Source organism: Drosophila serrata, unplaced genomic scaffold (genome assembly GCF_035046125.1).
Source record: "Drosophila serrata isolate PLE 108 unplaced genomic scaffold, ASM3504612v1 contig_320, whole genome shotgun sequence".
In the NCBI taxonomy this organism is placed as follows: domain Eukaryota; kingdom Metazoa; phylum Arthropoda; class Insecta; order Diptera; family Drosophilidae; genus Drosophila; species Drosophila serrata.
The window spans coordinates 299750-367817 of record NW_028257218.1 but is presented as its reverse complement, the minus strand read 5'-3'; the positions used below and the strand labels follow the sequence as shown (position 1 = coordinate 367817).

Genomic DNA, 68068 nt, shown 5'->3' with positions numbered 1-68068 from the left:
TCTCATAACTAAGCCGAAAACGCATTAATTTCAATTCGGAAAGCGGCAGTATGCTAATTTTTAGCAGGTTAATAAAACTGCATACTCCATTTAAAACGTGAATTTTTGCCCGATTTTTGCAGATTTTCATGATGTAATGATGGCCCATTACCATTTTTGTACCGATATTAACAATATTTTTATTTGAAAATTTTCGACAAATCAAATTTAAAAAATCTCATAACTAAGCCAAAAACGCATTAATTTCAATTCGGAAAGCGGCAGTATGCTAATTTTTAGCAGGTTAATAAAACTGCATACTCCATTTAAAACGTGAATTTTTGCCCGATTTTTGCAGATTTTCATGATGTAACCCCTTTCCTTTTTTTCCGAAAAATAGGAAATTTCGGAAAAATTTTTTTTCGGCCGGATAAAGCTAGAAAGAAAGCCCTGTAGATGCTGATCAAGAATATATATGATTTATAGGGTCGGAAATGACTCCTTCACTTTCTTTTAAGCTTCTGACTGAAGGCCCATTACCATTTTTGTACCGATATTAACAATATTTTTATTTGAAAATTTTCGACAAATCAAATTTAAAAAATCTCATAACTAAGCCAAAAACGCATTAATTTCAATTCGGAAAGCGGCAGATGCTAATTTTTAGCAGGTTAATAAAACTGCATACTCCATTTAAAACGTGAATTTTTGCCCGATTTTTGCAGATTTTCATGATGTAACCCCTTTCCTTTTTTCCGAAAAATGGGCCGGATAAAGCTAGAAAGAAAGCCCTGTAGATGCTGATCAAGAATATATATGATTTATAGGGTCGGAAATGACTCCTTCGCTTTCTTTTAAGCTTCTGACTAAAGGCCCATTACCATTTTTGTACCGATATTAACAATATTTTTATTTGAAATTTTTCGACAAATCAAATTTTAAAAAACTCATAACTAAGCCAAAAACGCATTAATTTCAATTCGGAAAGCGGCAGTATGCTAATTTTTAGCAGGTTAATAAAACTGCATACTCCATTTAAAACGTGTATTTTTTGTCGATTTTTGCAAATTTTCATGATGTAACCCCTTTCCTTTTTTCCGAAAAATGGGAAATTTCTGAAAAATTTTTTTTCGGCCGGATAAAGCTAGAAAGAAAGCCCTGTAGATGCTGATCAAGAATATATATGATTTATAGGGTCGGAAATGACTCCTTCGCTTTCTTTTAAGCTTCTGACTAAAGGCCCATTACCATTTTTGTACCGATATTAACAATATTTTTATTTGAAATTTTTCGACAAATCAAATTTTAAAAATCTCATAACTAAGCCAAAAACGCATTAATTTCAATTCGGAAAGCGGCAGTATGCTAATTTTTAGCAGGTTAATAAAACTGCATACTCCATTTAAAACGTGAATTTTTGCCCGATTTTTGCAGATTTTCATGATGTAACCCCTTTCCTTTTTTCCGAAAAATGGGAAATTTCTGAACAATTTTTTTTTCGGCCGGATAAAGCTAGAAAGAAAGCCCTGTAGATGCTGATCAAGAATATATATGATTTATAGGGTCGGAAATGACTCCTTCGCTTTCTTTTAAGCTTCTGACTAAAGGCCCATTACCATTTTTGTACCGATATTAACAATATTTTTATTTGAAATTTTTCGACAAATCAAATTTTAAAAATCTCATAACTAAGCCAAAAACGCATTAATTTCAATTCGGAAAGCGGCAGTATGCAAATTTTTAGCAGGTTAATAAAACTGCATACTCCATTTAAAACATGTATTTTTTGCCGATTTTTGCAAATTTTCATGATGTAAACCCTTTCCTTTTTTCCGAAAAATGGGAAATTTCTGAAAAAGTTTTTTTTCGGCCGGATAAAGCTAGAAAGAAAGCCCTGTAGATGCTGATCAAGAATATATATGATTTATAGGGTCGGAAATGACTCCTTCACTTTCTTTTATGCTTCTGACTAAAGGCCCATTACCATTTTTGTTCCGATATTAACAATATTTTTATTTGAAATTTTTCGACAAATCAAATTTTAAAAATCTCATAACTAAGCCAAAAACGCATTAATTTCAATTCGGAAAGCGGCAGTATGCAAATTTTTAGCAGGTTAATAAAACTGCATACTCCATTTAAAACGTGTATTTTTTGCCTATTTTTGCAAATTTTCATGATGTAACCCCTTTCCTTTTTTCCGAAAAATGGGAAATTTCTGAACAATTTTTTTTTCGGCCGGATAAAGCTAGAAAGAAAGCCCTGTAGATGCTGATCAAGAATATATATGATTTATAGGGTCGGAAATGACTCCTTCGCTTTCTTTTAAGCTTCTGACTAAAGGCCCATTACCATTTTTGTACCGATATTAACAATATTTTTATTTGAAATTTTTCGACAAATCAAATTTTAAAAATCTCATAACTAAGCCAAAAACGCATTAATTTCAATTTGGAAAGCGGCAGTATGCTAATTTTTAGCAGGTTAATAAAACTATACTCCATTTAAAACGTGTATTTTTTTGCCGATTTTTGCAAATTTTCATGATGTAACCCCTTTCCTTTTTTCCGAAAAATGGGAAATTTCTGAACAATTTTTTTTTCGGCCGGATAAAGCTAGAAAGAAAGCCCTGTAGATGCTGATCAAGAATATATATGATTTATAGGGTCGGAAATGACTCCTTCACTTTCTTTTAGCTTCTGACTGAAGGCCCATTACCATTTTTGTACCGATATTAACAATATTTTTATTTGAAATTTTTCGACAAATCAAATTTTAAAAATCTCATAACTAAGCCAAAAACGCATTAATTTCAATTCGGAAAGCGGCAGTATGCAAATTTTTAGCAGGTTAATAAAACTGCATACTCCATTTAAAACATGTATTTTTTGCCGATTTTTGCAAATTTTCATGATGTAACCCCTTTCCTTTTTTCCGAAAAATGGGAAATTTCTGAAAAAGTTTTTTTTCGGCCGGATAAAGCTAGAAAGAACCCTGTAGATGCTGATCAAGAATATATATGATTTATAGGGTCGGAAATGACTCCATCACTTTCTTTTATGCTTCTGAATAAAGGCCCATTACCATTTTTGTTCCGATATTAACAATATTTTTATTTGAAATTTTTCGACAATTTTGCTAATTTTTAGCAGGTTAATAAAACTGCATACTCAATTTAAAACGTGATTTTTTTGCCGATTTTTGCAAATTTTCATGATGTAACCCCTTTCCTTTTTTCCGAAAAATGGGAAATTTCTGAACAATTTTTTTTCGGCCGGATAAAGCTAGAAAGAAAGCCCTGTAGATGCTGATCAAGAATATATATGATTTATAGGGTCGGAAATGACTCCTTCACTTTCTTTTAAGCTTCTGACTGAAGGCCCATTACCATTTTTGTACCGATATTAACAATATTTTTATTTGAAATTTTTCGACAAATCAAATTTTAAAAATCTCATAACTAAGCCAAAAACGCATTAATTTCAATTCGGAAAGCGGCAGTATGCTAATTTTTAGCAGGTTAATAAAACTGCATACTCCATTTAAAACGTGAATTTTTGCCCGATTTTTGCAGATTTTCATGATGTAACCCCTTTCCTTTTTTCCGAAAAATGGGAAATTTCTGAACAATTTTTTTTTCGGCCGGATAAAGCTAGAAAGAAAGCCCTGTAGATGCTGATCAAGAATATATATGATTTATAGGGTCGGAAATGACTCCTTCACTTTCTTTTAGCTTCTGACTGAAGGCCCATTACCATTTTTGTACCGATATTAACAATATTTTTATTTGAAATTTTTCGACAATTTTGCTAATTTTTAGCAGGTTAATAAAACTGCATACTCAATTTAAAACGTGATTTTTTTGCCGATTTTTGCAAATTTTCATGATGTAACCCCTTTCCTTTTTTCCGAAAAATGGGAAATTTCTGAACAATTTTTTTTTCGGCCGGATAAAGCTAGAAAGAAAGCCCTGTAGATGCTGATCAAGAATATATATGATTTATAGGGTCGGAAATGACTCCTTCACTTTCTTTTAGCTTCTGACTGAAGGCCCATTACCATTTTTTGTACCGATATTAACAATATTTTTATTTGAAATTTTTCGACAAATCAAATTTTAAAAATCTCATAACTAAGCCAAAAACGCATTAATTTCAATTGGAAAGCCGGCAGTATGCTAATTTTTAGCAGGTTAATAAAACTGCATACTCCATTTAAAACGTGAATTTTTGCCCGATTTTTGCAGATTTTCATGATGTAACCCCTTTCCTTTTTTTCCGAAAAATGGGAAATTTCTGAACAATTTTTTTTTGGCCGGATAAAGCTAGAAAGAAAGCCCTGTAGATGCTGATCAAGAAATATATGATTTATAGGGTCGGAAATGACTCCTTCACTTTCTTTTAGCTTCTGACTGAAGGCCCATTACCATTTTTTTGTACCGATATTAACAATATTTTTATTTGAAACTTTTCGACAAATCAAATTTTAAAAATCTCATAACTAAGCCAAAAACGCATTAATTTCAATTCGGAAAGCGGCAGTATGCAAATTTTTAGCAGGTTAATAAAACTGCATACTCCATTTAAAACGTGTATTTTTTGCCGATTTTTGCAAATTTTCATGATGTAACCCCTTTCCTTTTTTCCGAAAAATGGGAAATTTCTGAACAATTTTTTTTTGGCCGGATAAAGCTAGAAAGAAAGCCCTGTAGATGCTGATCAAGAATATATATGATTTATAGGGTCGGAAATGACTTCTTCCGCTTTCTTTTAAGCTTCTGACTAAAGGCCCATTACCATTTTTGTACCGATATTAACAATATTTTTATTTGAAATTTTTCGACAAATCAAATTTTAAAAATCTCATAACTAAGCCAAAAACGCATTAATTTCAATTCGGAAAGCGGCAGTATGCTAATTTTTAGCAGGTTAATAAAACTGCATACTCCATTTAAAACGGCAATTTTTGCCCGATTTTTGCAGATTTTCATGATGTAACCCCTTTCCTTTTTTCCGAAAAATGGGAAATTTCGGAAAAATTTTTTTTTCGGCCGGATAAAGCTAGAAAGAAAGCCCTGTAGATGCTGATCAAGAATATATATGATTTATAGGGTCGGAAATGACTCCTTCACTTTCTTTTAGCTTCTGACTGAAGAATAATATTTATTAAGGGTTCCCCTATTGCAGCCTTACATAGGCTTTCAACTAAAAGACACTTATATTTTAGATTCAATTAGAAACTAAATTATTGGCTTCTGGTTTTCCCCTCGTGCTGCTTCAGTTTATTTCCGACACTTTTTAACATATTCATAGGACCCGGCCAATAGTGCAAGTCCGGCCAAAAGTTTCCTTTAAAATCCAAAACACCTTACCGCTCTTGTTTTTGCTGGTGATGTGCGAGTTTTATGGTTAACGGATATCCTTGGTAGTTAAATGCAGACAACAAAACGGAGGAGGAGTCCGGGGCAAAGTCCGTGTTGCAGCTGCATGTAAAAATATTACGTGCAAGGGGGTTCTTTTTCCACCAAGGCTGCTGAGGCTGGGGTTGGAGCTTGAATGGCGGGCGCTTTGCGGATGCTAAGTGGGTGGATGGGATTCGGGGGCGAATGACGACGACGACGACGACGGCAGCACAAAGTCATCTTATCATTTCATGAATAATGCAGGGATTTGTTAGGGACACATGACTGGAATTTTACGCAAAAGTTGTGATGATGTTGCCGCTGCTGCCGCTTTTGCAGCTCCTGATGCTCCTGCTGCTGATGCTTTTTCTTTTGCCAACCGCCAACACTTTGAGGTTGTTGCTATTGTGGCTGTGTTTGTTGCTGCTGCTATATGGGTTACTATATAACTGCAGTCTGCTGGGTGCGGCAATCAACAGAAAATTGCAGATTTTAAATTCAAAGCATTTTGCCCGTCGTCCCTGTTAAGCTTCACACCCTCCATCCTCCTACCTCCCAACGCTGTAACTTAATTCTAACGAATAATTTCTGATGCCCGAATATGAATATTAAAACAAAAGCAACGTGTGCCCTAGCATATGCCACACTTTCTTTCGCTGTAAATGGCGTTTCCGGTTCCGGTTTTCTCGCAGCTACCTGCTCCTATCTGCCAGCTATTTATTTTATGCGAATTTCGCTCGTCTCCGTTCTCAAGTCACGTGACAACTCAAACTTTGTGCCATGAAACAGAAACACAAAAAAAGCAGAGAACATAGAAAAACGGTATGGCGAAAAACTTGCCAAAAATACACGAGCTTCAGCTGGGTAAAAAATTGCAACTTCTTTCACGCTGCACTCACTTACACACACGCTGGGATCGGGATCCGTCTGCTGGGTTTAAGCAGAGGGTGGGAATAAAAAAAGTTTCCTGCAAATAAATCAGGAATTTTAAAAATTCATAACTTTAAGTTTGCTTTATGAGTTTTGTTTATAACGTGTAACCACACTGCGTATGCGTAATGCCTGCAGTGTGTTCGCTCGAGAAGCAGACTCCGAAACTTGTTGTGGTTGCCACACCAAAGGTTATCCATAATTAATCAGATACGCCAAGGTATCTAGAATTACTCCCTAAAGAAATATTTTTTATTTTAAAGATTTGTTTTTTGATCCTAATATGTCATATAACAAAATATTTGTTTGTCATTTAGCGTTTTATATTTTCACTTGAATTTACATATAAATACAAATTAAAGCAACAAAACTTATGCTATATTGCCATTCAGGGAATTTCGGCTTGCTTCCTTTAAAATTTTCGCTTGGGTCACTTTTGCGGTTTAATATTGGCCAATTTTTGGTTTTACCTCAGAGATGTGTTGGAAATTCGAAGAATTTTATAAAATAAATTGATAAATATTTGCATATTCAAAGCTTATCTTTTGGCAGCTCATTCCAAAGGTGAAGCCTGTCCAAGACAGGCTTCGATCCCATCGAAGGCAATGTCCTAGGCTTTTCTGGGGCACTTTCATTTCCCCCAAACTCTCATCGCATTGACACACTTTTCGTTCTTAACTTATCTAAGATGCCGGCAATCAAGGCGCCGTCATATTCGGCCGCAATTTCTTGGTACATCCTGGGAAACCATTTCCCTGGCTGCTGTGCCAGGCACTCAGCGAAAAACGATTATCGGAACCTTTAAAAATACATTTATATATTTGAGATACAAAATAAGATTTTTTTTCTGTAAGCATTTTTGTTTTTATTTACTTGTTTTTATCGATAAATAGTTTTTACTATTTGAATGTATTGCTTTATCTAATTATACATTTTTGTATCCGTAACATGGCAGACACCTCTTTCATAAATTTATAAATAAATAGTAGAATCTTCTTACAATATTCGAAATTCCGCAGTCTACTTATTTTTGTCTCAGTGTTTATATGCATTTTTATACAGTTACCTTAATGAAAAACTAAATTGTCAATCAGCCATGAATTGAATCAAATGAAGTGTAAAATTACAATTTCATCCAATTTGCAATTAACTCAACGAGAAGATGGCAAAAGAGGAGAATCTCCTTTTTTTTCCAATTTCAAATTATTCCATTGGAACGCACATGCAGCTGGACGTCGAAGGGGTTTCCATCTATCCATGTATCTGTAAGTTTGTATCTGTATCTGCGCGATGGTTGTTTACAGAGTCTCCGCCCGATACAATGCACACATTAAGCCCGTAAGAAAATAAAAAAAAGCAACAATAAGGAGAACAAATCGATTTCCCAGCTTACGTAGGATGTACTGACAATGTTTTTACTAAACCTTTTTAGGCATTGGGTTCACTATTCAAAGGGCTTACTGTATCTCTGGGACTTTCACTCCTTTAGCCCCTCTTTGCGGTGTCGGAAAACGCTGACATCGTTTTGAGGACGCTTGAAGCGCGGACAGGGCACGGCTAGTTTGGCACTTTTCTTACCTGGAAAAGTGCAAGTTTAATTGCATTGAGTGTAACTAGTTAATGGCTGAAATTGCAAATTGAAATGGTGACAAAGTAATTGAGGTCAGGAAACTCCCCGCGGAGTCGTCGGATCGAGCGCTAATTACAAAACGGACATCGCAGCTGCCAATGGGGTCGCTGGCAGCTCTTCCGTGCGCCGCTTCGCTTTTCGTTTCATTTTCCAGCAATATCGGAAAATATGCAACAGCAATTTCCACTACAACTGCAACGGTAACGGCAACGCTAACGGTCACGACAACAACAGCAGCTGCCAAAGTTGTGCGGAATGTCAAAGTTTTCCCGCCACTGCCTCGCTCTTGCACTCTAAAAACATTTACAAATTGATTTTTTGCGGCGGCTGTCATGTTCGAAAAATGTATATTTTTTGGCATATAAATGGCAATATTCACAAAGCCGCAACGGGACTTACGCATATCCGAATAGCGAACGCAACCTGATGTATTTAATGGCACATTTTGGCCAAATAATAAAATGTCCGTAATAAAATGGTCATTTGCATGTTCATTTTTGCCGCGGGGCCACGAATGCCAGCAACTGAACTATACTTGCTGAATATAATTTATAGAAAGCTAATGCCGGACTCAGGATGAAATTAACGCCTGCCAATTGCTACTTGCTATTCCCTGGAAATCGGTTATATATTTTCGATAAAAAAGTCCCATTTAAATAAAACAAAAATTGAATTATTTGTTACATTACTGAATTGAATTGAAAAGTGTATTCGTATTTGAAGGCTTATCTATAGATTAAAAAATACTTGGGATTTTTTCCCATGCACAAAAAAAATCATATCAAATTGCTTTAGCTATGTAAATAGAAAAACCCACGTTGGTTATTAACATGAATTACTAATCAAACTTGCATTCTTTTTAATCAACTCTCATTCACTTGGTATTCAATAAATGAAAAACATTTGCCATCGATATACCCTTGAGTTTGAATTGCCGCAAGCATGGAGTTATTAATAATTTTTTATTAATCAGAATAAATGAAGCCAGTTCATATCATGGAATCCACAAACATTTGTGAAACAATCAATCATTTTCGAATTAAGTTAAATAATCCCAAGAGCTCTTCGCGAGTATCAATAGCCTCCAATTTAACGAGCGTTACATGACATTCTCCATGCCACTCACCAAAAAGCTTAACAAGGGCGCATTAAAAAAAAAAAGGAACCTGGGTTAACATGTTGCAAAATGCCACCTCCCATCAGAAGCACAAAAAAAATATTAACAGCATATCAAGAAGGATGTGAAAAGAATTATTAAATGTTACAGAAACTTGAAATACTCTTACCAAGCATTTATAATAAATGATAAAGGAAAGCATCAGTACATTTTTCGGATAATAAAATTTATAATTGAATTGTAAATACCATGAACTCTCAGTTTAATATCTAATTTAATTAACTAATATCCTTAGCATATTTTTAATGTCCATGCTTCAGTTTCTTTTCAATCCAGTTACGTAGTAAATAACATCCCTTTTTGAGGGTATTCAAATCTTGTGATGAGCGTGGAATGTTTCAATCAATCAAGCGAGAACGGTGTGAAAATCATCCGAGCCGCGTGAAAAGGAAACGGAAATTGCCGCGAATTGTGTGCTGTCCACAGGTAAACACATCCGTGTCCACATATGCATTGGCGAGCTGTGAACGCCACTTGATTTCAATATTTCAATCAGCGATGCGCACAGTTAGTTAAGCTTTTTGCATACATTATGCAATTTCAGTGGCCACAAATGATGCAACTGCCACTGCGACTGCGACTGCAGCAACAATAACATCATTAGATGCAACCGCGCCAGCTCATCGCAATATCGGCGCAATCCCGTCGATGGCGACATTAAATCATCGATCCAACAAGTACCTGTTAAGGGCTTTTGCCGCATTTTGGGCACCGGCTTCATTCCGATTTGCAGTTGGCCAAGTGCCCGGGACTCTGGGATTTTCGAATGTGTCTGAACTACACATGAAAATCTTTACTATACTTTACTTTCAATTTTAAAACTATCTTGTCTAGCAATTATTACATATATTGCAATAGAAATATGTTTCAAGGCTAGATTTAACGAAGATATAGTAAGTTAAATTGTATCTTTATGAAAGTACTTTCACTTATCTTAGTAATTGGAATAATTTTCATGCAAGTATATTTCACTTTCCATTTATTGGTTATTTAGAGTAAGTAAGGAATATTAATGCTAAGCAAGTAAATATGTAATTAGAAGTGGTTTTTTCACATTGACTTATTATCTTGAAATTAAACTCTAGTTATTTAAATGAAAAATTATTTTGTGGTATCAAAACTTTTTCAACGTGTCGCCTTCCTCTTGTTTTATTTGTTGCTTGTACCCGTGTAGCTTGTGCATATTGTGAATGCGCGCATTTCGAGCACGTGATTGAGATTTTTACATTTAAAACGTGACTGAAATATTTTGCAGTTTCGTCACTTCGATGCCTACCGCAGGAGGATACATTCTCGCCATTTACGATTCCGCCTCCCAACTGCCCGGACTCGTTCTTCATTATCCCTTCGCCGTTCTCCATTTCCCGTGCTTGGTTCTCCATTCTCAGTTCTCCGTTCTCCACACTTCATTCCCCATTCTCAATTCCGGACTCGCCATTCCGTATTCCGCATGCAATGAAATGTATTCAATACTCCGTCAATGATGTCCCAAGGACTATTCGCCTGCGGCTGCCTTTTATTATTATTATTTTTATGTGCTGCTCCTCCATTTGTCCGGTCCGCTCCTTTGCCGGCTATCGCTGTCCTTTCACCTTTCGCCCCCTCCGCCTGGGCACTCTTCGTCCTTTTCAATCAACGGCGAATGGCCAAGTGTTAACTAGATTTAAATAATGCATTAGTCGTTGCCGTTCGCCCTTCGCTTTGGAGGCTTGAAAAATGTCTGTGTCAGTTTCTTGTCAATCCGAATTTTATACCATCTTTATTTTAAATTTGCGACTTTGTATCCTCAATCTCAACGGGAATTTGCAAGTGTTTTTTTAATGCCTGGAAAATGTGTTAGAATGAACAAATCTCTTTCTGCCTCAGTATGCATTTTTCCAAAATAATGTCTCATTAGTAGATTTAAATCCGCTCTGTCAGTAACTACTCAAGTGTGAATGCTAAAATGTCATCGAATTGCAATTATCATGTCTTTCGATTGCCAATTAATTGAAATTGGCATGCACTCCGAGACAAGCTGGTGACATGTGTCCTGAGGAACCTGGAACCTGGAACCTGTCCCCGGAACAAGTCGAAACAAAACTGGCAATTGCAAATTTTTTGATTAGCCGAACCATTTGGGGCTTTGTCTGGAACTTTCCGGCAAACTGAAAAGTGCCACAAATTCTCAGTTGACGTTGGCCACAAACTTGCCAAAAACGAGGAGCGACCCAACGACAGTTGCCAGGCTGTAAATAAAATTTAATGAAATGATACGATAAAGTTGTGAGTGTGTGATTTACACACAGTAGATACGGAGATGGCATACCACGATTGTCTATGCACTGAACTATAAAGTGTTACAATCTTTAGCGAAAATATATTGATATTCCTCATAGGATTGATTGAATATATTATAATCCTTTTGTAATAAAATTACACAAATACGTTTTTTTTAAGAAATGCTGCAGGCTTTCTAGAATCAAGTAACACATGTGTAGGTAAACTTATGCAATTTACAAATAAAGATCATTAAGTACTACAGACCGGTATGAATATCTTGAAAAACTTTAGAAAAGTTCCATTAGCTTTCCACAGTGCATGTGTTTGTTGTTAGCCAAGTCTGATTTCTCAGGATTTTCCTCATTCGTTTTTGTTTGACTGTCTGGCAGTAGCCCGTCCTTTGTCTCAGTGCGTAATTTCCACATTGGCAATTAAAATTTTGTATGAGTTGCTTGCAATCAGTGCACAAACTTGCCACGCACAAACAAATACACAGGCAGCGACACACACACACATACACAGACGCATACAGCTGCATGCGGCGACAAACTTAGCTGGTGTCTGCATAATTTAAAGCATACATTTAGGCTGCCGGTCCTGGCTGTGTGATAAATGCCAACCAGTCAGGACACCCGCACTGCCTCACAGCCTCACAGCTTCACTCCCATATAAATGACATCAGTTCGCTGCTGCTGACAATTCCAAACAATTTGCCGAGTCTGGCAAGCATTTTGGGCTTGAGTCCCTTCCCAGTTTGCTACTGCTATTGCTGTGATTGCCGACTTCGGCGCTCCGCCTTCGTAGACACTGCAACAAGTCGGTGACACAAAGCATTGATGGTTATTGAAGGGGATTTCTTAAGTTGGTATGATATTACATGCTCAAAATATTACTAGTATTCTTAGCGAACTAAATACTCTTGATCCAAATTTATAAATCCACAATTTATATATTATTTAATTGTATTTCTCACTGTGCACACAGACTTTAAATGCATGTAAACTATGAACAAATGTTTAGAGAAAACTTGTTACTTGTTATTCTGAATATTTGACAAACACTTCACATGCTCACACAACTAACGAATCCTGAATCCTGCAACTCCTTAGGTTCATGCAATCCGGAATCTTTGTCAAGTATCTCAAATTCGAATTATGAGCCGAGATACTTAATTTCTTTGCAATTGGAACGATGCCCATGCCGGGTGCACACTCTAAGATTTATCAAATTGCAACGAGAGCTTTTCATTTATTTATTTGCTGAGCAGTGTATAAATAGAGAATGAGCTGAACTAAATGCTATAAAAGTGATTGAGAGTGCTTGGTGTTTTGGTGTCTCCAAAGAAATGTATATTCACATTGCATAGGCCTGGCGCATCATCAGGTCGAAATACATATCATTGTCAATGGAGGCACTAATGGTAGCATAATAGTTGACGAATTCCTCACGAGTAATCTGCAATTAAAGAGTTTAGTTTTTTAAAAATGAAGAATTATATAGACTTAAGGAGATTCTACCTTGCCATCTAAATTGCCACGGCCACCCTCGAAGTTGTGAAGGAAGTCGGTAAGGATCTCGTCCTCGCTCTTCTCACCACTCTGGTACTTTGGATGCTCCTTCACGGAGTACACATTTTTCAAATCCTTAATCGTTATAACGCCATCATCGTCACGGTCCATTTTGTCAAAGGCCTGATCGATAATGGTCAGGCGACACTGCGGCATTGGAGGCTGCAAATATACATAAATAAATTATATAGATTGATTAATAATCATTGGTATTCAAATAAGAATTAAGATGATACAAATGTAAAAGATATTAGTTTTATTAAAAATACTTTAATTCAACATTAAAACTCACGCGCAGCTTGAGCAGGAACTCAGTCATATTGATTGAACCGCTGCCATCCTCATCGAATCTAAATTAGGCGTGAAATAATGGTGTTATTTCAAAGTTGACCCATATTCTCAAATCCGTCACTCACGTGTCGAACATCTGCTTGATCTCTTCCCCTGTGACATCCAGGCCAGTGTCCCTGATCCCGGTGGTGAACTCCTCCTCGTTGAGCGCCTTGCTGCCGTCGTCGTCCATCGCCCGAAAGGCTCTGGAATGAATAATCCACAATTAAACTGTTACTCCTGCATAATTCATCACAGTCGGTGTCGTTAAAAGTCAATAAGCCAATCATACCTGCCCAGGCCCAAAATGCCTGTTGCTCCGCGGCTGAGGCAGAGCAGTCTCAGCTTGGTGATGGGATCCTTGTCGGCGCCATCTGTCAGTTCCCGGAGCGATTTGCTCACCAGGTTCGCCTCGAGGGTATACAGGTCGTTGTTGGGAGACTAGGGGGTAAAAACGGTTGAAAACTATGTAAGAAGACATTCAATTCAAGAAGTATTTACTCCATATTTAGTACACTTGGAAAATCTTTTAAATGAGAAGATTTCCATAATATATCCTTATATAATGTTGAGCTATTTTTGACTGGTCAATCTAGGGCAAACTGATAGGTTCCTTGAGTTTTCACTTTTAACATGGCTTAACCAGACTTTTACAACGACGAATAATTTAAACTCCTCTTTCTGAATATTTCGCATAGAAGTGTAAAATCTTTTTCTACGTTTTTATTATTTTAAGTCCCTTTGAAACGTTATTATCGATTGAAGGGAATTATCGTAACCTAAAGTACTTGCGACATTGAATTGATGTTAGATCGAGAGCTATACTTAAAAAGGTATTATATTAGAATAATCTTTGACTTTAAATACACTAAAAAAAGAATATATTATATTAATGACTGAAATATTTATTTTAGTTAATTTAAAATACACCAAAAAATATATTGGATATAGTTGAAGTATATTAGCGAATATCTTTGGATAGTTAATTTTTAGCTCCACCAACTAAAGTAATAAATTATAGTATGTATATAATATATACATACATATAATAATATAATATTTCTATTTAAAAAATGCCACTCGTATTATAGTCTCGGTTAAATTATATTAATTAATGAATTGGTCAAAAAGTAAATTAAAAGTCAAACAAAAAATTCTTTATTTATCAAGGTTTATTTTTTAGTAATGAGCATTTAAAATATACGTTATTAAACTTGACAGTAAATCATACATAATCCTATAATTAAAAAATGTATTAGGTATAAAAGATATTGTTTTTTTATTTACTTCAGGCCAAAGGGGCATGTTACAGACAAATGAAACAAAAAAACCCTCTGATTCAGAGTCAACAATGTGGATTATTTTCCCAAAATATCTTGTGGCTATTCCGAGTATTGTAATCCGAGGTTGGCGGACATTAAAGTGACTAACAATAATCTCCATTTATGGAGCAGGTAATTAAAGCTTTAAAATCTACTCAAAAGACGGTGAATCATTCGTTTTGCCTCAGCTGATCTTTCTCGAGATACTCTGCAAGCGTTTCCTCACAAACTTAAAGCTGGATGCTTTCAATTAAGTTGATTTTTGTTACCAGGTAGCGAGAGAAAGGCACAATTTCTGTGGGTGGCTGGTGGGTTTTTTCATTTCTTTGAAAGCCCACCTCGCCATTTGTCTAATTGGAGCTCAAGGTGAAGGTCGCCCCCACAAAACAACAACAAATGCGAGCCGAAAAATAAAAATAAGTCAAAACCAACTCAACTTACGTCCATGCTCGTATCTTTTTTTTCGTCTTTCAATAGACCTTTTCTCCTATTTTTCAACGAAATTTTATAGTCGCCCAACTGAATGGATAACTGCAAGATACTTGTTACTTTGCCGGCTTTGAAATGCAAACTGAAAGCGAAAAATAAAGCGGCGGCAATGAATAAAGAGGCGAGTTCGCGTTGGGAGGGACAGGGAGATTTTCAGAGAGAGACAGAGAGACAGGGAGAGAGGGAGCGAGTGGAACTAAAATATGAGCTTTGGCGGGGAAAAAACTAGTTACTGAAAAGCATTTACGGTCATGTAGAGCAGACAGCACGCTCACACACCTGACTCATCCGCCTAATAACTCACTCATTCCCTCTCTCTCACGGCCAGTGATGCGCGACTTAAAGCTTAAGAAAGCTAAATAAAAAATGTATTTAAATATTTTCATATTAAAATTAAAGGGTAATTTTATTAATATATATTCTAAGCATTGCAATTGGTCATGCGTTAAAGTAAACAAATAATCAGATGACATCACTATTAGTCAGTTCTAATCAAAATCAAATATCTCATACAAATATGTCAAAGTTTATCTATAAAATATCTAACCTGTCAGTACCAACCTCAACCCCTCTTCATTTCAATTAAAGTGTGACTATTTCCACACACCAATTTCGTGACTCTCTCTCCCTCTTTCTCTGTGGCGAAATGTTTACCTGCGACAAATACAGGCCGACACACCAAAAATAAAAAAGGGAAACGGATGTTGCGTCTAAAATTGATCTAGATAAAAAAAAATGGAATCACCTAAAAGTATGCAATTCAAAGTGTCCGCCGGTTGAAAATTTATTTGGTTTGATTTTATTGCCAGTGGAAGCGAATGGGAAAGGTCAAAGTTAAACAAACGATGACTTTGATCAATTTTACCCCAACGAAATTTCGGGTGAAATAAAGGCCAATATGTCATACCTGATGATGATTTGTATTCTTTTTAGTTTGGTTTATATTGAATTATTAAATGGAAGATATATACTTGCATTTGTATGTAGAAACCTTTACTAGACTAATTACTTGCATGCATACAATATTTATGGTAAATTTCATGGGCAAATATGAGATTTACTTTTCAAATTTTTATGTACCAAATATAAATACAATTCTTAGAAGCCAATTCTAAGAGCAGATGTGGTTTTGTTTTCCTAGAGTAAGCAGAAAATATTTATTCATTAAGGAAGGTTTAAGTAAGGAAAGTCTTTTAATTAATCTTATTTTGCAAAATAACTAGTAAAATAAAAAATAAATAAAAATGTATATGTCTGCCTTTTTATCTTTTTCAGTTGCTGTTAAAAATAGTCACTGTGGCCTTTTACAGTGGGAATTCAACCCCCATTGGTATCGATTATTTTTTCACTTATTGATATTCCCGTATGTTTTGAATGTCCTTTGTGGCTTTTGTGTTGTGTCAAGGTCTATTTACTTGCGCGGGAAACGTGTAATTTGCCTGACTTTGGTTGCAATTGGAGATGGTCTTGTTGCTGCACACATGTACCACGGGTCGTATGTGTCTCATACAATATGTATACGCCCCGAGTGCACTGCCATGTCACTCGACCGTCAACAAAAATATGCCACGCAAACACCGGCAGCACAATATTTTCACTTCGAACCGTGTTTGTTTGTCTAACGTGGCCAAAATAATCAGCAATGAATCACTGCCGACGGCCAACACGGCGTATACGTAATATGCATTGCAATTAGGAGCCACTTTGAACGCTCTATCTGTGTACTTTAAGTCACTGTTATTGTTTGATAATTGATTAATTTATATTAACCTTGAGGCTCCAGCCCTTCGTGCGATTGGCCTTTAAGAACATGCCGCTTACCGAATGGAAACCCAACTAACTTCAGCCGACCATGTCCCATGTAGCCACCACCGAAATAGTATAAGCCTCGCATAGCCTTAAATGGAACTAGGCAACAGCTCGGTTTGAACCACAACACACACACAGGACGATGGGGTTTGCATACAATTGGGTCAGGGTGAGTCACATCAAATCAACGGAATCTTAGCGATTTATTAATAAGAGTGCCAGAAAATGCTAGAAAAGGGAATAGTACTACTTCAAATACATTTATATTTTCTTGGATTTTAATATTTCCTGTAAGTTCTTAAGTGCTTAACTCCAACCAATACTAAAATTATTTATGGAAAATAGCAATTCCTGGAACCAATTGTTCGCTTTCCTCAGCCTTGATTTCCTCAACTTTGGACTTTTCGCAAGTGACCAGAGGAAGTGACCTGAAGGTTTTCCACCTTTCCGCACTTTTCCCCAGTTGACTGACTGCCCGTCCGAGTGTATGTATGTGCACGTGTGGGTGTGTGTGTGTGTGTGTGTGCAGTGATGTTGTCAACGCATCAACTCAGTCTGAACTCAATCAGTGAATCACTTCACAATTCGCTGATCAAAAGGAAAACAATCATACGCATTTGAAGTGTCAGAAATTGCCAAAGAGGAAAAGCTGAGGATGAGGGCGAGACCGGGACGGAGGCAGACAGAGCGAGATGGACAGACGAGGGAAGCAGGACCCTTTCGTCCTTTCGTACTTTCTGCCATTTCGCCATCATGTTGACACACTCAAAACTCGGCGACTGTGTGCGAGTGCCTGGCGTGTATTTTCTTTTTAATCAATTTATATGCAAATAAGTGAAATGCTTAACTGAATTTGAGCTGTCTCTCTGACTGACTGACTGGCTTTATTCACCGCCCCCCATCCGTGTCTCCCTGCCGCCTCAATCATTCGACTGAATTTGCCCTTTTGCCAACTGCTTGATTGAAAACGTTAAACGCATTGATTAACGCAAGACGCCAGAGCAAGCAACTGCGATTTAATTGAACTTGTTTCCACGAAATTCCCTTTGCCACGTCCACTGATTGCAACATTTCCGACATTCCTCCAACCGAAGGCCCGGAATCTCTCCTAGACTGTCGCAAATATTTGTCGGGCTTGTCAACCACATTTAACTAATATGCCTTCCAGCCAGTCAAACCTCTGACTGAACTCAGCCCCAAGGTGCACTTTGAGAAATCTGGGATCTTCTAGATTTACTCTCATTTACATAACATTTATGTTTATTTATTAAAATGCAATATTTCTGAGCACTAAGCACTTGTCATTTTATATTTTATTTAATTAGTGAAAATCCAGATGCCCCTTTTGTCCAGTGCATCATATAATTCTATCTTACTTCCTCTTGACTTTTCCATCAGTGGCGAATTCGAGTCTCACCTAATCCCAAAGAGCACCTTCATCACACCGGCGCCAGTTTTGACAGGCCCTCGAGAATTTGGGGGTCTTTGTCTGCGGCGAAGCCTGTGTGTAAATTGATAAAATCAACTTGATAACTTCATTTCATTAAGTAAACATTAATCACATTAACTTTTGTGCCTGGTGTTGGTCTGGGACTGGTGCCGAAATTAACCCTAAATGTCCCGCAACCTGCCGCTAACCCAAAGATCTGTATAATTTTAATAAGAAAATCTGCTCGGGTGCTTTTCACACGCTCTCGACCTTTAGACCACAAAAGGCAAAAGTCTGCCAGGAGTGTGTCAATACAAATTCCTTTTTGTATCCTTGTGTCCTCCTATGTGTGTGTGTGTGTGTGTGTGTGTGTGTGGTATCTGTGCCGGTGTCCGTGTGGTGTGGTGTGAACCCTTGAGGTCAAGGCGCATAAAACTTATTACTTAATTTAAGTTGTGTGCGCCTTGAACCGAACTTGACAGAACCGAGACACCAAAGAATTTATCATGTTGGCAAATTTAATAAAATGCGAAATACATTTTAATACATTTTTGTTGCCCAAACGTCGTTGGCTTTGTCCTAATTTTCGAAATGAGCATCTGCATATTTCAATTTCCAGCAGATTTACATAAATTTCATAAGCCAAAGTCAGTTGAATTGAGTTATTCATGAAAAGGGTTGCTCTACTCTTTGCTGGAACGGATGTTACTGATCACACAATAGGTTTGTAAGGAAAAGTTCAACGGGAAGTATTAAGGTATATAAGGAAAATTTAATTTTTGTTTGCTAAAAAGTCTTTAAAATTATTTAGTTATTGATATTTTATTCTTTTCTTATAATGTCATATATTTCTTTAAGTATAAAGAGTATAATTTAAACAGCTTAAAACACTATAAGTAGTGTAAGTATATGTTTATGCTTTTAAGATGGTATTAGACAGAAAAATTGTCTTACGTGCAATTAAATGGGAACACAATATTAATTATGTGATTCCTATTAAACTTCCTTTAAATCGGTTTTAGCCTTCATAGTAAATTATAAATAAATATTTAAGTGTACTAACTAGTCGATGAATCTTTCACATTTTTGTCAATTTGAACTTTGTCCTGCCGAACTGTCAAGTCGTCTGGACCCAAGTCTGCTTCTGGTTCCGTCTGAGTTTTGATTAGTTTGAATTGGGGCTGGAAAATTATGAGAACTGCGTTGACCGATCAGATCCGATTATGGACATTCGATTCACACGATTCGGGGAAACTTTTTTCATTTTCTCGGCCGCCAATTAATTGGGGAACCTCGGATATAGTATGCAAAAAGTTCCGATGTGAATGCCAGGAGCAGCCCACGATTTGATAGTTGTGTGCTTATTACACCTGGTAAGCTTTACAGGTAGGTGTATGTATTCTTATGTGCTTCTTTTTTATTAGGTGAGGTGTGATGGGGTGTGTGTTGGGTGTGTGTGTGTGGCTGCAATGTCAAACTTTTCAAATTAAGCCAAGATTTTCTCTCGCACACGCTCCGTTACGCTCGCTCTCTGTCTCTCTGCTGGCGGTATTTCCTAGTTTACTTAGTAACTAAATCACGTTTCTTATTTAAGCTTAAGAGCTCATTAACGCCAGGTTTGAACATTATCATAAAATGAGCCAGGAACTCGGATCGGAGTCGCGTTTTCGGTGTCTGAGTTCCTGCCAAAGTTGTTTTTGGCCCCCCAACAAGCTGTGCCGGCTAATACCTGCAGAGAAAACAACCACATAACCAAATACACTGACAGAATAAATGCACATATGCATATAGTATATGTAATAATGTAGGATATACATATTATATTAGTGTGCATACCCTAAGAAATGTATTGACCAATATTTAATGCTTTATAATTAAAGGCTTTAGATAGTTTGGTTTTCATTTTCATATGTTTATATATATATAAAAATAATATGTTCCAAGCGTGGAAATAAATATTTTTGTTTTTTTTTTTTCGAAGTGTACACATACTTATATCACACATACACACACATTTAGCGTCATCAATCGCCATTGAAATTCAATCCGCAAATTCTAACGAGCGACGACGACACTCACACACTCACAGTTTGATGGGCACTGGCAATCAACACACATCAAACGCACACACACGCCACTGCAGACTGAGAGAGAGAGAGAGAGAGGAAGCGGAAGAGGAGGCTGAGAGGGATAGCGAATTCTTCACACGTTGCCATAAAAATGTAAAAGGGAAATAATATAAAAATAGAAAGTTTTTCGCACTTCACGTGTCAAATCCTTTTTAATGAGTTTTTTGAAGCATCAAAAAGTTTGCCATTTCTTGCACACTTTCACAAAGTACCCGTCACCTTTCCCTCATCCTGTGCATTTTTTTCATTCGTTCCCGCAACCCCTTTATCCACATCCTGCCGCATCCTTTAACCTTTCACTTCGTCTTGGTGTTTCGTTGCTTGCTTCGCGAAAGGCTGTTGCCTCCATTTATTTATTTTTTTCAGTTCCTTTTCGTTTTTTTCGGAGTGCCTGAAGATCCTGTAATTTCTCATTTAATTTCCCATATTTTATTGAATTCAATTAACTTGTACATATAAAAGCCAAACTAAAGCACTGAAAGAAGAGTTACTTAAGTTGGAGCAATATTTCACATTTATAGCATTATTCTTTCATTAAAAATGATTGAAATAAAAATAGTATTTCCATAGGTATCAACCGCTAAAGGATCTAATAAATTTTATGCAAAATCTTATTCTTCTTACTTTTGTATTAACTTGGGACATTTAAGACCTTTTCCACAAGTGCACCACATCCCATAATCACAACAAATCGTTCTGGATGGAGTCCATTCATTGAACTTCATCCAAATCCACTTCTCTGTGTCTGGCCCCATGCCCATAAATGATGTGGCACAATTAAAGGCCCGGGCATCGCGTCCGTCGTTAACCATATTGCTGGCCAACTCTCTTGGCCAGGTTTGGGGCCACGTTCGCCACGTTCGTCATGGCATCAGAATGCGTGCGTGCCTGCAGTCGTTGGTCCGGGGTCGAGGTGGCCTGGTGTCCTGGTGGCCTGGCACCCAGCTTCCTGCATCCTGCCGGGGATTTTGCGGGCTCCGTGTCCATGCAGCTCGTCACGCAGCAGCGTTTGAAGTCAATTTAAAATGAGCATTCGGGCGTGCAGTCATGAGATGCACCCAGCAATACATACATACATATACCTACAATCCCTTTCAATCCTTCACTGGGGGAAAATATGCGAGAAAATCTTAAAAGTGTTCTTTTTTAAATATTTTAAAATTTAGCTTTTTCACTCAATAAGTTTGATATTATATAAGAATACTTGAACGTTATTTTATAAGCGATAAATTCATGCTGATTTTCATACTTTCTTTAAGTTTTTTTATTGCTTTTTATTTCCCAGTGTTGCCCATCGGAACATGGCAGAGTTATTGTTATTATTGCGTTGACTGGGCAGATGATTTGCCACTTGGCCAACCCCGAGCGGATTGATAATTTAATCAGCTCAGGCCATAACTTACAACCAAGTATTTTGGTCTCCAAGCCCAAAGCGAGTTCTATTTATTTAATTGATCTGCGGCAGACAAGAGCATCTATAGCGACCTCTTTGTACTGGAGGGAATAACATTGTATTTTGCAGACTAGAAAAGAATTGATAAATAGTGACCTTGGGTACTTTCCCAGTTTCTAATAAAATCTTTGTAAATGAATATCTGTAGAAAGAATTATATAGAAAATGAATATGATACATAAACAGATAGTTGTCATTTCTATTATATTTGTCTTTGCAACATAAGTCGTCAGTCCCATTATCCTTAAGAAACTGCAGCCGTAATTAGTGAATGTTCGTCTCTTGACCAGCCGAAATTGGAATCTAATTACTGGCCACACAAATGGAATTTCTCTTGTCCCCAACTGTGACTGTGGACTCTCCATTTTGGGTTCTGGGTTCTCGGCACTCATTCATCGGTTGGCAAAACTTTCCTTCGGTCGCCTTGGTTATCTGCAAATGCAGCGGCAGAAGCCAAGCCAAATTAGCCCAAAAACAGTAAGAGTCCCCAGCTCAGCCTGACGGCTTCCTATCCTTCATTATCCTTGGCCGATGTGACAGGGACCAAGAGGCAACTTTTGAAGCGTCCGTAGGATGACGTCGCGTCTGGCACGCACAGAAAGTTGCTGCTCGCCACATTTTTCATTGCACAACACACACAAATTAATTGAATTTTAAGCAACTTTCTCTTTGGCCACGCAAATTGTTGTCAAATTTATCTAGTAAAACCGGCGAAAAGTGAAATAAAAGTAAAGTAAAAATGGCTGAAATAAAAATGTAGACAAACCCAAAAAACCGAGAAGAGTTCGCCAAAATAAATTTTAAAATGTAAATTTTGTAAAATAAAATTTATATAATGGAATACTCTGGCACTTAAATACATAAAAAGGCACTATGTTTAACTGGAATTTCCAAATTTTGTGGTATGAATGCACTTACTTGTAAAGTTTAATTATAAAAGAGAATGACAGATTTTATTAACTCTTTACAATATAAAAATAATTGATTTTGCTTTCCAGTATTTTAGGATTTTTTAAAGTATTAGTTACTTATTGATGTAACTTATACTAATTATTATATTTGTAAAAAAAATTCTCCGGAAGGGTATACTTATAGTTGCTTTCTGTTGGCAACAAAAAACTTTTTCGGCCGTTTTCAGGACCTCGGATGGTGATACGTCAGGAGGGGTGGAGAGGAACTGGAACAGCTTTGGCAACATCATGTACCGGCTAGCTGCGCTGGGACATCATTAGTCCTTTAATTGCCATAAATAACCACAGCCGCATTCATCGCCCCCGCAGCGCCACTGAACCACCCAACCACCGGACTGTCCCTCCATCCCTAGCGCCACATAAAAGTTGTCAACGTTATTTTTGCAACTCGCTCGCACACTCGCACACGCTACTTAACAACAATTCCCACGTGCCTGGGAGAGTGTGTGCGAGTATGTGTGTGTATGCGGCGCATAGTTCACAGTTTTTGGAGCATCATGTTGAGCATATTGTCAAAGGGAAAACGCAGTGCAGCAGGCTCAGGAGACAGGATATAGGATACGGTATTTGTTAGGTGCACTGTGAGAAAAAAAACGTAAGGGAAGTTTCTTTTACACTGAAGAGTAGAAATCGATCAGTAATTGTATTTAAGAAGATCAGAAAATCATAAAAATCTAACCATCTTGAATAAGATTTGTTAATTTTTAAAGCTCACTTAATTCGCTGTTCGAATTTCTCTGCGTGTTATATATATGGGACACGAAGTCGGGCACTTTGGCCAACTGGTATTGCTATTGCCAAATGCCTCGCTCGCTCCGTCAGTCAATGTCCCTGGCCAATTCCTATTGTCAGCTGCGTGCCACCAGACCACCACCCACTTGGTTGTTCCAGCAACCGAAAACTATCCGAAACTGGGCGAAAGCAGCCCAGTCCTACGCTGCCCCATGTTCTCCATCTGGCGCACTCTTGTGCGTTGCACGGCATTTTGGAAATCAGTCAACAAATGCAACCACACGGCATCCAACTGCATTTCACCTCCTGAGAGGAATTTGGGGGCGGCGGGGTGGCGGGTCCTTCGCTTTCCTCGGTGGGCCGGATGGTGACTTATGTGGCAGGCCGGCGGCATCGACTCTCCACTTGACAATTAGTTGGTTGGTCAGAAAGTTGGAAAATGCAGCTGCAGCCGGGCGAACTGCAAAAATGTTTCTGTGGCATTTTGGGCACACTCAAAAAAGGACTTTAACTAGAATTCGGGAAAACCCACAATTAAATTCTACTAAATGGATTGAAAAGCAAAAATAGACCTTTTAGGATAAGGCTGCATTAAAAATCGAGGCATTTAATAGATATTTGGCATAGATTCGATTAATGATAAAATAGGATTTTTCTATGCTTTTATTAACATTTTACATATTTTTTGCAAACAAATAATGTGTTTACAATAAAAGCAATACAGGTTACAATACAAAGTAATTAGAACTTTATACTTGTAACTTAAGACTAAAAAATATATATAAGTAAAAAATAAACAAATTAGATAATAATACAAAACATTAAATTGTACCTATTAAAACACAAAATACTTCAAGTAGATCTTGATATTGAAATGCAAATAAAGCCCATTAAAATTTGTTGCATCTGCAACTATAGTTTAGTGCACAAATAGTTTTATAAAACAATTTTAAAATTTAAAGCGAACCCTATAATTATTAGAATTATTTATAATTATTTTCCTTTTTTTTTCAATAAATATATTAACTTTCGTACAATATTTTTTCGAGTGTCAGTAAATACATAGCAGGTTATTGTACAGATGTAGAAAGACCAAAGCTTGGCTGAAGAAAGCGCCTGCTGCACCAATTAAATAGCTGGCAAACTTGAGCCAATTAATCCGGTATTACAATTAAATGCCAAATCATTCAATATCACTGCCATCTCTTATTTAAATAAAGCTTAATTAATGCAAACACAGTGACTCTGTGGACCTAAGGTGTGAATCGAATTTGCACAGACCGAAAAGCAAAGGATATTCTGCGTGAGATGACTTTAGGTTGGTTATACTCGTATATGACAGACAGGTGTTAACTGGACACACGAACTTCATTATTAAAGTCCTGTCAATTGAAGTGAGGTTGTGCGGCGTGCAATGGATACTCGGAGAGAACAAAAACGGTCGGAAACCTAATTAACTTCCAGAAAGTCACCGGCAAATTGAAAATAGGCAAAATCCAAAGAAAACCTTCCTTCCCCCGGCTTGACAAAATTGTAATTTCCGCAAACAAAGGCGGCAAATTATTAACAATAACAATAGAAATGCAGCTGCGCCGGTGGAGGGTCGCTGCAACTTCATTTCAAACCAGGCGATGCATTCGAGCGCAAAGAGTTCACGCTCAGACGCATCCTGTGAGTGACTTTGCAGCCGACTGACATCCCGATTCATTGGGGATCGGGAAGGGGACATGGTGGATCAGGGATCGGGGATGGCGGACTCCGCCGGATTAGACAAAGGGCCCCCAGTCCGCTCCAGGGGCATAAAGGCAAATAAATACATAGCATTGTTAGCAGTCGCTGCATGTGCTGGGGGCCAGGGAATTCGAAGGACTTAGCATTTTCAGCAAAGCATGTGTATAAGAAATATCAATTGACAAGCTGACATCTGTGGCAAGAAAAATTTCAGTAAATTGTAAATAAATGATTTCCTCCATCAATAATGATTGGTAGATTCTATCCGTATGACTTTAAGCTTCTCGTTTCAAAACAGAGTACATTCGATTTTAATTTCAAGGTAATGTTCATAGGTCTTGGTCTCTGTTATCTGAAAGAGACTTGTTTTCCACAAATTTCATAGTATATAGTTCATTGCATATATTTTGTAAAACAAGGCAAGTGCAAGGATGCCCGAGGATATGATGGTCCCCGCGGGGCCTTATAAGCTGCCGAAGCAGTTCCGCCGAGAACAAATGCGACGTCAGAAGAAGGACTTGCCCTGGTCTAAGCGTGTGTTCGACATGGACGAGAAAAAACTGTTCGGACGCACCGCTTGGGCCTGGCTACGGATCACGCTGTTCTACTTGACCCTCTACATCATCATCTCTATCATTGCGGGTTTCTGGATCCTTCTTTTTAAGTACGTGCTCATATCTAAAGACCACCCGATGTCCGCCAAGAAAACGCCGGGCGTGTCGCTGGTGCCACATAACTCGACCACCATATCCTTCATTCCCCATGAGCCTGCGACAATCTATCCAATTGCGGATACGATCGAGGAATTCCTTCTTAGTCTGAAGGACAACGCCATGGATTTCTTCAGCGACTTCAATGAGGACGAGCTATGGGGCTACAAGACGGGAAAGCCGTGCATCTTTGTCCGGTTAAACAAGGTGATCGGTTTTAAGCCGGACACCTACGATACCCCCGAAGAACTGCCCAAGGACGCGCCATCCGAGCTCGTTGATATCATACGCAAGCACGGTGGCAGTCCCAGAATCTGGCTCAGCTACAAGGCGAACAGTAAGCCATCTCCCACGATCCTTTACTATCCGGGTCCTTTCTTCGATACCACCAGGATGTCGGGCGTAGAGCGCGTGGTCGCTGTGCAGTTGAACAACATGCCGGCTAACGTGGACGTTGAACTTGACTTTAAGGTCTGGGCCCGCAACATTCCCATAGAGGACAGGTACAATGGCAAAGGTCACGCCAGGATAACTCTGCACATGAACACGCAAGCCGCCCTAAAGGCACCTGAGAGAAACAGGTTCGCTGTTGCCCGCGACTCGGAAAGGAAAAACGCTCCAGGAAAGGAAAGGTCAAGGGCTAAGCCAATCACCTTTTTTATCAAGGAACCATCCATTTAGAGCTGCGAAAAGCCACTTCACTGTAACGTTATGTTAATCAAAGTGTTAAAATACAAAATAATTGGCTAATTTTTGGTTCTATCTGTAAAAGTGCGTTAGCCCGAGTTGAAGGCACTTTGCTCTGCTCTGCCCTCCCTTGGCTTGGCTTCAACTCCGACTTTGTTGTTCTCCTTGGTGAATGTCCTTGTAGGACACTGCTCCACTGAATGCTAATTACACGCGCATTTGCCTTGTTAATTATCAATTCAGTTTAGCAGACATCGCCGCCATCGTCAGAGTCGTAAAATACCAGAGCGGCGAACATTAAAAATTGCTGGCTGCCTTTGAATTTCAATTGGGATCCCTGCTCCTGCACATATTAAGTATATTTCTGTATTTTTGCATAAATTAAAATGCAAATCACAAACAGTTTCATTAATAAACATTGCGAGCGGATGAAGTGCGCAGCTTATGGTGGACCGTAAAAGTTCCCCAGGAGGTCAGGGGGCGCGTTCGCCACTACACGCTGTTTCCATTCCGTTTGCGGAATGAAAATCCAATTCCTTAAATTGCCGCCGACGCAGCCATTTGTATGCGTAAATCGGATATGGAAAGCCTTCGAGCAATTAGTGAGGCTGAGCGGTTACTCCGAAGTCCGCAGATCAGAGTACAGAGAGTCGAGTACAGTGCTTGGAGGGCGCCTCATTAGTGAAATAATTCGATTCAGGAGATATCTCAATCAACTCTAGATGAACGCAATGCAATCTATAATGCGTGGATTTGTAGCACAAATAGAGCGGGAAATTGAAACAATAATGGAATGGGAAATGCACAATACGAATAGTTATTTAGTTACTATCTCATTATGGCATTGTCCACTCTGATAATACTGAGGGGAATTACCGAACCCCTTAATTTGAAAAATTTTCTTCAAATTTCATGTAGCATATGGAACGCCTTCGAGCAATTAGCGATCCCGAGCGGTTAATTCGGAGTCCGCAGTCCGGAGAGCGCCTCTTTAGTGAAATAATTCGATTCAGGAGATAACTCAAAACCAAAGTCAAGATGTAGTCAGTGGTTCAAGAATAGGACTTAACCATCTTTAACTTATAGCATATATTATATTTTTCCGCGTATTTACACATTTATCATATATTTATCGTATGTACTCGTTATTAAAAATTTAACAAAATATCTGTGGCATTGCTGTATCGTTTAGTTCTTGAATTGATTTCAAGGGGATTTTTACAGAACATATATCAGCATTTGGGTAAACCAACTTCTTGTGAAACTTGTTCGCATGATAAATTAAATTTCCATTACCAGATACCATAATCTTCTTGACGATCCATCCCATTCAAAACCAGACCATCGATGGGGCTATTGAATACATTCATCAATTTAAGCATCTGACTCCGAACTAAGCAATCAGATCGAAAACACTAGTTAACAAACTTTATAAATAAAATGATAATTTAAATGTATAATCAACTAATAACTCACCAACTATAGTTCTAAATTATCTCTATAAATATGGGTTTTAAGTGTAACTTAGTAAAATATATTATACTGGAACATTGTTTCAAAAGAGTGAAAGTCAGCTTTTGCTTGTACTTTGCACCACAATTTGAATTCAATAAGTAGTCTGTTATTATTTCTCATTATGAGAAATTACTTGCGCCGATAAAACAGATTGTCTTTTCAAACACATTTTAACCATTTTATCTTTCTTAATTAAAAAACACTGCATTACGTTTATATGTATCTGAACAAAACAGGAAATCAAGTGGCATGAATGCGGTTAGGCCAGTGTAACCCATTCAACTCTTCCCTCTGGGCTGAAAATCTTTTCAGACTCATTCATTGGCAGCCGACTGCCGATGCACTGAAATGAAAAATTTAATTTTCATAATACTGACGGAGAACACTGTAGTCCCGTGGCATCAGCAGCCAGCCACCCCCTCGGCTCATACTCTTGTAATGGAAATTGAAAATATTTTCCCTCGGCTTGCCGTGCTTACACAGCTACCGCATCCGCTTTTCCCAACTCCTCCTCTATTTTCCCGACTCTGGGTGAGGGCTTTCTACAGACTGCAATCTGCGATGATTTTCAATGTGGCAACGAGGGGCATTTGTATGCATTTCCATAGGCATTATTTTGATCGGTAGCTGCCAACCGACCGCAGTGCCGCATATATGAGTTTTGCGGCCGAGTCTATTAATTGAGTATAAATATTGGTTAACCGCCGACGAGTCATAGCATTCCCAGCATTTCAATTTCAATGAAATGCCAAAAATGTTCAACAACTCGGCAAGCCGTTTGTCTGGCAGTTTGATTATGGGGAAAAGCCTTGGCAATCAGTAAAGCAAAACGTTTGGAAAATTTAATTACAATCGTTTAAAATAAGCTAAAATCTGCACATAAGAGAGGAGCCTCAATAAATAAGGATATAAGATCTTAGAAGACTACAACTAACATTTCAATAAATTTGGGGAAATTTCCCTTAAATTCATATAATATTTTGTAAAAACAAGCCAAGCCTTCGCACTCCCCTTGGATTTCCATGCCGCAACTCCCCAGCTAATAACATATTCATACATCTGCCCTAACAGGCCATAAAGATGTGCATGTAAAAAAATATAAATAAATATGTTGCCATCGTAATGGCCATAAATAACACATATGCATTGCCAGTGATGTGTTATTATACAATATTTTATACACATTTCGGCGCTACCCGTAAATAATTACATGGACGTGTCCGTTCCGCGAGTTAGCGCAACGAATTAAAGGCGCAAACGTTGCGTCAAATACGTGACTCCAATGCCAATCTGTGGGCATAGGGACAGGGTATCAGGACAACGGGCAGGACTATAGTCTGTGCAGTCAATATCGAGTCGGGCGAGTTCATAATTCGGCCACCCCGCAAATGGAATGGCCCTGGCAGCCATAAAGCTGCATAGCAGATTGGCCAACGGCAAGATGCCGGCGCGGCGATTAGTTCGAGTTTAACTGCCTAAAAAGCGGCATCGAGCCAGCAGCCAAGCGGTGCCATGTCATTCATTTGTCCACGCCCGACTTCTTGCGGCGCATATATAAATTTCCCAGCCACGACCTCCACATGGAGTCCAAGGAGCCAGAGCAGAATCAGTCGCAAGAGCAGGAGCAAGAGCAGCAGCAAGAGCAGGAGCGGCAGCAGGACCAGGATTCTGGACCGGCTCTCTGCTATCTTTGACTACATAAATCACGGACTAATAAAGCCGCAAGACTGAATGTAGCAGGAGCAAAAAAAAAGAACATAAAGGAATGTTTGTTTTTATCCAGCTGAAGATTGCACACTCTTTTCAAAAACAACATAACACTTGAACTTTCCTGGAGATTCCTGGATCATATTCATTATCTTATATATATCCCACAACAATTATCCATGTTAAACCAAAATTTAAATATTCATATTATATTAAAACATTGAAATCAATTTCCAGAGGTTACGAGACGTATCATAAATTCCTAATACCCTTTTCTGGTAGCCGCAAAAGGAAGTGCGAACCACCAAGTGAGCAACGTGGAAAAAAAAGGAGAAAAAATGGCGACATGCGACATATGAAGTTTATTAAAATGACGGCTGAAGGAGGTGGATATGGATGGGCTAGGGGCTTCAGCCTCAGCCTCAGGACCCTCCGGCCAGGACTCTCTTTCTCTCTGTGTCGGTTAGTCATACGCATAGTTCAACGTCATGTGGCGCGCGTCGCCATAAATATTGTGACCCTCAGCCTGGACAGGAGTGGAGGCAGGAGTCTGCTAAAGGACTGAGAGAAACCCCTGGTCCAGGGTATATTTAAATTTTTATTACTACGGCAAACATTTGGCAAAAGTTTTATGATAATTTCTGGCCGGCCCATCTTGTTGTTTCTACTTTAAAAACTTGCTTACATTGTGCATTTCTGTTGTTGCGTTGGCAAAACTTACAATTACGGCCAATTAACATGTGTTTGTACAAGTGCAGAAACACAAACACAAAGCAACACAATACAGCACAACAGGATACAGAAGGGCCTTGCTATATATGCAAACAGCAAATACAACAATATTTTATTGCTCCTCCTGGCCTAAGGACAACAGAGGGTGGCGACGGGCGGCCGAGAAACAAAAACATTGAGGCCAAAAAAGTGAGCAGGCATCGACATCGCAGCCAGATCCTGGCAATCCTTTGCACTCGTGTCCCGAAAACATCCTCGTCGCCTAATGAGAGTCGACATCAAAATTCATGGCAGCACCTACACACGTACACGGTGGCAGGAGCGGCTACAGCTACAGATACAAATGCAGATACAGATACAAATACAGATGCAGATATACAGATACAGATTCAGATCCAGATGATGGAGCAGCTCTCTCCGGTCTCTCCGACAGGAAGGTCCTGCGAACGTGCTGATGAAAACGGCACAAAAATGAAATATTTAACTAAATTAACAATCTTGTTTATTTATTCAAAATTTGCATAAACAATTTGGCACAAAGACGAAAAACCAAAAGTCTATTTTCTGCCCGCTATTTCCCCCTCCAAATCCTTCTCCCTTAATTTCCCCCGCCATCTGCCATTTGGCCTTGAGTGTCTGCTTGGATTTTGTGTCTATAGAGATGCCGCGTTTTTTGTTTTCACCAGTTGATAAGGAACGAAGGCCGAAGGGAAAACACCGAACACCCCCTGACCTTTGCCCTGCATATTCATAAGTCACTGGGAAATGGTAGTTCTCAGAATAAACACACTGCTAAAAGCAGAGAGAAAGGTTCGAAACTCAATAAGAATATAAATAAATGTGTGTAGGCATTTACGGAGTTTTCCTAGATCTTTTGAATTAATTTCTCTACATTATAGCTTTGGAATTTCGTTCAGTGCAGGAATTTCTTGCCTTAAAATATAACTTCATCCAAACACTCACAAAGAAGAACACTCTTCGATGTCGACCTTCGCAGGCAGCACACATTTATTCACATTTTAGTTTCCTTGGGGGAGTTCTGTTTTTGTTCCGCCGACACTTCATCAAAAACTTGAATGCTAAATATGTCGGTGAGCACATCTCTCCACCGAGTGGCAAAACAAAAACATGACAAAGCAACCAGCCCTATCTATCGTTTGGGTTTGGGGTTTGGGTTCGGGTTAGGAGAATCGAGGATATGGGAGCCCCTTGACTCCATCCCTTTGCCACTTTTCTCGCACTTTCTCGCAGTTTTGCGGTGAGCGGTTCTTAGGTGAATTATGGCTTCTCGTGCGTGCGGATTTCCCGAGTATTTTTTGACAAATACGCGTGAGCTGTTTAATATTTAAATTTAATTATTTTCGCCTGCCCGCGCTCCATTTGTGTCTTATAAATGGCCGGCCATAAATTACGCTTATTAATAGATGAGCGCCGAGCGGCATCCGGGATCTGGGATCCGGGAACCAGGATCTCCGTGCTTAATGGGCCTCAGGCCGAAGGCTATATGTCATCCCCTCATTCGAATCCCCTGTCGCTTTCCAGCATTAATTTCAATTTTAAAGGGCCTGGCAATTATTGGCTATCAAGCGGGCTTAGTGACAAAGTTGACAGCCGGCTGAGTGACGGAAGCCAGTTCTCGCTTGCGATTTCTCTCCATTAAACGTTTCTCTGAAAATGCTCTTAAATTTAAACTTGTAATTTAATTCAACTTATAATTATTCTTCTTGGATACAATTATTTATTCCATTCCACTCCAATCTCTTAATACTCTGAGATTGAAAAATTATACTGGAATGGGACTTTATCTGGGTCTGAGCGGAGTGTGGTTGACAGGGAACAAGCGACAAGTATGTCGTCACAGTTGTCACTATCGACACCCACACACTAACGATTCGGGGTGTGTGCGAGTCTGCAGGTGTGTGTGTGTGTGTCTGTAGTGAGTCAACCCTTTTGATGTCACTTGAATTTTAATGAAAAATTCACACATGCCACAAGCGTACAAGAAGAACACGAGACGAAAGGAGTTGCCGTAGCCCCCACAAGCCCCCCAATCACCTCCTGTTACCCATTACCACCCACACCACCAGGTCCTCCTCCTGCTCCTCCTGGCTACTGCCACTTTGTGCATTACGTTCCTGTCACATCGGTGGGCGTGGATGTGATCTGGGGTGGTGTGGTCAAGCTGGGTTCTGTTCTGGACGTTGACAGGCTTAGTCTCGGCGGAACCATTCACGCTGCGCCCCACCTTCCTTACTTCACACCACGCATCCTGTGCACTGGTAGAAATAAGATATAATGTTGCCTCAATATAATTATGTTAAACTTGAAAACATATGCAATTAGATTATAGTTTAAGGTATACGTAATCAAAACCCAAATAAGATAATGCTAAAGGTTTGACTCCGCAATGAAGTCCTTATCGAAAACCTTTAAATTCTATCTTATTAGCTTTAATTTTTCCCAGTGGATTAACCCACAAAACTGAGGCGGTGGCAACCAGTCATAGACCATGACGCTGATGACCGACAAGCGCAGACACAGCGGCGACAGGAGCCGGATTTCTCACGGAACTCCAGTTGCCAGTGGCCAGTCCTGGTCAGTTCCGATCTGGGGCAGTGCACACTTGAGTACCGAACTCTAGCTCCTGAAAGGACTCGTCCTGGGACCGGGTTAATGAGCAAATGTTCATCAGCCATTTATGACATATTAGGCATAATTAGTTTTGTTTCTCAGACTTCATCAGAGATTAAGTGGTCTCAGTGTTTCGGATGTTGCTCAATTATTGGTTGCAAATGGCTGCGGAGACTCAAACGACTCCACCTATTTATATTCCTACGATGGTGATAATGATAATGAGGAGCGCAAACATTCCGGGCACATTATGAGATCAAAAACGGTTTAAGCCGCTCCTCGGCATGCACACCATATAAATGCTTGCCATTTCGAAAGTCCTCGCTCCCGTTTGCCGGGGCTTCACACTTAATCTCACAAATGCACTCTAATATGATTAAGCACGTTTTTAGCTGACAAATAAATCAAGTGGCGAGCGGGAAGCGCGTTTATGAAACCAACTGCCATCCTGCCAGGCAATCCGAGCAAACAAAAGCAAAGTCGCCGGCACAAATATAAGGATGTACATACTCATATATGTGTGTGTTTGTCCTTATGTAGCACTATACATATATCCCACCCACCGGCATCCTCTGCGAAATAAACGTCTATTTGGCTGCGAGTGCAAGTGCGAAAAGTAAAAAAGTGAGTCTGCAAAGCCAGCTGGAAAAGAAAAACAAAGGTATTTGATATGCGACGAAGTCACATTGCCCTTAGAAGCCAATGATATTTAAAGTAAATAATAAATGATAGCAAGTTATTGATATTATTAATAATATTCTATTTTGTATTTACAGTATGAAAAATCTATATGGATATGATCTCCTGTTTCTAAAGCATTTGAGGTGTCTTTTCTTTAAATAGCTAACATGGAAAATGGGTGTTCCGGCGCTTTTAGTTTATTTTCAAACAATGTAAATGTTAATATTTAGATTCCTTAATATTGGTTATATATTATTATATATTTACTCATTTAGACCCCAAAAAATTCCTTTTGAACTGTTCATACAAAAATAATTTAAGGTTTAAGAAAACTGTCGCAAGTTGTGTTCCTTTAAATTATATATTTTTTATAACATACTATCCTCAGCTTATCGACTTTACAATTTTTTAAATAGCACCATTTAAGATAGTATACATTAAAAATATTTACTTTTTAAATGCTCAACTATTTAGTGCAGAGATGAAATCGTTTTTTCAACTCAAACTACGCTTCCAATTAAATATTTTATTTACAAGCCTTTCCGTACAACACCGTTGATCCCTCGGTTAGGGAATAGCCAACAGATACCACAGGACCAAGTCGCACCTTGTGCCAGAACGGAGAATATCCAGCAGGAAGAGATTCGTCCTTGCCAAGTTCTGGCTAAAGCCGAAGCCAAAAGCTAAAGCCAAGTCGAGCCATCCTCTTACTGCAATTTTAATGACACCTATATGTATCGGTGTGAGTGTGTGTGTGTATATGTGTGTGCCACGCGCCAGTGTGTGTTGTGTGTGTGTGCGTGTGTTGTTTGGCTACAAAAAGTGCACGTGTCAAGGTGTGGGTGTTAGTTTATGAGCTCAACGTGAAGGTAACATATTTCAAGTCTCTGGCAAAAAACAATAGCAAGGAAGGAGCGGCGGGGGCTTTGGCGAAAAATGTGACACACATACACATTATCTCATTTTCACAGCTCTTGGACGCAACAAGAAAGCGCAAAAGTTAAAAGCCGCAGGCGGCAGGGGCGTGCGAAAAAGTGTGCAGAGTGGGGCGTGGCCGGGGCCATATATCAAGGCAGAGACTACTCCGGCGGGGAGCAGGAGGCAGCCAGAAATATACGAGGCACGGGCCAAGAAACGAGATACCAACAAATGATTGTCAGAAGCCCCAAGGATGTGCCGGTTCTGTCTAAGACAGTTATCCTTTGTGAATCCTGCTGCACTAAATTTGATTCACTGAAGTGACGAGCATCAGCCCCCCGTCCTCCAATCCCACGCCTCCCCTCGGCAGCCGAGGAGTGACTGCAAATCAGGATTCGACCGCACATAATGGGTTAGCCACACAAGGAGTGCAAACATTTTGAAATTATTTACATGACTTGGAGAAGGATAGCTGGAGAGGGAAAATATCTGTGGATGGGGATGAAGTTGAAGACGGAGTAGGAGATGGAGTTGGAGTTGGAGTTGGAGTGACTGCAGTGAGCCATCAGCCAGCATAAACATCAAAATCAAATATAAATGGACTGACACTGGCGAGGCTACATGTATTCATATGTATCTGTGTCTGAGGAATATATCAGCTACAAAAGCAACAGACTTCCAGCTCCCAAAGAGCACTGAGAGAAAGAAGTTTCTTCGAAAGTAGTAGAAATAAAATCAAAGAGCTAAAGGTCAGCCACGCTGAACTACTTTGAGATACTTATTAAATTGGCAGAAATCGAACATTACTTAGTATCCTGTTTAAGCTGAAGCTATGTATTTACCTATATCATTGAATCACAAGCACTTCTAGTGAAAGGATACAAAAATCAAGCTTATAGAATGTCCTATATTAATGTTATTTTCTTGCAGTGAATCCGACACCAGGAGCAGTAACAGCTTAATGTTGGCAAAAGGGCATAACGAGCCGTAACCGTAACATTACACGACTCCCTGTACGGCATCCCCTTTGGTGCCCCTTCCCGTAAGCTCCCGCATACTGCCGTGCGTATGTACATACATATCTGCTGCAACGGAAACATCCAACATAAATGTAAGATATGCCTGGAATGCTAATCACAGACGCAGCTACGCAGGCACACACACACAGAGTGGCGCAGACAGGACACGTCACACGGATACGGACACACACACACGCACATTGGGGGGCAGTAAAACATTTGTAAATGTTGCAAAGTATCATCTTAAAGAGATTTGCAGCTTAGCGGCCGCATGATGCGTCACGCATACGTAAACAACATCTCAGTGGGTAAGCCGGAGGATCTCCCCATTTTCCCTTTTTACCCCATTTCCCTGCCTCTCCCCTGCCATTCCCAGTACTTTGATGTATGCCACGCAACGCATCACATTGATTCCAACAAAAGGACGATGGCAATGGCAATATCATATCCATTGCATTGTCCGTGTTCATCGAAATGGGGTGGAGAGGGGGAGCATGCAGGAAAATGGGAAAATGAGAATGGAACGGTGGGCCAGGACAGTGGGAAAGCACTCTGTGGGAGTGGCTGCAACTTTAATGTGCAATAAATCATGATATCACATTATAAAGCATAAAAAATGGAACCGTTCCGCAGAGTGACAGGACCTGAACCCCAGGCAGTGCATTTCAACTGGCGAAGGGAGTGCCAATCGCAGGGCTATAGACAGTCCATATACAGAGTCAGGGGGAATGAACTTTGTCCAGGAAAGGGTTTACTTTTTAAAGGGAGTTATATATATATATTAAAGAATAATAAGAAGAATACAAGAGTCCTTAATACATAGAACAGCAAGTTGGTAAACTGAATATCTGCAAATGAATAAAAGGAACCATCTACTTAGATCATAAACATTTATAATTACTAAGAAACCATTAGAAAATCTCTGTCTAAACAAAACCTTAAAAAAAAAATTTTAATTTAAAAATTTAAGTAATCAAGCCTACTTTAAGTCAGTTGAAAAGAAAACTGAACATTTCGGTTTGCTTTGTCAACTCAAAAGGAAATGCTAACAGTGTCCTGAAACAAGGACGTTGTCTGTCTGCGATTTCCTTTGAGTTCGGCACCCGTTTTATGACCGAGGGGCATAAAAATCCTTGCAGCAAAGGCAAAATAAGCAAAGTACACGCATTACGTGCCGACCCATTTTTGTCATTATGCGTGAACTAATAATGTCATAGACCTGTCGAAAAAGGACCTGGCATCTGGGTTATGGGGAAATAGCCTAGTGGGCCGGATGACTGTGGCTAAAACGTGTTAAGCCAAATGGAGAAACGTGCCCTAAAGCGACATACAAATAACCGGAGACAAGATTTCGTCTTAAAGCAGTTTAAAGTGTGAGTGTGTATTCGTTAATTAAATGTTAAAATGTTGAAACAAAGTATGAAGAAAAACCCCTCTAAATTGGAAACAGAGGCTGATTTCAAGGCAGTTGTCTGTTGTGTCCTAGGCTTTTGAGGGACCTTCTGGAGCTTAAGACAACGAGATAGTTTCCCATTCGGCAATTGACCCTCCTGCTCCTGAGCTTCTCCGCTTTCGGCCAACTCGTTTACTGTCACTTGCTGTGGATTATAACGGATTTCCTTCGGCACAATCGTTCGCAATAAAGGCATTAAGCGCTTTATCATCATTCACTTGGCGAACGGTGAGCTTCACATTCAGGCGGCTTCCTTTCACTGGACAGCGGCAGATGCTGCTAGCCAAGAAGGACACTGAGAAAAAAGAGCCTCAAGGAGCAATTAATGAAATATTTTGACTTACAACAAATTAAACATAAATTAAGTTGGTTGTCTTACGCATTTACCTTTGTTAAATATACATTTTCTTAGAAAGGTATGACTCATTTTTTTTTGCTGTACCATACTTTTTGGCCAAGGCATTAAGATTATGAGAATTATAAGGCGTTGCTGGAATAACGCTATAAATGTCACCGTCTATGGTCGTAAATGGTAAATGGATGTCCCCAAGCTGCGGAGTGAGTATTAGCGGATGCACACTGTACTCGACGATAAATGAGCAAGCAGAATGGGCCTCGGCAAGTGTCTGTTGGCTTTACATGTGCAACTGACTATGAAAATCGTTGATTGTCGCTGGCAGAAAGTTGCGGACCCAAAACTCGAACTCGAACCCAAAGCAAACCGAGACAGCGAACCTAAAACTGAAACTGAAAGTCACAGTTGCATTCTCGGCCTCCGTTCCAGTTAAAGTTCAGCTCGAAGATGGCCAGGGGGGACTGGGAATGGGGACTTTCGCAAAGTGATATTAACTTTTAATGGACAAACTGCACGAAAAACTGCTCTTCATTCTCTGTTGTTCTGACCCCGGTCTGGTCTCTGTGCTAAGTGCTGCCAAAAGTGCAGCAGAATGTGTCGTGGCCGATAAAATAAACATTATCACAACTGGCAATGGTAAAAATCATGTGCAAAAAGCACAAAGCGAAGCCCCAGCTCCTTCAAGTGGGTTGATTCGAAAAGTTTTCGTTCGACACGGCATTCTCTTCCATTTATTTCCAATTCTCCACTCGATTGTTTGACTTGGCTTGGCTCAATGTTTTAGTTGTTTTCCAGAATTAGAATGACCGTGTCTGTGTCTATTTGATGGTCACTGGTTAAATATAAGTTAGGGTATTCTTAAATTAAAGCAATTTTCAATTTCTCGTCCATATTTGACTTGAGAAGTTCTCTGGATCAATATTTATAGTTGTAGTTTTAGAGCAAACGAGAGCTATTAATGCATTAAATAAAATAAGTTCTAAATAGATTCTATTATTATTTACACATTCTAAGCTACCAAATCTATTATAGCTTCCCTCGCTTGGCCAGGGCACACAAAATGTTTGTCCTTGTTATTGTTTTGACTTCTTGTGCAAAACTTTGTTCTTAATTTCGGTATGCTGCACGATGGCAGTGGTAGTGGCACAGCTACTGCTCGTAGAATTTTGCGTTTATTTTACATTTATTATCATTTGCGAAGCATTGAAATTTATTTATGTTGCTAGCGAGCTTCGAGTAGTCGGGTGCACGGGGCGTATGCGTGATCCGAGTAAGTACTCTTTAAGGCTTTAAGAACTTACGACGCCTTTGTTCGCCGCCATTGTCTTTCACTTGTCGCTCTCATTAGTTTTCCCTGAATTTTCCACAGTTTGTTGCAAATTTCTCCACCGGCAGAGTTGTGTTCTTATCGCGAATTCCCTTCAACTTTTTCGACTATTGAGCAGTGGCTTTTGTCTATTGTGTTTTATTCCATGTTCTTGGCCATTGTCACTGCCATTGCCATTGTCTCAGTTAGTGAGAGAATTACAGATGATACAAAACAACAACAAAAATGCAAGTGAGGTGTCTTTGGGGGTCTCTTTGTTTGCCCAAACATCTTGTTTTTAATGAATGCCGCCTGCCAAGCAATTTAACGCCAGGTGGGCAGAGTCAATGTCATTCTTTAGCGTCGAGCTCTTTATGTTTTAATAAAAATAAATAAAACAAACGGTGCAGAAGCCGCAATTGAAACTATTTGCACACCACTCACGTAGCGGGCGCTTAAGACTCAGCTAACCGGAAGCTGCCGGCACCACATCCGGCCGAAAGAGGGAAGGCCGCCATGCCACCTCCTCCACTTGCCATCCAACCGCCTGAGCCGCCCCAAGCCACCCCAATCCACCTGAGCCACCCAAAAGCTCATTAACATTTTAAACAGCAACGCTAAGCGGCGGCCCGTTTCCATTTCCATTCCCCTCTTCACCTGCCCGCGTCGCAAGGTGTTAAAACAGCCCTAAACGCACCCACCCACCCCACACACACACACACACAGCTCCAATGGCCCACCTGCGTTGGTGGTATGTGGCTGAGGGCAGGTGTGTGTTGACATGAAGCCGTTAAAGTGCTCGAGCGCACCTCAAGTGGCTTTGTTCAGTTGGCCCTTTGGCGAGTGTTTGAGCTGCTGACGGTCGCCACCAGCTAAAAAAGTCCTTTGGAGTATCCTTGTTTCAGTCACCACACTCAAGTAAAAGCGGTGTAAATATTACTTATATTAAATTTTGATAATTTTCTTAACTAATTATGATTCAGAATCTTCTGTAACTTTAATTTTTTCTTCCTGTGCATTGAATTGAAAGACGTGAATAGTGCACGCTTCTGGCACGCTGAAATTAAATGCTAAATTATGGCTCTTTACTGTTTTTGGAAATCGTCCTGGCCTGAGTGTAATTATCCTGATCATTATTCCTTGTTTATTCACTCTAAAATTTGGCGTTTTATTTGGGTCATGAAGTTGGCGATTTGCATGCAAAGCCCGAGAACAAAACAGGAACAAAGCCCAAGAAACTCTCGTTATGCTTATTGCCTTATCTGGCTGGTGGAAAATGGGATTACTTGGCGGGGGGGCGGGGGGAAAAGTGTTAGCCAACCCGGGCTCCGTTTCCTCAAATTGGATTCTCTTTAGGCCCGAAACTCAAAGGAGCTTACGATTTTAGTTTCGGCTTAGTGGGCTTATAATTAAATAGTTCACCCCGGCATAGGACCAGGCAGGAGATGCTCAAAGGATAACAACACCTTGGAGCAGACTTGGCACACACGAAGCATCTTGGGCACCCACTTGCACACACACTAAGGCACATAATAAGCCATTTTGGGAGTGCGTGGGTTCTGGGGGGCAACTTTTATCAGCATCATTAAAATTCTGACACATGTAACACGAAATCAAAACTTTCGACTAAAAGTGCAAAAAGTGTTGCCTGACTTCGCCGCCATGTCAGGCTCCTTGCTCCACTCGACACTTTTCCGCCCGCTTTCCCTCCGCAATTTCCCCCCGCAGTTGTCGTCTTTGGCACCGCCTTCGTCGCCGGCATTTCCCAGCTCTGACTTTTAAGGCTGCCTTTGGCGCATTCTGACTCCTTATACTAATTTCCATATAAGTAGCGTTAACATATCATTTGCATAAATTCTGTTGACATCTTTTCAAAATCACACGAAAATGTTTTAAGGTGTCGTCTTTCCGCACACACACTCGTTATTATACCCAAATTTTACAGGGATCGGTCTTTGCACTGGGAAATGTATTTAAATTATTGTAAAGTTGTAATTAAAGTAAAATAATCATTAATTTACCAAGCAAAGTTTCTAAATCTTTTCTAACATATATGCTTATAATTAAATATACAATATATGACTTTTATTGTCTGTATAGGCATTATTCTCAGTGCAAGGACTATGCAAAGACCTTAGTTCTAGTCGTACAATGTAACGATTATTTAACCGCACAGTATACACATCTGAATATGAGCATTTATGTATTTAGTCAGCTACTTTGTTACCTGAAATTAAATTTAATATGACAGCAAATTCGATTCATTTTAAGCTGCCTATTAAATTCCAAAGATATTCATTTTCAAATTGATTTCTGGCCTTGCAAGGAATTCCCTGCAACTAATACATGCTAATGTAATTCAGGCAATAATTAAACCAAGTTGAAAGTGAATTCCCTGAGAATTAGAATTATAATTAAAGACATGCCGCAAAATGATAAAAGAATCCACCCCGTAATCCCAAAGCCGCAGCAAATGTATGTAAGACAATTTTTCAGCATTTGCCAGGTGACAGATACACATACGGTGGAAAATCGGGGAAACTTTGTGGGGGTGGGAGAGGAAAAGCCAAAAAGAAAAGCGACACTCGCTGTAATTTTATTGAAATGAAGTGAAGTGAACTTTCTCTGTTTTTTCGTTCCTCTTACGAAAAAATTACATGCGCGAATTGCCAGGGGCTGTGGCAGCAGCTGCCAAGGGAAATGCGCAAGAAAAGCTGGGAGCAGGGAGCGAGGACGGGAATCGTGGGCATTTAGGCCCGCTGATAAATTTTCATGACACGCTGCACACTGTCATGTGACAAGAATCAGTGTCAAATATGTTGTCATTTAATTTCGCACTCTCACACTCACGCAGACGCAGATTTGTGGAAATGTTAATAAGCTTTTGCCTTTTGTGGTCCTGTGTGGTGCGAGTGTGCTTCGAGAGCACTTCAATACCTCCCGCCGGGTTCCTCGTTTTTTCTGCCAGTGTGGGTGAGTGCTTTAATTGCTGTTTTTTATTTCATCCCATCAACATCGCATTATGAATTTTACATAGGCACATGTCTTTTTGCGCTCTTTTGTTCCTTTTTTTGTGAGCAGAGGGGCTTACATTATTATTTTTTTATCTCAATATTCCCATACCAGAAAAGTTGTTACTTGCGACCTGGTTTAGTACTTAAAGATGGATTTATTTAACAAAAGATTTGCAGTTTTAAAATTACTTTTCCACTACTAACATTCCTTTTAAAAAAGTGTCGAATTCGAAAGTAAACTCAATTATATCAAAGATCTTAAACGTATATTACTTATTGCTTTACGTAGTTTAATGTTTTAATATTTTAAGTTAACTATTTCTGAATAAAGAATAGAATAAAGATTATGTAGCACAATTTTATTTTATATTCAATATATTTATATATCCCTTCTTACTGTGTAAGAGTTTCAGTGTCTCCAGAGCTAACCACATTTTTCTGTTCTCTGCTGGGTTTTCAGCAGCTTTAATTGATCGGCGGCAGCTACTAGCTGTGGCCCGGCATTTAGGCATTTATCACGGCTACATGATTATGCTTTTAATGGGCAGGTGAGTGGGCGGAAGTCCCCGAGATAAGAGATGGTGGTTTAGCAGAGAATGGAGGGCAGAGATGAGGGAGACACATGGCAGACAACAGGACACACACAAGGGTGGGGCGAGCATATGTGACAGTGACAGTCGCAAGGGGGGGCGACAATGTTGGCGCAGAAACCGCAAATATGTCCTTGTAGATGTGTTGTTTTGCCACAAAGGATGCCATATATGCACAGTGAAAAAATAATACATTTAAAATTTACCTTTTATATCCTATCTAAGCACAATATTTATCAGTAAATACTTTACACTTTCTGAAGTTAAACATATTTCTAAGTAGTAATGTGAAAGTCTAACTAAATATCTTTCCTCCCAGTGTATTACATATATATTTATATGTGCGAATAGACTGGAACACACACATTAGCAGCCAACAGGATGTCTGGAGCAGGCGAGGATAAAAGGCAGGCTGACTGCCGCCACCGCCGACAATGGAACTTGTCTTTTTAATTAAATGCTAAAGGAAAATGCAAAAGATAAATGAAGTTGTGCTAAATGCGTGCTGGGCTGTGGAAAATCGGGAAAAAGGGGAAAATGCTCTGGGAATTCGCCGGCATCAGTGGGTGTCCTTGGATTTGGGATTTCAGCTTTCAACTGGCAACTTCATTTAGCACCCACCCAGCGTCTCTCTGATGTGGTATTATTATTGAATTATGCGTTTCAGGCCGGAATAGAGGCACACACAGACACCCCCTCCAAATACCCCCCTTCTGATCCTTGGGCTATGAGCTGCGGTTCGGTTTATGCGGCTTCTAATGATGGCCACATCCGTATGCCAGGATTTGATTAGTGCGTAACTGGAGCAAGGACAGGCGGCTGAAATCAACTGACACTGGGTGGTAAAAATTATGTGTGCATAAACTAGGAGTGTTTCTTTAATCGATCTGTTCAATATTGAAAGAATAAATTCTCTTTAAGATCTTGTTGGTATTAAGTACATGACTTTTATAACCTTGTAATGGTTAATTATTCCTAAAAAACATAACTAAATTATTCTAAATTTTCACATTATGTAAATTTTCACATTATGTATATTAAAAATGTACATGAATTAAATATATCAGTTTCCATAGCAGGACTATCTTTCAATGGCCTCCTCCTTCTTCATTTTCCCCCCTCTGTGACTCTCTGTTCAAATGTCAATAAATTGAAAAAATACAGCAAACAATAAACCCAAAATTGCCAAACAATTAAATCCATGTTGCCAGAGAGTAAGCCCCCACAATTGTTGTGGCATTTGTAATCGCTGTTCAATAATTTTTGTCATTTTATGTAGCAGGCTTTGCGTCGACATATTGATACTGGGCCTAACAAGGATTCGATTACAAAACGCTCGCTTACAAGTGTCATGTATATCGGACTGAATGCCGAGAAGGGAGCATCAAGGACATTGGATATATGGTGTATATATATATGGGAGTAGTACACTGTGTCTGGGGCACGGAACACTCCCTTTCGCAGTTGTGGGCGGGGCGCCATCGATTACAGATCAAATTAGATGTATAAATAACGAAACGATTAAGCGATTGAAGAGCTAAGCCAGAGAGCCAAGGACCTCCTCCAGCGGGCGGAAGTTCGTTTCATTTTATTGCCAAGGCGGATTACTCGGGACCCGGGCAATTTCAATGTGTGTGTGTGCGGCTCATTTGGATTATAATTGATGTCCTCCTTGTGGCCCGTCGCAAAACTAATCGGCCGGTTCTCCGGTCCTGTCCAAATATTTTCACTTGCCATTATTCTCGGTACGGGATGGGACGAGACGGGACTCAATTTTCAAGTTATTTAACGCCATTGATCCCCTTGGGTGCCGCATTTCTCAACACAAGTTTGTTTGTCCTTTCTCAGCAGGCTGAATGAATCCCCCGAACTGTACTGTCGAATGACAATAATTTGGTTTTGTATGCGCACTTATACTGTCCCCCTAAGCCGAGCTTCACACTCGAAAAACAAAAGGCCCAGAAGCAGGAGCATAAGAAATATAAATTCCAAATAAATTGAAAGCTATAATTTAAGTTAAAAATGTATAAGCTTGGGAGGAGAATAAATTGTATAGTGTCTCTCCTCTTTTACAACTTTTTTCCTTGACTTTTCACTTATATTTCATTGCCGTGTATTGGCCATGTTTTTGCGTCCACACTGCGTATGATGAATATCGTGAGCAATGCCTAATCAACTGCAAATGAAATGGACAATTGCCACCGAAGCGGCAGGGTGAGGAGGTCGGGGTGCGGGCTGTGAGGTGACCACACGCATCGATACATCAAATTGACACTGTGGATGCCAAAACCAACACAATCACACCCGCATACACACACACACTCACAGGGGTCTGAAAAAAACAACAAGGAATGAAAGCCGGCGTTGATTTGCTACCAACTACCTCTCTACAGCCGCGCTCTGGCTGTTCATTTTACGCTTTTGGCTTGGAAAATAAATTGCCTCGGCAGTTTGTGCCAACAAATCCGCTCATTGCCGTTTTGGGCCTGCTCTATGCCGTTCCAACAGAGAGAAAAACCAATGCCTAAGAATATAGACACATCATAATAATATATTAATAAACAATAACTGAGATACTAAGCTTTACGGTCCTTAGGAAAATGTAGAGCTTTGAAGGCAGCGGGTACAAGGATGCTAGGTTTTGTTTAGCACTAAATTAAGGAAAATAATTACGTCTTGTATAGGAATAGCGTTTTCTATAAATAATTATTATATGATTTATAATAAAACATAATTTCTCGGAGAGCAATTTTTCTTTCTGTGCATTATTGCTGCTGTTCCCGTTGCCGCTTAATAACCATTGTCCGCCAGTAGCCCGTGGAAGAGAACCTAAAACGTGTTCAACGTGGGAGCTATAAACTGTCATTTAAGTTGTTGTCGATGTCATTCCGCTGGCCCTTTGTTCAGGCCATTGTTTCAGTTTCGGCCAAGATTTGTGGCTGCAGCCAAAGGCGGAGCGGTGCGGCGCGGAGGTGACGGCCAAGTTTCTGTAACTGGAAAAAGCGAGAGTAAATATATTTACGAGCCAAGCAGCAGCAGCAGTAGCAAAAGGACTAAAAATACTCCTGTGTAAAATAAACAAGCAAGGCCAACTTGTCTGGGGATGGAGTGTGTAAGGCGCTTAGTTCTCGGCTAACTCCCGGCTCCTGTTCTTAAAGGATTTCCATAAAGAGGCAGGTGTGTATTTTCCACAAAAAGGAAAGGTTGAATACTATTTGTGGTCCCCACAAAAAATGTATATGTTGTTTAGAAAATTCCAACTGGAAAATATCTACTATCTTTTTAATTAACACGGACATTGTTTGAATTTTTGCACTTTTTTTGGTATAATACACTTTGATTTGTCAGTCAATGACATTTAATTATATTACATGCGTAATGTGTGCAAGCGCGAATTAATTCACAAATAATTTGTAAACAGATTATTAATTGGAGCTTTTTGCATTCACCCGGCGAACTCATCAATTAAATTGAATTTAATTGAATTTTAAATCAAACCAAGTAGGCCAAGCGATGTCAAAGTTTTTCCATATCAAGATTTTCACTGCTCGGCAAACATTGATGGATGCCTCAAACCCTATTTGCTAAGGACATCCGTCACACAGGACCTTAATTTATTTGCAGTGACAAACGGCTGCTAAAAATTGTGCACAATAGAATTCAATTTGTCAAAAGTCAAATGTGAATTTGTCAGTAATCAAACTGAAGTTTAATTCAATTTCATTTGAATATTGATTGCACTTGCTAAATCGGCTTGGCTAAGGATTTGCATATCGCATTGACAACTGCTTAATGTGAGAACTAAAATGTTAATTGTTCAATTGCTTAAATACCCGTACTGAGTAAACAATTATATATAATTGTAATATATTTGAAACGAGTGAAGTAGATTTTATAGCAATCGTCAAGTGGCAGTCTTTAATTGTCTTAGAATAGAATGTTTTTCCAAAGGGGAAGGAAAATAAGTAATTAAATTTTCTATATGAATATTTATTTTAACAATTCGATACTGCACTGTATAAAAATCAATATAATGTTAAAAATATTACACAAAAAAGAATTTTAAATAAAAAGTTTGAAATAAAGGAAGACTAAATATTTTGTTTTCTAAAAATTAGATGCTTTTCAACATTTTCAATATGATTTTAATGACGACATTATGTTTGTTGCTTATTATAGAAATTATTCTCTTGTTTTATTTACAATTATTCTCTAATATTCATATAATTATATAATTAAATAAGTAAGTAAACAGAAAAGCATTTAAATTAATTGTGATGTTATGAAAATAATGTAAATCCCTTATACATACTAACGATATCAGAAACTTTGGCTAACCTTTAATAGACATCAAACATTGCCTCACTTTAATTCTGCAAATTGCAAATTTTAATTGGAAACATATTTAAGTACATAAAATAAAAGTTGTTGTTTATATTTTTATATTGATCACCTTTAAAGGCCATTTTTCGCTTACTCATCCAATTAGTAAGAGTCAATCAACGATTCTCACAGTATCCGAAACACAAGCGTTTGAATATCCCCTTCGCCTTTTTGGGTTCATTAAAATATGTTAAACACATAATGGCTATCTAACCGAGTTCCCTGTGGCGAGCAGGGGGCGTGACACTTCGATAGCAGCTGCAGCTGGCCACAAAACCCAAAATGCTTTCAATAATTGCGGCCACGTCTGTGCGGGGTCAGTTGTTTTTGACCCCGTCGCCGGCCACACACGAGTCGCTGCTCCGGAAAGCGAGGCTAATTTTTCAGTTCAGTTTTGATGCTGCGCCACGAATGTCAAATGCATGGCAGCATCCGCACAAAAAACCATTTCACTAATTCGTTAATGTGTTTTTGGCGGACGGTGTGGGGAGGGGGACGGGGTTGAGGTTTGCGATGTGTGGGCGGAACTCTATTTATAAATCATACGCCACGTTGCCCTTCAAAGAGCCCGTGACTGACCCCTTGCAAAAGCTCAGCTTAGACCGGTTTCCCATTCAGGAATATCATCGGTTGAGCGATTCAGTATAACAGATTTAAATTCTACATTTTACCCAAATTTCACAAAGTTGTAGCATTAATTTAAGGCCGTTATCTATCATTCGGAAGCCAGCTGTATTTAAGTACTTAATAAATTAATTATAGGTTCGATATTGTTCTCAAAATGCATTGATTGTCTTCTCTATAAATGCACAATTTCATTACAGCTTAATTTACGCATTTCTCGGCGCAAAACCACTTTAGACCCCGATCCGTTGATTTCAATTTAGATGAAGGACCTTCTGTAATATGTGTGCGGTGGCGATTGCCAGGTGAGCGGCGAGCACCCTGCAAACTGCGTCCTGCGTAGGTCGGGCCAGAATCGAAATCAATTAGTTTTCGGGGCCAAGCAGCTGCACAAATTGCAGGCGACAACAGGCCAGGCCCTCGGCCCCGATAAATCCAATACTGGACAGGGTTGGGCCATACCGGCAGCCGGGAGCCGAGACAAATTGATCTGAGCTCCGGTCAGGCTTTGTGGCTGCATCTGTCAAAGGCGCTAGCCATGGCCCATATTTCCGAGTCGCTGGGCTTATTACCAGTAAGACTAAACTGCACACTGCAAGAAAAAAGCCTATAAGCCAGACAAAAACACACTTACCAAAGAGGTAAGTACATTAATGGTGGGTTGCTTATAAATTAAACAAGTTCCTGGCTCTGATCCTTGGATTTATGATGAATTTCTTCCAGTGTGAGGTCTTACCTTCAGTCTCCGTAGGCTGGGCAAACATTGGCACACACCACACACACACACACTCACTCGGTCCCATTTCGAGTGTGCTCATACACTTCTTTTTGGCTCTTTTTTTATTACATGTGTACTTTTGTGATTACATGAATATTTTAAAAGCGCGCACTCGCACAAAGGTGGGAGCGGCTGACTGCGGCGGGGCACAGGACTGACATGAGAACTACATTAAAATAATTTATTTTAACGCATTTTTTGTCATAACCCGATGGGGAAAAAACTCATTTCCTTTAATGATTCCATCTGGTATACGCACGACGCTCTTAGTGAGCTCGACCAGGACCAGGACCAAAATGCGCAGTCCTGCTGCCACGCACATGGTTATTTCATTAAAATTGACTTTTGTTGTTTGTGAATGTTGCTTATTATTAACGCCGTGCCATATCATCCGTATCTGTATCTGTATCTGTATCTGAGATCTGTGAGCGTATCTGTATCCGAATCCCGCATATCTGGCGGCTGCAGTTTTATGGAACCAGAAGACACGACATTTGCATTACTGGCCAGCAGCGACGACCTGCAGCTTAATAAAGACAAATTGACTTTCTGGCCATAACTGCGGTGGCTGCTGCAAAAGGGGGCATGACCCCGCCAGCTGATTGGCAATTACGAGGGCTTGACAAAACGCGATAAACGAATTAACATTTAAATTAATATAATATATATGTATATCCCCCGAAAAGCTGACCCTTCTCCTCCTGCATTTATTGTGAGCGGCGACAAATTTGAACCCAACATGTCGGACGCAGAGTGACGGCCTTCACAAGTTGCACCCCAAATTTATGCAAATGAAGTCTGTAGTCCGCGCGGCTGGGTGGGTGTGTCCTTAGTTGTCGGCGACAGTCGTTGCATCTAATTAGACCAAGTAAATTACAAGACAAAAAGGAGAGACCAGGGAGACCGAAAGCTCTGGACTGCAATGCAGTAAATTGAATAAGCCACTGAAGTGAATTACATTCAGAAGGAGGGGATATTGGGATAAGACCACCTACCCCCTTGAGGCGGTTTAATCCTTAAGAAATCTGTACTAGCACCAGCAAGCTAAGAACGCCTTATCCCCAGGGTTTTGATAGGAGAACCCCTCAGATTAATGTAGAATGCTTTCCTAACCCAAATGCAGCTCAAAAGCAGGATTGGGAGATTAGTAATATAAAAATATTGAAGAAAAACCCTTATAACATATTGTTCTGAAAACACAGATATTTCTTATTAATTAGTCTTGTATAAAATTAAGCCTGTGCAACAGTGGCTTTTAAATATTTATACTTTTTTGTTGTGTTAGGTTTATCAGGCATGCTGTCGATTTACTTTTTGCTGATTTCTCAACAAATTAAGTGCAAAGAAATTGGGCCTCTGGGCATCTTAATGCCTGTAATGATGATTGCTAGACAAACGTCACACCAGGGCGGAATTAGCTACCCGCAACGATGATTGGGTCCATGGCCGTATGCACAGCAGCCACATTGCGCATACGCCCCCGTGGCCGGTGAATGGAGGGCTGGACTAACGAGGCACCAGAGAATCGGCATATAGTTTGCCGTAAATTTTGCTAGCAAACGCTTAAAGTCAGCCTGGTCCTACTCATCGACGTGCCGTTTGGACCCGATGTTAATTGGGTTTGCTGCATTCGGGCTTAATCCAGAGAGGCAGCAATTTATTTACGCGCCATTAAAAATGCACATAACAAGCAAATTGCATTTTTGCCATACACTCGGCGGCCAGATCGAGCTCTTAAGTAAATTACAATAAATTTGGCGCAAAACTTGCATATGAAATGTGCAATGTTCGCGTTACAAAAGCCACTCGCTGTCGGCAATAATATAATTAAAAATTAAATGGCAAATTAATTGGTGAAAAATATCAAAAAGACTTTCTACGCAAGCCGGCATTTGCGGCATTTAAAATGCCATTAATATTGCATCAACACCTGCAGTACAAGCGCTTAAATAAACATGCACAAAAAGCCCGCGCACTTTACATTAAAACATTTCTGGCCCCGAAAAAAACTATTGATGAATAATGAAGGCCCAACCCGGAAACAAAGCCAATGTGACCGCAGATACAGCTGCAGATACAGCTGCAACAGCAGCAGCAACAGCAACAGCAGCAACAGAAATCGCATTCCGGCAGCATCACTGGCAGCACATGCAACGCCAACAGCTGCTGCTGCTCGACTTGTAAGTGACACGACCCGAGTTCAACTCCGGCCATAAATCAGCGGCCAAACACTGTTTTTTTAATTCTACATAAGCACAAACAAATGGACAAGAGTCGTATTTATTGTTTTTGTTGGCCGGGAATGTAAAATAATTCATGAATTTATTCCCCAACGAGGTGATAAAGTACATTTAATGCGAAATGTTGAACGATTTCCATTGGAAGTTAAGCTAATCACCAGATAATCTAGCAATATTACACGACTATTTATTTTGTTTATTGAACTAATTGCAATATGTACAAATTGCTTTTAAAATATTAAGGACTTTTCCCTTCACATTTAAAGTCTTGAACAAACTCGAATTAATCTTTCTTGTAAAAATTCTATTGTTTGCGGTCTTCTTTTGTTTACCTTTCAGAAAGCTCCAACTTAATCCGCTTATAGCACTGAGGAACTCTATTATTTCATAGAACACCATTCCAGGTGTCCATTCTGTTGACTAAAGTGTGATATTATTAAGGCAGCTGCTGTGCCCTTTATGGCCCTACAATTAGTCAAGATAATTAGGTGGCAAACGGCATTCAACGACCGAGTCCGACATGTGGCGTGGACCTATTTAAATGCAAAATAATTATATTCACGTCGCATGTATGTATGAATGCAGCAAGGGGCAGGACTGTTGCTTCCATCTCCCTGCCTGCGGTTTTTTATACTCTCATTTATTTCATAGTTGCCTGCGGCAAGCGAAAAGTTTCAGGCATGTTAATAACACTCATAATTAAAAATTAAATGTTATAATTCTGTGTGTGCTGCCGTGCGGCTTATCCGTTTGCCAGAAAATTATTTCCCAGCTATGTGGCATCAGACAATTACTGACGATTCTGATTTTTTGCTCATTTTTTCATCCTTCATCCAACATACAAAAATGTTGCAAGACAACCTTCGATGAGCTAGAGCAATTATGAGATGTAAAGGCCATGTTTTGCCAAAAATTCCCATCAAGTCATGTCCATAAAAAAGCACAAAAAATTGAATATGAGTGAACCTTCATTTCGCCAAGAACAAGAGTTCTCCGAAGGACGATGTCGACAAGCACGCTGGCCAGGCAATAAAAGTTGGCAACTACTTTGCAAGTTTTCCCAGATGTTTTACGGTCGGGGAAACCGGTTAGGCAAGCCAGCCACTTAAAAACACAAATATCCAGAACATTTTCGCCCAGAAGTCAATGCCACAAAAAATATAACAAATATTACAATATCCTTCCGTGCAATCATTTCGCAACGCCAACAATGCGACTTAAAGGTCCAAGATGTATTTACTTTTTAAGGTTGAGCAGGACTTTTCCTTTATTTCATTTGTACCGAAAAAGCTATTTCTTTACGATTTAATACGATTTCGTACAAGCTACTGAACAAAATTTATTCATAACAAAATTTCAATTGATTTTAAAAAGTCGATTAAAAAGTGCTTTTTGCAAAGTCATTCCGCCGCGAAGGACCTTTAGATAATCAAGGTAAAACCAGAAAGCACTTGAAGGAGGTAGGGCTCACATGGCTTGAATTTCGTATTTTTATATTATAGAATAAAATATAACACAGGAAATTTTCAATATTCCATTTTTCACAGTGAACGCGATGACAAATGTAAGTGAGTTCGACTGGGAGCGATCCTTAAATTGTATTGCACGGCACGGCACTCTCAGCAGGATCCGCGTGCGATGCCAATTTGAATAATTATTGGCGCAGAGACAGAAAGTCAATCAGTGGGAATGCAGCGGGCAATTTAATACAATTGCGGGCCAAGGCGCTTATTCAATTAATTACTTGAAACAGTGCGTCAAAAAGCGGGCAAGTAATGCAGAAAAAGCCGAGTAATTATTTTACACTTTGCTGCCGTTGCCGTCGTGGCTCTCGATTTCCCACCAGCTGCACTTCCCCTCCATCTGTGATTTCCACAACTGCATTTTCCACGCCTGCATTTTGATGAAGTTTTTTTTCCGGGACAACACGGCGCAGTGGCACTTGCAGTTGCATCTGTCGCCGGTGCATAATAAAGTTTGCTTAAAGTTAAGTTTGTTAAATCCTTGCCGGGACCGGGGCCAAGGTAATGTGACCCAGTTTTCGGGGGCCCAGCAATTATCGGCATCTGATTAAATGAAATCAAAGTCGGCAGAAATCAAAGGCAATATAAATTCACATAAATTCGTCCCGGGCGCTTTAAATGTCAAGTGGCGCTCGTCCATCGATTTTTATGCCTCGCTGGCTGCTGGGGTCATTTATCAATATGTAGATTTCCCTGGCAGAGTTCAATGGGTCCCACGGATCTCCATACAGGCCGACACGGACCCCCGTATAAATTGCGTAATTTTTTTACCCTCACACACAATTGGAGATAAATTGACTGATATGCATGTTGTGGGCCGCCGTCGTCTGTCTGCCAAATTGATGTATGCGTCTGCCCGGCAAAGTGTCCTCCCGCCGAGCGCCGCCCCACTTTCACTTTTCCGCTCTTTGATTTTTTTTCCTTAAATAAATCGAAGCCCCAAGCCACTTCCGGTGACTGCACTAAAATGCCAGACAAGAGCGTAATGGCATCAATTTCCTGCAGCCGAAATTTAAATTTCGACAACCTCCAAGATCCAAGGCAACGCCACTCCTTCTCCTCCTCTTATGGGTCCTATTATTAGGTTGGGTTTCACATAAACTTGTCTTGTATTTGAACAAATAAATAAAAATCAAGCTCAAGCTGATATTAAGTTAAGTTGATCCGATGTCTATACCTGTTCAAAGGTTTTTGGTAATCGAGTTTAGAAGTGAATGGATAATTAAACATAAGTCTTAGTTAGGTCATTGGGTTTATGATCAATTAAATTAAGTATACATATTATTGATTTATAAATTAGTTTAAAATGTTCATGTAATAAGTAACCCGTTCGATTACCTTCCCTTTAGTAGTTTTCCTTTTATTATTCATTAGTCAGTTAATCGTTGCAGTCCTAATTGTTTATTGTAGCGTTCCTTTATTTCCTTGACACACTTTAGTTTTCTAAAGAGTGGCATTACCTTGAAAAGTCTGTGAATTTGCCATTTAGCAATTCTGCAAAAATGAAGGTGGACCTTACCATGAATGATCGCAACAACTTGCGATTTCAAGCACTTTACGGAGCACTTGTGCCCCAGATCGCACGTCAGGTGCCCTTCACCGAGCCGGAGGTGTCCTGTCTCCTGTTGATCTACTACAAGTACAGCCTGCAGAATGGCCCCAGCTCACGACGGATAACAAACGTTCAGTTTGGAAAGATTGTTATCGGGTTTCAGCAGCTGTACGACATGGACGTGGTGGATCGCATCGTGACATTGATCACAGGCGATAGGAAATATGTCACACCAATGGAGTTTATCCAGTATATGACCATCGTAATGACTTGCGACATAGAGCGCAAAATGGATTTTGCATACATGGTAATTTAGTACTTTGATTTCTTTAAATTAAAACTATTATTACATTATTAAAATATTTATTCTTATTGGTACAGATCTATGATAAATTTGGCTTGGGTATTAATCGCGAGGTAATTTCCAATGCGGTGGAGAAATTCTTTCCCGGGGAAGATGACGAGGTACTCGAGATGCGATTGGTGAGCTGGGAACCCTGACATCTCTTCCCTAAATATTAATGTTGTATGTTCTCCCCATTTAGGACATGGTCGAATTTTTAATCCTCAAATTTGATGAAGACCAAGATGGTATCATCACATTTGATGAGTACAAATCGGTCGTGTTGCGGCAGCCGCATCTGCTCGAGTTCCTGGGTCCCATTTTTCCCTCAAAAGAGATTCGACAGGTGATCGCCTATTGTTCCGCCTTATACTCTCACATTCCAGAGCTAATCACGATGTAGCTCTGGTATATGTAGAGTGTTTGGCGGTCTGCCAGAACGACTTCCTCGCCGCATAAATCTTTCAGGCACAAATAAATCGAAAGCAATGCAAATCAGTGCGCCCCGTCGCCGCGTTTCCCCGTGTTCAGCCATTGTAGCCACTCGAAAATGTCAATGACAATGATGATGAACTGCAAAATAGAGCGCTGACAGCTGCAACGAGACGCTGGATAGATAGATGGCTGAATGGAGAGTATATAGAGGACCACAGCTGCCTCAGAGCCACACCAGAGAAAAAAGCGAATTTCATCCTCACTAACCCATAATAGTTAGATGATGAAGTGACATGCATACTTACAAATGTCTAAAAAATAAATCAATTTAAAATAAAAAATATATACTTATGTTTATATAATGTATTATTATTTCTTATATTATTAAACTGTGTAAATTTTTACCCAAGTGCAGTAGTCACTACTTCACGGGCATAATTTTAAATATGGAGCACAGCAGCTCCAGAAATACTTTGCTCTGGTTGAACGCTTCACTGGCTCGTCGACTGCCTTTTGCCATTGCCCCATGACAGCTTGATTTGTTGGCAGTTGGCATACAATTGACATTTGATGGATGGTGTTCTACATTGTCGGGACATTCTGCATTCTAGGATTCCGCATTCTGACTGCAGTCGTCTCTTGAAGTCTTCCCCATCAAACTGCAGCGAGACAAAGACCCCATTTCAAGCCCTACTCTTTAGTTTAAATAGATAATTTAAAGCACCCATTGTAAAGAAATAAGAATGCGAATAGTACATATATTTACAAACTGGGACATATTTTGTTAGCTATAAGTATATTTTTTTTATGTATTTTAGATAGTGTCTTACACACTTGCTATTCCAATTGTTCCGGATTTAGTTAAAGTAAAGCATGATAGAAAATATAAAATATATCCTTTATAAAGCAGCTGCTATCTAAAAACTCGAAGGTGTTACACGTTTTCTCAAATAAATTAAAATAACTTAGTTTTCTTCAAATCAAAAATAAATCCTAGATACATTGAGAATAACTTCAAAGCATTTGCCACTGTTGGTCAGGTATTGTAGAGCTCGCTTTCAAGTAAACTATTACAGACTGGTTTCGTTCAAATGTACATATTTTTAGAGAGTGAAAATCTTCCGGAAATGCATGACGAAGAAGCTACCGCCCTGGTCGTGGATAATGGATCCGGTATGTGTAAGGCTGGTTTTGCCGGCGATGATGCACCCCGTGCTGTGTATCCATCGATTGTAGGTCGTCCCCGTCACCAGGGCGTTATGGTGGGCATGGGCCAAAAGGACTCGTATGTGGGCGATGAGGCCCAGAGCAAGCGTGGCATCCTAACGCTGAAATATCCCATCGAGCACGGCATCATCACCAACTGGGACGACATGGAGAAGATCTGGCATCACACATTCTACAATGAGTTGCGCGTCACACCCGAGGAGCATCCCATTCTGCTGACCGAGGCCCCGCTCAACCCGAAGGCGAATCGCGAGAAGATGACCCAGATAATGTTCGAGACCTTCAATGCCCCGGCCATGTATGTGTCCATTCAGGCGGTTCTTTCGCTGTATGCCTCTGGTCGTACCACCGGCATCGTTCTGGACTCTGGCGATGGTGTCACACACACCGTGCCCATCTATGAGGGTTATGCCCTGCCACATGCCATCCTTCGTATGGATCTAGCTGGCCGCGATCTGACCGATTATTTGATGAAGATCCTGACTGAGCGAGGTTATGCCTTCACCACCACCGCTGAACGTGAAATTGTGCGCGATATGAAGGAGAAGCTGTGCTATGTGGCCTTGGACTTCGAGCAGGAGATGGCCACCGCAGCCTCCAGCTCCTCCCTGGAGATGTCTTTCGAACTGCCCGATGGACAGGTAATCACCATCGGCAATGAGAGATTCCGGTGCCCCGAGACCCTCTTCCAGCCATCCTTCTTGGGCATGGAAGCCCAAGGTATACACGAAACGACATATAATTCGATAATGAAGTGCGATGTGGACATACGCAAGGATCTGTACGCCAATGTAGTCCTATCGGGCGGCTCTACCATGTACCCGGGCATTGCTGACCGCATGCAGAAGGAGATCACTGCCCTGGCCCCATCCACCATGAAGATCAAGATTGCTGCTCCGCCAGAACGCAAGTATTCTGTGTGGATCGGTGGATCTATTCTGGCCTCGCTGGCCACTTTCCAGCAAATGTGGATTTCGAAGCAGGAGTATGATGAATCTGGCCCAGCCATTGTCCACCGAAAGTGTTTCTAAGTGGAAGGCATCATTCGCGCTCCTGCCGAGACCATTCCATATCAAAATTCTATTTTGCAAATCAGTTACTACGCATGCATTAAAATTATTCATATATTTAGTTGTCAAATAAAATGATTATATTCACTTGCAATATATAAGAAAAGGGATTCTTATTAGTCCGTATATATTCCATTATTATGTTGTTAAATGTATTAAAATTGGTTCTAAGCCCACATTAGAAAATTAGTTATAAACTTAAGTTAATTGTTTGAACTATTTCAGCCTAGATTTATTCGTTATTATTTACTGCTTAATAGTAAAAGAATTCATAATTTTTCATTCATTTAATTTTAAAATATTGCTAGGAATAAAGACCTTAGATCCGTTTCAATTATAAAATACCTTATTTACCCGGTTGCTATTTATGTCTGATTTCATACAGCAAACAGGAAAAGTAGAAAGAAACTTTTTTGTACAGCCAAGTTTCTCACTGCCTAAATAAAAAATGAGACAAAGTCTGCCAGCTGACGAGTGCCAAAGGACATGGCAGGGATTCGACTTTATAGTCGTGGAATGGGAATCCAAGTGTACGAGTATAAATAAAACAGGCCGCAGTTTTTCCACTATTTCCACGTTCATCTCGGCCATATTTTACGTGAGTTGTGGTCGAGGAATTTCGGGGGAAGTAGGAAGGGAAAAAAACTTTTCGGCGTTATGAAAACTCTTGAAGATTTCGGAGCCAACGAAACTTTTGTATTCTCGCATATATTATTTGTAGAACACACAGAGATATACAGAAACGTCGTCTCTGCCCGTATTTGCTGAGATTAATTAACAAATCTGGAGATGGCATGCCAGTTCGACTCCTTAAAAACACAAGGCTAATGGCTAGAAAAGTGAGCGCATTTGCATACCAAGAAAGTCAGGACAAGTAACGAGCCAGTGAAACATGAAACAAAAAGTAAACAAACAAAGGATCCTGGAACACAGGAGTTTCGTCGTCAAAACTCGAAAGAAACAAGGCCATGTTGAATTTTGAGAAAATTCCAGCATTCGGTTTTTTTATACCCTCACTTGTCGAGTCCCGAATTTAAAGATCATTTTTTCGAAGCCTTGAATAATATTACTGAATATATGTTTAAAATATTACAAATATTTTTCAGATTTCAACAATTTCATGAGGTTTTTATCTCCGTTTTTATATTCCAGAAAGAAATGTTTGACTCCTTGGCCGGCTAAGCCTCTTGCATTTGTAATTATTTATGCAAAAATTGTTGCCCAACAAACTTAATTTAGTTAAATGTTTGACTTTAGGCAGGCGCTTGTTGATTAACCGACTGGAACGAGTGCCGAGTGGCCCCCGCCACGCCCCTGGGTATGCAAATAACAATAAGGCGGGGGCGGGGGGCGGGGCTCACCTTCAGTAACATCGCACTCCTTAATCCCCAGTCCTCACTTTTCCACCCTTCAGTTCATGCAATCCCCTCTACTTGAATGTTGTTCTTGGGTGTTTGAGTTTGGCACTCGTACTTGCGTGTAAACACGCATGATTAAGCTACAGGCACAAATTAGCATAAGGCAGGCACAAAACTCAAGGAATGTGACTTTGAAGGACCCTCGAGTTAGCTTTTATTGCTTACAATTTTCAACTTTCTGTGAAAGGGTAAAGGAAACACTTTATTAAGCCTTCAAAGGTATCAGGAAAATTTCTGTTAAATTTTGTAATTAATAAAAATATTATTCTCTCTATTTTATTTAGTACAAAACATGCTAGAAATTCTGTTGCTCTGAATAAATAAATGACATGATGGCGAATTTCAGTTCAGTGCGGCATGGCTTATTGAATTTAACTAGAATTCCGTGGCTAAACAAATTCCAGCTACAGTCAGGTGCATCGATATATATGTACATATATCGATCCGGACTCAGATCCTGGTTCAGAGGAAGAGAAGCGAAGCGTGGCGGAGAATGCATCATGATGAAGACGATGATGACGCCAAAATACATCGCAGAAAGAGTCGGAACCGGCAGCGACAGCGACTGCACTCAGCGCATTGCATTGCAAAGTGAACTCCACTTACATGGAGTAAATAAATAAAAAGGATGCCCGAACAGAGCTCACAATTTATGGATCCACTTGCCGGCGCAAAGGACAATGGCGGCAAAAGCGGAAAACAGGAAAAGCGAAAAGAATGGGGTAAGAGCAAGAGCTTCAAGCGTGCCAAACGTGGCCAAATGTAAAATAATACGTGACAATAATGCTGCCAATGGCCATGTTGATTAGGCTGCTTTATTTATGGCCGACAGCTGATCCTGATCCGCATTCGCCTTTGAGTTAAATTCCAGAGGCAAATGCGGCTACATATTTGTTTCCCAGGAATGGCCAATCTATGGTAAATTCATTGAGTTGCCACAATCCGGGGTTGATCTGCAGCTTTTGTGGCCCAACTTGCTCTTTGGGCCTAATGAACCGAGCAAGCAATGTGTGTTTGTCTGTGTCGAAAGCCATTTCCAGGTGGTATGTGTTTATGCATAAAATATTTACAAAGTTTCGTGTCTCCGTGTGGCTTTCGCCGAGTCCAATTTGCCCAAATGCAGAAGTAACATTTGAGGCCGGCCTTGTGTGTGTGTATGTGTGTGGCAATTCTTTTTGCCCCTCTTATTATTCCAAGTTTATTTAGGAGCCACTGGAGGAGTGTGGAGTGGAATGAAAACCCACATCAAAGCATAGCACGTGGCACGCATGAGTGGCAATGGCAAAAAGCACACCACCAGCACGAGAAGCTGGAGTAGAAGCAGGAGCAGGAGCAGGAGCTGTAGGACCAACAGAAGCCAAGGCAGCCCCAATTGCATTGCCATTGCCCCGAGTTGACCACAAAACATGCGCCCGGCTACGAAAACCAAGCCAAGCCAACACGAGCCTGGCCAAAAAAGAAAACACGGCAAACGAATCAAGGGAAAAAGTAAAGCAAAACCCAAAAACCAACTACACTTTACATAAATTACATAAAACAGATATTCATAAAAAGTGGGTTCCCGTAAGACCGTTTCGTAGTTTAATAAATGTTTTTAAATCAATAATGTGTTTGAATAAAAATAAAATAATAAAGACTTTATCATATTTTATCTAAAAAATTCTAGCCATAAATAAAGACAGGTAAAAAGTTGACCGGGCTATGGAATCTTGTATAATTAAGTATTTTTCCAAAAGATTTTAAAAGACACTAACGCATATTGCATATATTTTTATTGCAAGGATCTGGTCAGCTTTTTTTTCTTTTCTTCTCGAATTTTCTACGAATTTGCATCAGAAAAATATTCCGAAAGCTCTTCTTACTTAAAAATCGCAAATATGGTCCGAATGAACGTTTTGGCCATCGCCTTGAAGTGCATCTCCAATGCCGAAAAACGTGGTAAACGCCAGGTCCTGCTGCGTCCCTGCTCCAAGGTGATTATCCGCTTCCTGACCGTGATGATGAGACACGGCTACATTGAAGAGTTCGAGGTTGTGGACGACCATCGCTCAGGAAAAATAGTGGTCTACCTCACCGGACGCCTGAACAAGTGCGGCGTCATCTCGCCAAGATTCGATGTACCCATCAACGACATCGAGAAGTGGACCAACGCATTGCTGCCTTCTCGTCAATTTGGCTACATCGTGCTCACCACCTCGAGCGGCATCATGGACCATGAGGAGGCCAGAAAGAAGCATGTGGGAGGCAAGATCCTCGGGTTCTTCTTCTAGGATCACGAAGAGTCAAAATATACCAAAAGGAAGTCAAAAATAATTCCATGGAAACCAACAACTGAATCCAAGGAATTCAGTTTCACAGCCTCTCCAAATAAAATGTTCAATCAATTTCCCTTTTTGTTTCCCTCAGTGTTGCGGCAACAACAGTAAAGCTAGAAACACACGATGCAAACAATTTGCAGCAAGTTGATTGCTGCAAACAAATTTGCACGTTTAAACACGAGTGAAAACATTTTGCTGCAAACAAAAAACTTGCAAAGTTGTTTTGCAGCAATATTTGTTGCTTGTCGTCTGTATACATTTTTTGACAGCTATCTTGGTTGCGTCAACTGTTTGCTTGTTTGCATGTGCTGTTTGCTTTCAGTCGTAGTATTGCAGCAAACAAAGCACAATGTGGTTGTTCCAAGACCATTTTGTCGTGTTCAGTGAAGCAAAAAGTCTTTTGCATATGTATTGGTATACACTCACACGCATAGGCAAGCGTCTGTATTGCAGACGAAATATACATATATATATATAAAAAAAAAATTAAAAAATATATATATGTATATATATATATATACATATATATATGGGCAATTCTCTGGAGAACGCAACCGTGGCCATAAAATTAAAAGTCAGTAAATGTCTGTTTTTCTTACATATGTTTATAGCGAATATATTGAATTTAACGAAAATAAGCTTATTTTACATTTATTCATAAAATATTTCGAAATATTTCAATGCAAAGTCGAAGGCGGGGAAATTTCTGTTTCGAACATTTCTACCGCACGTTTTGTTTTGATTATGTCTTTTAATGGAGAGTCACTATGTATTGATATTCCCACTTTTAAATCTTTGTTTACATTCAAAGAATATAAAGGAAAGGTAAAAGAAACGATGCGATACCCAAATACGGTAAATTTTCAACAGAAAACATAAAAGAATACAGCAAGAGTCTCTTGCTCAGAGCGAGAGCGAGAGAGTATGAACTGTTTCGGTTGTGCTCGCAACGAGAGCGCAAGAAAAAAATAGTTCGACAGTTATTTGCTCTGCTTGCAAGCAGTGTCAATAAAAAATAAAAACACGTGTAGACAGTAACGCAATATATTGCACGAAATAGCCATGCAAAAGTTTGCGTGCAAAACAAAAATTTATTGGAGCAAGAAATTTTCTTGCAATATTTGCATAGGTGTAAACATTTGTGCAAACTTTTGCTGCAAATTATTTTCAACTTGCTGCAAATTGTTTGCATCGTGTGTTTCTAGCTTAAGAGAGCGGTAAATCAACTGCTGACCAGTGTACGGCTGCAGTTACGTATGTGAATTTGTAATCTAAACTTTTATACTCGTTGACTCGTTGGCTCGTTTTTCCATCAGCGGCGAACAGGAAACGGAAATTGCTGCTGTTGGCCCGTTGACAAAAACACGACACTTGCACCTCAAGTTGCCAGGAACTTTCAACTTGATTTTCACAGCAATAGCAATGGCAATAGCAACAGCAACGGTGGCCAGGAGGACATTATGCGACTGGCAATTGCTTACGGTTTTGTTGCTTTTTCGTCCTGTTGTCGGGAAAACTGAATGTGTCCATGATTGCGATTGCAGGCGGGCGATCGTGTTGTTCCTGTTCCTGTTTTTGTGGCCATGTGTCTATCGGTCCATTGATTAAGCGTGGCCAGGTGGCCGGGTGGCCGAGTGTCCTGGATATGGCCCTTTCTCCACTCTCTTTCGCCCACGCTCACTCAATCAAAGCAAGCTAAAAGTTTGCGCTACGGGTTTAACCTCAGTTTGCATTCTTTATGAGTGTTTCTGCTCCTGTTTTTTGCGGCATGCACTTTAAAAATACTAGGGTTGTATTATATAATACACACATTTTTAACGAATCTACTTCTAATCATAAATATCTGTGATCAAATTCCTTTTATTTTGCATTTGACTTCAGCACTTTGATTAATATTTTAAATACTTTGTTTGTTGTCTTCAGAATTTTTTTGTATCTGCCTGGCTCTCAGCTCTTTCTGCTCTGCATTTTTTGTGCTTCCTTTGAATGCTTAATGCAAATTGATTTACCCGCTTCTGTTTTACCTTTTTCACCTATACAACTTTTACTTAAACGAATTTGCAACGGCTTTAAGTTGCAATTAAGCCCGCTGAGCGGAGCGTGGAACTTGTTAACTGATTTTACCGACCGCCTTGCTCGTTGCCAGTTGGCTGCACATTTGCGACGGCACACGAAAATTTTTAACTTAAATTACTTTTCGTAATAACTTTATTTTGTAATTTACGTAAGTAGAAGTAACATTTATGCAGCTGCATAAACCGCCAACGAAAGTAGCTGACAAACTATGACGGTGCACGTAAAAAACTTCGTGCCGAGGAGTCTTTGCGAATTTGTGCAAAAATTTGCCAGGAGGGAAAAGGAGCACCATAATCGAGGAGCTGCAAAAGGAGAACGGCATAAATGGGTGGTTCTTGTGGGGGGTGGGTCGCCTTTCGTTCGGCCTTGCCCCCCCCCCAGTAGTTGATGTCACTCAGTTAGATAATTTGCATACGGAAATGGAGCCGGCTCTTTGATGGTTTCCTACGATCTTTGGGAATCTATAGGCGAGTCCACCTGTTCCGGGAATGAGTGGTAATCCTTCCTGCTCGGAATTCCGGTGGCATTTTAAATTTTTAATACGGCACTTGGCCGAAGGGAAAATGAGGAAACTCGGGCACGTTGTTTTTCTTTCGCTTGCGTAATGAGGAAAACTTTTCCTCGCTACATGCAATTTGGTCTTGTTCCCAGGTCTCAGCTCTCAGTTGGCAGTTCTCTGATGTCTTTGCCGGTTGGTTGGTCGGTCGCTCGGTCTACTTGTCCTTGCAAAATGCCATTTGCATTTGCCAAAAGCCCAGCCATAACGGCGAGAAGAAAGCAACACACTTACCTCAATAGTCAAACAAAGCGGCGCAAAAGTGCGGCATACTTTGTGGCGCTTGGCATGCAGAGCATGTGCCCCCCATTCGGTCCACCGTCTGACATACAAATCATTTTGCCGAGTGCCGAATGTCGAGTGGGGAGCAGTAATGTAACCACAACGAGAGCACTGCAAAAAAGTCCCTTCTAAATTCAAAGATTCATTCTTGAAATTGTAATCAAGGAAGGAGGTTCGGAGATATGGTTCCGAGATCAAGTATTTCTTTGAAAAAAAGAACTAACTTTGAAAAAAAAGATAACTAAATCAGACAGAAATGTAATATTTGTAGTTTATATATTGATACATGTATTTTGAATTATTTGTTGAAGGAATGTCAAAGAATTTATTAAGCATTATTATGTAAAAAGCTTGCGTTGCGGTATCCTCTATCATCCAAGGTTTAAATTCTTATCTGTCTCTTTACTCGTTGTATGTGGGTACACGCTCGCTTTCCTGTAGCTTGACAAGATTCATGTCACATTTACATTTTAATTACTCCGACCACCGGCTTAGGGAACAGATTCTTTTTTCCTTCCCAATCGCTTTGACAACCAATCAATAAATCAGAGACACTAGCACGGGTCTTATCAATCAAAAGCGTGCCCGTATGTAGTATTCTAAGATCCCAAGTGTGGGCAACAATTATGCGGACCGGCGGAGAGCGGCTCAAGAGGCACTCAGCCTGGCTGAAGGAATCAAACGAGCAGGAGCAAGAGCTGGAGCAGTGCCACAAGCAGGAGCAGGATCCAGAAATGCCGAGGCAGACCTCCAGCTGGCAAAACCAAACAAAGGGCTGCAACAAATGGCAAAGGGAATCAGCGGCAAAAGCGTAACCAGAGTGAAAAGTGTAAAATGCAAAATCTCATTGATGATTGAATGCAGCAGGATGAAGCAGGATCCTCGGCACTTTTTTTTGCGCCGCTTTGTCTCAGTCTCAATAACGAAATGCAAATACGGCAAAAAGCGAAAGCAAACACACAAATACGCATGAGGAGGAATGCCAGTATGGCTGGAGGAGAGTGAAAAAGTGCCAGGACCAAAGGCAAATCGGAATGGCACAGAGGCGAAGCAGAAAGCTGCCAAGTGCCCGGCAAGAGAAGCTGGCAAAAAAAACGGGCTACAAATTGTGACAATAAACCCAGAATCTATAGATGCCCTAACCAAGTCAGATTTAAGATTGAAATGAAGTTGAACTTTGGCCTTAAAATTGGTTGTTTCTAGGAAAATTGAATAAAATCTTTATAAATATTTTTTATACTGAGTTGGAACACTTTCTTTTAATAATGTTTCCTAAGGATATATGATATGAGTTTAGTTAGTTCTTGAAGTTCCATCGTAGCTTTATTATATTATAAGAATAAATCAATAAAATGGTAAGATTTATGCAAAATAATTTACATTTGCCTTGAATGTTCTGTAGATATATTTACAACAATAAATATTTAATATATAATTTAGCTCTAAAAGTCTCATATCATTCTATAAAGATAAGCAGCTTTTGACACTGCAGTCTTAAATAAATATTAATTAAACAAAGAACCTTTCATAGAGCACCTATAAATTGTACTGGAATTAATCACCAACAAAGTCAACCCTCAATTAATTAAATTTTAATACAAATATATGATACTAAACACCTCTTCCCATAGTCTTGTATACACCGTCTGCTGCTGCAACTGGAGGTGCGAAATAAAAGGAGAGCATAACTTTCCATTGGACCAAGACCAAGTTCATAACCATGCCAAGGGACCTTGATCCCTAGGGTAAATAAAATAAAAACACTGCAAAAAAAGACAGAGTGCGATGGTTATGGGGCATGAGAGGAAAGAGAGAGCACTATGCTGGGGCAAAGAAAATGGCGTTAGCTGCAGCGCATAGAATTGCAAATTCAATTTCAATTCAATTGAGCATGTGTTTGCAACGGCACATCCATATGCTCCTCAGTTTCCATCTGGGGGGATGCTGGGGCTCTACTTGTGTGTGCGTATGGGTGATGTATCGAGTGTGTGTGTGTGTGTGTGAGGGGGAGAAGAGATGGCATTGTTGCTCCGCTTGTTGCATTGTTGCATTGTCACTTAGGGGCCGAAAGCGATACGGCAGCTACATCGGCTTTGTCAATAATCAAACTCGATTTAAATCGAGCTTCTCGCATTGCAACACACACGCACGAAATGCACCAAAAATAATTCCCACGATTTGGTGGGAGATTCGATGATTTTTATTAAATTACACGCTATGTAAATAATCCACATGGCTTTCGCGGCGGCGTCTGTCATTAGTTCGCCGACAATTAATGCCAATCGAAGCTCATTAAAATTCAAATCCCCTCCCAGACCCGATGCCATTATAAACATTTTGCGCCAAATGTTAATTAGATTTGAATTTCGAATATTTTGCCAGCTTCAACCGAAAGCAAATAAAGCGCGAAAATGAAAACAATGGCCGGACGATGGACGCTTGCATAAAATGCAAACACAAATCGGCAAATATTATTTTTATGTGCTTCTAATGATAATGATTTTTCGTCGAGCCATCAAAAATGACAGCCCCGAAAATCGGAATGGAATGGGAATGCGCGGGGCTTAGCTGGCGTAATATGGCATAATCAAATTAAAATTAACAAAAACTCTCATGATTGCAAATTAAATGTGGAGAATGGGACTCGCAATTGAAACTGGCATCGATTCCCTGGCTTATACATATTGATTTGAGGGTGGGAAAATTTATTAGCTGTTAAGCAAAACGGATGAAAAGAGAAAAATGGCAAAGCTCGGATCCTCGGCGCACTCCTGATTGCCAGCCGAGCCAAAAACGGATCAAAAGTTAAATTCCTGTTTGACTTTTCATTCGAAAAATTGGATTTTGCATTTAGCAAAAAACTTTCAACGCAGCCAACCAGCCACCAGACAGCCAGCCAGCAGCGGGGATAAGCCGCTCACAGAATGCAAGCCAATGCAATGCTCGACGAAATGGGGGAAAAAAGTTTTTTAGTTCTACAACTAATTTATCAAATTCCAGAGATTTGTTTCGGACTCTCTGTTTGAGTTGGGCTTCGACTTGGCTTACTGATTCCGGGCCGCAACAGAGGCCTCAACAATGGCCATAATAATTTCAATTATTTAAGTGGCAGCAACGGGAATAAGCCCGCTAAATGCATAAACAAATCCGGTTGTCAATTTGCTAATTGCTGTGGTCTTGCCTTTTAATTGCCGCCACAATTCCGCAAAAATAAAAATCCCTAAAAACACAAAAATAAAGGAAATGTCCAATAAAAAGGGGCCAAGGACGGTGGGTATTGTGGATTGTGGGTGTGGCAGCTGCTGCCCTTGGGCGTTCCTGGCACAATTGAAGCGTGTTATTAGCTCTAATTGTTATAAAGCCCTTTTAATTGGGTGTCTGATAAAGTTGTGCTGAAAAGAAGGCTGTGGAGCCTCCAGAGATCCTAGCTTTCGCCTTTACCTTAATGAAAAAAGGGGCTTTTTTGCGAAACCCATTAAAAAGAGAAAGCTTAGGGAGAGAGGCACGGCAGCAGGTTTAACAATTTCATTTTTTTTTCGCCCCGGCTAAGATGAAACTTTTTCGAAAAGTATTTTTCACACGCGCCACACTGCGTATGCGTAATCTTAGGTAACCGCAATATGGAAAAGCAGCCAGCAACCGCAGAAATGGGTCGAAGGAGGGCATTTGTTTTTCCAGGAAGAGCATTTTATTTAAGCATCTTGTTAACATGGTTTCATCGTGTGGCTTAATTAATTTTCAATGTATTTTCGGGTAACAAAAATCCCCGGACCCAAGCCCAGAATCCAGGATAGCAGAGAAAAAAACAGCGTGCTCGAGCATATAAAAGATGCTAATCCACTTTCAATTAAGTACACGGGGCATTCACATCACTAAGGAGTACAGGTTCAAGTGAATTAATTTGAATTTATAGGGACCACAGCTGTGGGGATCTCTTGACCTTTGAATTTAATGGTAGGGATATTTCCTGCAAGGCTCAGAGAAGTACTCAATTTGTGATATAATCAAATATAAAACAACACATTCATTACTTACAATATTATAATTTAAAACACTCGATCTGGGATTATGAAAACTCGTAGTAAACCATTTTCCGGAGCCTGCAAAGAGAACAGATGCTGCGGTCAGACACTTTCCGTGCTGCGGATTGAGCTCAAGACAAATGATGATGCATAAATAACGCGCCGATAATCCCAGTTAAAAGCTCTAACATTTGTTTGGATTTGCTTGTCGCTTTCCAATATTTGCTTTATACACATAATTTCTCGCTATTATTTTTGGCCACCGTCACCGCCAGTCATCTGGCGGTTAATGACGCCCGATTTCGGTGGTGCCAAGATGAATGGCCCTCGATTTGTTATCGATGTCTGGCGGAGCGGTTTATTAATACGAGCATGTCCCACCCATGGAACTGGCAAGGTGAGGCTCTGGTGGTGGAGATGGAGCGGCGTCGGAGATCGAAGTATTGCCCACATTTCAAAGCGATTCGCAGGACTAAGTCGTGGATTGGGAAGGTGCTCCATAATCGTTTGCGGACGTGGAGTTGTCATCAATGCAAATACCACGCAGCGCACTTGTCAGCG

The 68068-nt window shown here is 39.8% G+C and overlaps 5 protein-coding genes and 1 long non-coding RNA gene across 7 annotated transcripts; 5 read left to right on the top strand and 1 right to left on the bottom strand.

The window, feature by feature from the left end:
* Positions 1-12598: 12598 nt before the first annotated feature.
* On the bottom strand, positions 12599-15172 carry LOC110187812 (calcyphosin-like protein). 2 transcript variants are annotated; one of them, XM_020957288.2, is made up of 6 exons: positions 13779-15172; positions 13570-13718; positions 13364-13483; positions 13240-13297; positions 12897-13109; positions 12599-12834 (listed from the first exon to the last, which is right to left on the bottom strand). In XM_020957288.2, the coding sequence occupies exons 1-6, from the start codon at positions 13824-13826 to the stop codon at positions 12733-12735; spliced, it is 690 nt and encodes a 229-aa protein (XP_020812947.2). In that variant the 5' UTR covers positions 13827-15172; the 3' UTR covers positions 12599-12732. The 2 variants fall into 2 exon arrangements, with proteins under 2 accessions (XP_020812947.2, XP_020812949.2); XM_020957290.2 differs by having other exon boundaries at positions 15041-15172.
* A 1641-nt stretch (positions 15173-16813) lies between these two features.
* LOC147642958 (uncharacterized) lies at positions 16814-44739 on the top strand. The gene is made up of 2 exons (XR_015272736.1): positions 16814-17066; positions 42980-44739. It is a non-coding gene; the product is annotated as an uncharacterized LOC147642958 (long non-coding RNA).
* LOC110187892 (sodium/potassium-transporting ATPase subunit beta-1) lies at positions 25622-26802 on the top strand. The gene has a single exon (XM_020957379.2). It carries the CDS (start codon positions 25774-25776, stop codon positions 26731-26733), a length of 960 nt encoding a protein of 319 aa, XP_020813038.1. The 5' UTR covers positions 25622-25773; the 3' UTR covers positions 26734-26802.
* Positions 44740-53560: 8821 nt separating the features above from the next.
* d-cup (davis-cup) lies at positions 53561-54902 on the top strand. Its single transcript, XM_020957371.2, has 3 exons — positions 53561-54067; positions 54142-54243; positions 54306-54902. The coding sequence occupies exons 1-3, from the start codon at positions 53711-53713 to the stop codon at positions 54504-54506; spliced, it is 660 nt and encodes a 219-aa protein (XP_020813030.1). The 5' UTR covers positions 53561-53710; the 3' UTR covers positions 54507-54902.
* A 554-nt stretch (positions 54903-55456) lies between these two features.
* LOC110187883 (actin, cytoplasmic A3a-like) lies at positions 55457-56941 on the top strand. Its single transcript, XM_086837572.1, has 2 exons — positions 55457-55578; positions 55646-56941. Exon 2 carries the CDS (start codon positions 55666-55668, stop codon positions 56794-56796), a length of 1131 nt encoding a protein of 376 aa, XP_086693698.1. The 5' UTR covers positions 55457-55578; positions 55646-55665; the 3' UTR covers positions 56797-56941.
* Positions 56942-60031: 3090 nt separating this feature from the next.
* LOC110187861 (small ribosomal subunit protein uS8A-like) lies at positions 60032-60637 on the top strand. Its single transcript, XM_020957346.2, has one exon. The coding sequence runs from the start codon at positions 60131-60133 to the stop codon at positions 60521-60523; it is 393 nt and encodes a 130-aa protein (XP_020813005.2). The 5' UTR covers positions 60032-60130; the 3' UTR covers positions 60524-60637.
* The last annotated feature ends 7431 nt before the right edge of the window (positions 60638-68068 follow it).

Bases quoted from the DNA above. Each gene is read 5' to 3' on its own strand.
- d-cup (XM_020957371.2), top strand. From the start codon at position 53,711: ATGAAGGTGGACCTTACCATGAATGATCGCAACAACTTGCGATTTCAA. The intron at 54,068-54,141 runs GTAATTTAGTAC...TTATTGGTACAG, and splicing joins AAATGGATTTTGCATACATG to ATCTATGATAAATTTGGCTT. The intron at 54,244-54,305 runs GTGAGCTGGGAA...CTCCCCATTTAG, and splicing joins AGGTACTCGAGATGCGATTG to GACATGGTCGAATTTTTAAT.
- LOC110187861 (XM_020957346.2), top strand. From the start codon at position 60,131: ATGGTCCGAATGAACGTTTTGGCCATCGCCTTGAAGTGCATCTCCAAT.
- LOC110187892 (XM_020957379.2), top strand. From the start codon at position 25,774: ATGCCCGAGGATATGATGGTCCCCGCGGGGCCTTATAAGCTGCCGAAG.
- LOC110187883 (XM_086837572.1), top strand. From the start codon at position 55,666: ATGCATGACGAAGAAGCTACCGCCCTGGTCGTGGATAATGGATCCGGT.
- LOC110187812 (XM_020957288.2), bottom strand. From the start codon at position 13,826: ATGGAAATCTTCTCATTTAAAAGATTTTCCAAGTGTACTAAATATGGA. The intron at 13,484-13,569 runs GTATGATTGGCT...TATTCATTCCAG, and splicing joins GGCATTTTGGGCCTGGGCAG to AGCCTTTCGGGCGATGGACG. The intron at 12,835-12,896 runs GTAGAATCTCCT...CTTTAATTGCAG, and splicing joins GTGGCAATTTAGATGGCAAG to ATTACTCGTGAGGAATTCGT.